General features: G+C 33.6%; 5 protein-coding genes across 5 annotated transcripts; 4 read left to right on the top strand and 1 right to left on the bottom strand.

The window, feature by feature from the left end:
* Window positions 1–4,095: 4,095 nt before the first annotated feature.
* On the bottom strand, window positions 4,096–4,616 carry LOC128195450 (type IV inositol polyphosphate 5-phosphatase 6-like). Its single transcript, XM_052873078.1, has 2 exons — window positions 4,534–4,616; window positions 4,096–4,349 (listed from the first exon to the last, which is right to left on the bottom strand). Exons 1-2 carry the CDS (start codon window positions 4,611–4,613, stop codon window positions 4,127–4,129), a joined length of 303 nt encoding a protein of 100 aa, XP_052729038.1. The 5' UTR covers window positions 4,614–4,616; the 3' UTR covers window positions 4,096–4,126.
* Window positions 4,617–15,352: 10,736 nt separating this feature from the next.
* LOC108345999 (protein NRT1/ PTR FAMILY 3.1-like) lies at window positions 15,353–19,619 on the top strand. The gene is made up of 4 exons (XM_052873077.1): window positions 15,353–15,800; window positions 17,207–17,424; window positions 17,924–18,483; window positions 18,571–19,619. Exons 1-4 carry the CDS (start codon window positions 15,707–15,709, stop codon window positions 19,511–19,513), a joined length of 1,815 nt encoding a protein of 604 aa, XP_052729037.1. The 5' UTR covers window positions 15,353–15,706; the 3' UTR covers window positions 19,514–19,619.
* Window positions 19,620–25,255: 5,636 nt separating this feature from the next.
* On the top strand, window positions 25,256–29,301 carry LOC128195346 (glutathione reductase, cytosolic-like). Its single transcript, XM_052872614.1, has 2 exons — window positions 25,256–26,103; window positions 28,948–29,301. The coding sequence occupies exons 1-2, from the start codon at window positions 25,417–25,419 to the stop codon at window positions 29,299–29,301; spliced, it is 1,041 nt and encodes a 346-aa protein (XP_052728574.1). The 5' UTR covers window positions 25,256–25,416.
* A 7,251-nt stretch (window positions 29,302–36,552) lies between these two features.
* Window positions 36,553–41,267, top strand: LOC128195345 (glutathione reductase, cytosolic-like). Its single transcript, XM_052872613.1, has 2 exons — window positions 36,553–37,402; window positions 41,193–41,267. The coding sequence occupies exons 1-2, from the start codon at window positions 36,716–36,718 to the stop codon at window positions 41,265–41,267; spliced, it is 762 nt and encodes a 253-aa protein (XP_052728573.1). The 5' UTR covers window positions 36,553–36,715.
* Window positions 41,268–42,417: 1,150 nt separating this feature from the next.
* On the top strand, window positions 42,418–56,892 carry LOC108345749 (ubiquitin carboxyl-terminal hydrolase 5). Its single transcript, XM_017584486.2, has 13 exons — window positions 42,418–42,791; window positions 44,091–44,342; window positions 44,545–44,689; window positions 44,816–44,875; window positions 44,980–45,075; window positions 45,182–45,583; window positions 48,722–48,862; window positions 48,936–49,106; window positions 52,668–52,928; window positions 53,024–53,169; window positions 53,590–54,165; window positions 56,137–56,410; window positions 56,531–56,892. The coding sequence occupies exons 1-13, from the start codon at window positions 42,655–42,657 to the stop codon at window positions 56,672–56,674; spliced, it is 2,805 nt and encodes a 934-aa protein (XP_017439975.1). The 5' UTR covers window positions 42,418–42,654; the 3' UTR covers window positions 56,675–56,892.
* Window positions 56,893–72,089: the final 15,197 nt, after the last annotated feature.

Here is a 72,089-nt window from a genome sequence, read left to right as displayed (position 1 = left end):
AAACATTCACATCAAGGCATACCGGTCCTAATCCCTTAGCAACTAGTTCTAAATTTATATATCAAAATGATAATCTCTTAGTCCATTTAACATACAATTTGCATTAAGTCTAATGCTAAAAATGACCAAGTTATTGAGTCTATCCCTAGATCCCAAATCACTTAGGTGCTCTATCTATGTTCATGTTCAAAATTAATTTTCGGTAATCAGAGACATTCAAATAACATTATATTTCCATACAATGATAGTAAATTCAAGAAAGAACATATGAACGAACAACGATATATTGAGCAGGAAAATTACATCATAGTAAGTTCATTACATCCAATTCCAACGAAAGAAAAACTACTCCTAGTCATCTAAACGTACACATTTGAAGCAATCCCTTGCAAAAATGGTGTCTTGATGTCTTGAAGTAGTCTCCGGAAGTTCCTGAGATGTTTTCGTTTCTTTCTTTTGTCCGGAACTTCTTTCAGAAGAAGGTTTCTGTCTTTCTGTCACGTCTTTTAAAGCCACTTAACTTCATTAATTTGCTCAGCGCACATGTACTGGTGCGCTATGCGAATTTTCTTAACTGTTGCACTTTAACTGATGTTATTCGCTCAGCACACAGGTACTGATGCGCTATGCGAATTTTCTTCTTCTGGCAGTGCGAATTTTGGCTTTCGCTTTGCGAAGATTGGTTGACAGAGTCTAAATAATACACCCTTTCCTGTACAATATTTTACATAACAATCTACTACCTATTACAACTTTTTAATGAGGAACAACATGAATAATTACAAGATTGAGCTCATTTATAAGTGTAAAAACAACTCTTTTTCACACTTATTATATATATATATATATATATGAACTATATATAATGTTAATTTTTGAGTATTGTTGACTGTATTAAGTATGTAAAGTCGTGAATGTTATTATATATGTTAGTGTAATGCATGAACATGAATTTGTGGCTATTCTGCATTGCTAAAGTTGGTTGCCTTGTATTATAGCCTTTTTGAATCTTAAGCTGGTGTAATATGTTGTTTTTATTTGGTTTAGAATTTTCTGGTGTAAAGTCAAAGAAGTCCTCTACTTCAGAGGACTCTAGCTTGCTTCCTTCAGATCTTCCTTCCTTTGTTCCTTCATTATAAGGAACTTTTTCTTCTAGAGTAGTGGTAACAAATTAAGTATGCTCTCAAGAGGTGTCCTGTTATGGCTATTGTTGTTGTTGTTGAGGTATTGGTGTTGGATTTGACTAAGGTTTGTTATGGTGATGTTAGTTGCTATGGTTGTGGTTGCTCTTCTACCACTATAACTACACTAGATTCCCCCATTTGAAAGGGTCTTTCTCCAGGCCAAGCCATTAGGTTGAGAACATGAAACTTTGAAAATCTCCTCAGTTATGACATATGTTATGTCCATCAAGTATCCTCTTTTGATGTAGTATATGAATTGGGCTTAAGCAATGGTGAAGCTAGGTACATGGGAGCTAGGGGTCACATTAGAAATCAGAAAGGTGACTCATATTTGTGATTGTTTTCATTCTTTCCCTTTGGAAGTCTTTGAGGTTGTGCAGACCTCCCTAGCTTAGTGTCACTCCTCTTATGAAATCCTTGAACAGTTCCCCTTCCTCATTGGATTTATTTCTAGTGAGCTACAAGAATCCTTGATATTTTTTGAATATGCATTTCTCAATTTTCTCCAACTGAAGTAAATCATCAATTGGACTTTTAAATTCATTCAGCACCTCATTACTCCCAATCAAAAAACTAAGTTAAATGAATCTGAACTTTTGGTTCAATGCTGCAGCATGTAAGAACTAATAAGATGCCTCATTTGAAAGGCTTAGACATCTCTTCCTGTCTGTGTAAGTAGTTTGATGTTTCAGCCATGCCAGAATTGGGTTAACATATTTCAGTTACCATTTAAGTATACCAAAACATAAAACTCTAGCTAGTGGCTTTGATTAAATGACACAACTTACATTGCCCCTCATAATGCACAATGCCCTTGTATTAAAATTTATCGTTAGTTTTTAAATATAGTGGCAAGACTGCAAAAAAAAATCTGGTGACACCTCTAAGAGTACAAGTACAGCTAACAATGGAAATTCAAAATCAAATGCAGACAGTTTAGATGCATTGAGAAAGGATCCTGAAGCTTTCAGGTCATTCCAGAACTTTATTCAAAACACAAATTTTGCCACGCTAGCTTCTTTGAATGTTGGACAATTCAAAGATGTGTCCCCAGATATGATCAAAACCACCTCTGATGTAAATAGTAAGATGTCACCTGATGAACTGCAAAAAATGCTTGACATGGCTTCTTCATTTGAAGAAGACAACCAATTTTTAAGAGGAGGTCCCCCTGATTCTTTTAACCCAAGATCAATGCCTCCCAATGTGACACCTGACATGTTTAAAGTAGCAAGTGATATGATAAGTAAAATGTACACAATTCCTTTTTTTGATGTTTTGCTCACTCAATTCTATGGAACTAGTAATTAAAAATTGATAAGAGTAAATGCATATTGTTGCAGTGACTGCAAAACCGTTTGTCCACTTGATTAGTATGCCAGAATCAATTGATGTTTGCTTCACAAGAAATGAAAAACTGAATCCAATCTCTTTCTTTCTTCTTAGTGAGATATGAAACGTACTATCCTCCTTTGACATCAAACAACTCCTACAATGAAACTCAGCATGTGTTTGATGAGAAAAAAATAATTTGACAGACCTAATCTTTAGGGACTTGAGCAACCCACATCTATTAGACCAATTTAGACTGCTTTACCTAATCTTATAGGTTAAACAAAAGACCTAGGAGTGACATCTTAACTTGAGCAAAATTTCACCACCTTTTCATTTCACCTTTACTCATCATCAACCTCAGTCTGCTCTGCACATCACCTTTCAATATTACTATTAACTCACATATTTAGAAATCTATAAGGAATCATCCACAACATATTTCATTTAGGGTGTTGCTTCCATTTTTGAGAATGATAATTAGATGTTTGTGATTTTATTCTGCTATGATATGTGTTTATTTTTTTGTTGAAATTTTATTTTGACTTTGATACAGGTGCTGAAGTGGTTGAGAAGTGTGGGGTACCTCATTAGGAAGGCTTAAAGTGTTGTACAGTGAAGCAAAAGATCTATCAGAAACTGAAGCAAGGTATGTTTACTCCTGAGTTTTCCCCTGTGTTGTTTTCTTTGTTCCTTGTGTGTATGGTGTGGTTGTCCTGTGTGTGGTCTGATTTCTTAGGACTCCAGTAAGATGTGTTCATTAATCTGTTCTTTTTACTGTTTATTGTGGGGTTTTCCCCCCTTAATAATTTGTGCTTTTATGTTTGTATGATCTTAATATGTTCAATGTTATGGTGATTGTCATTAGAGACCTTGAAAAGATAAAAAGTGAAAAAGAAAACACAACAAATTCCTATCTTTTTTTTTCTCCTCTTCTTTTGTTGTGTGATAGAGACATGTATGGCTATAAAAATAAAAGGGATGAGAAAAGTTAGTAATAGTTATTGCAATGATGATGACTTAGGATTCTATGAAAAGCTATTGTGCAAATCCAAATGGAATAATCACCTCCTGTAACCTAATTAATCTAAGGTCAAATAAATAGTAGGTTTAAATTTTTATGATTAAAAAAATATACTAAATTTTTAAAATACTGGATTTAGTAAAAGAATATTAATATATTTTAGTTTTAGGCTGTGAACATATTCTATTCATTTTGGCTCCCGAATTCATGAAACCAATTTGAATATCTAGTAAAGCAAGATACACTTAATGGTCAACATCGTTTTAGTATATTCTTTTAGACTGTATGTTTTCATTACACTAGCAGGATTCACTCTAGTATGTTCAACCCCATATAAATCATTTACAGCTTCAGAATCTAGTACTTTTTGTCTAGCCAACAAGAAAATTAAAAAAAACTTAGGGACCCCTTCGGCCAAAGGGGCAAGGTCAGGTTTGCTTAGGGCCCTGCACGTGTTTTTTAATTTTTTTTCTACTTGTAAGTGCATAAAAGATGAAAGAAAAAATAAATAAAAAACAAACCACTCAGGTGTAGATATTACTAGTGTACCTGAATGTGGAAGGACACGTCTCACATCCCAAATTCCTTAGAAAAAACTCAGTTCAGTATATCCACCGGAATATGGCAGAAGTTCCTCCACCTCAATTCTGGAACGAGAACAACTCATAGTTTTCTTCAATCTACGATGAGCTGACTCAACCTCAGCCCAAAATATGCCATAGACAGGTCTGTGATCTGAAAACTTTGATTCACCACGGACATACGATAACTGATGTAGACCTTCTCCATACCACAAAATACGGTCACACCTATAAAAGAAAAATATTTATATAAGCATAAGTAGCATAAGCTAAAAAAATACAATGTAAAATATGATTTGCTTCATAATTCATTTTTTCCTTTATATCATAAGCTTTGTTTCATATGAATGATACTATAAAGGATTCTTTCTTGTAAATTCCTATGATGTGGTGTGATAAATGATGATCTTACCAAGCAGGGGTTCTCCTTTTTTCTTTGGGGTGCATATCATCTCCAACATATCTATCTGAATTAGTTGAATACTTGTACATTTGAGGAAATTAGTTTAAGGTAGATTCAGATGTTAAAACGTTTTTAACTTCTACATGTGACTTTTACTGCATGACATCACTAAAATGATAGCATTCTTTTTTTCAAGAGTTGAAGTATTACTTGTACTTTTAATGTTTTTTCATTTCACAATTTAAGGGGGCTAAATTCCATTGGTTTGGAGAAGTTTCTTGCTTGTTAATATAATAAAAGAACTCCATCGGTACAGCTGTTGATTGGGTTATACATTTTAGTTTTAAATAAAAAAAAATCAGGGTGGGTTATCACTTCTATAAGTTTTGGCACATGTACCTGTTTGTATGCTGAACTGGAGAGTGATGCAAGCTGATTGAAATTGGAAGTAATTTAACATGCTATTATTTATACTAATTGTTGTTTTCTTTTGTAGTTGCACTTGGTACCTGCAATCCAGTATACAACAAGCTTACTTTGACAATCAACCAAAGCTCCTAGTAAGACCTTAACCAATAAATAATTGTACTTTTGGAAATGTATGGCTATGCAACTATATGTAACATATTATGAGGGTTATTTAGTTCTTTAAATGTGGATTTTTTGAATTAAAATTATTTAGCTAAACAATTAAACACATCAACCTCTATCTACCCTAATTTGTTTTTTCTTTAACTATGTTTGGTTGTAGTGAAAGGTTTAAATCAACGTTATAGGTTGGCCAATATCCTTATATATTCAAAGCTTAAAACAATGTTGTACATAGTGATTAATATAAAACAATAATATTGTACATAGTGATTTACATGTACAAAACAAGTAGTAAGATAGAGACATGTTCAAAAACATTGTAAGATAGAGAGTAGAGGACCTAAATTAATTTAGGTTATTCTTTAGGAAGCCATTTGATAGGTCACGTGTCATAATATAGAGACGTGTATTAAGCATTGGCTAATTTTTTTGTAATCGATTTATGTACAGAACATGGATCGTGCTCCACCAAATCGTGCATGGATGTACGATAGGTGTCATAGAGGAAGAGGTGCTTTGAAAGAGTCTTTTGTATTAGGTGTTGAAGAGTTTATTACTAAAGCTTGTGAACAAGAACGTTATCGCAGAGATGGGGGTCTTCGATGTCCATGTTTAAAGTGCGATTGTACAAAGATTCTGAAAGAAAGAGTTGTCAAGGTTCACCTCTACAAGGTGGGTTTCAAGCCTAATTATTTCATTTGGGAGGATCATGGGGAAAGAATGCCAGAAGATGATGTAGAGAATCATGAAAGTTGGATGGGTGTAGAGACGGAAGGTGGTTCAATTAACCAATTTATGACAATGGAAGACATGGTGCATGATGCTCTTAGGCAAAATGAGTCGTGCCAAGCAACTACTTCAGATAACATTGAAGAGGCTCCGAATGAAGATACACAAAGGTTTTATAATCTTTTGTTGGATGCAAACCAGCCGTTGTATGAAGGAGCATCAGACTCGAAATTATCAATGTGTGTCAAGCTATTAGCTTGCAAGTCAAATTGGAATATCCCTAACCAATGCTTAGATTTTATTGCAATAATGGTTATGGATGGAACACCCATCAAATCAGGTTTGCTTAAAACATACTACGATTACAATCGCAGAGGATTGATTGTTGCGTGGATGATTGCATGCTCTTCTATGATAATGAATATGGTAAGAATGATGGCGCGTTGCTTGAATGCAAATTTTGTGGAAAGCCAAGATATCAACCACGTAACACGGGAGCAACAATTAGAAAAGAAGTTCCTGTGAAATCAATGTTCTATTTGCCATTAATTCCTAGACTTCAAAGAATGTATGCCTCAACACAAACTGCAGGACATATGACATGGCACTATCAGAACAAGTCGACGAATGGTGTTTTGCGTCATCCATGTGATGGAGAGGCTTGGAAGCACTTTGATAGTGTATATCCTGACTTTGGTATCGAGCCACGCAATGTACGACTCGATTTATGCTCTTACGGTTTTAACCCATATGTACAAACATCAAATATACCATATTCATGTTGGCCAGTTATTGTCACCCCTTACAATCTTCCTCCAGAAATATGCGTGTCTAAACCTTACATGTTCTTGACATGTCTCATTCTTGGGCCATTCAATCCAAAGGTTGGCATAGATGTTTACTTAGAGCCCTTGATAGACGAATTGAAGAAGTTGTGGACGGGTGTGATAACATATGATATTTCAAGGAAACAAAACTTTATTTTGAGGGCCATGCTGATGTGGACAATTAATGATTTTCCTGCTTATCGTATGTTGTCCGGTTGGAGCACTCATGGTAAACTGGCATGTCCACATTGCATGGAGCATACAAAGGCTTTTAGATTATATCATGGAGCAAAAAATTTGTGGTTTGATTCCCATCGGAGGTTTTTACGGAATGACCATGCCTTTAGGAGGAATAGGAATGCTTTCAAGAAGGGGGAAGTGGAGATGGATGATGCACCACCATATCTGATGGGAGCAGAAGTTTGGAATAGAATCAATGGTTATCCTAAAATAACTAAAAATGGTGCACAAAGAATTGATGGATACAGTGAGTGGCATAATTGGACGAAAAGAAGCATCTTTTGGGATCTGCCCTATTGGAAGGATAATTTGTTAAGGCATAATCTTGATTTCATGCACATTGAAAAAAATTTCTTTGACAACATCTTCAACATTGTGATGAATGTTGCGGGGAAGACAAAAGACAATGAAAAGGCACGAATGGATATAGCTTTGTACTGTAGACGAAAAGATTTGAAGCTAAAAAGTCATAGCAATGGAAACATGTACAAGCCAAAAGAAAATTATACACTTTCATCAGATCAAACAAAACAAGTCTGTCATTGGGTAAAAGATCTTAGGATGCCTGACAAATATTCTTCTAACTTGTCAAGGTGTGTTGATGTGAATAAGGGAAAACTCATTGGGATGAAAAGTCATGACTGTCATGTGTTTATGGAATGCTTACTTCCTATAGCGTTTAGTTCTTTACCGGCTCATGTTCTCAATCTCATTACAGAGATAAGTCATTTCTTCAGAGATTTGTGTTCTACAACATTGAACGAGGATGACCTAGTGAAGATGGAAGAAAAGATTCCAATCATTTTGTGCAAGATGAAGAGAATATTTCCTCCCTCATTCTTTGATTCTATGAAACATCTCCCTATCCATCTTCCATATGAGGCAAGACTTGGTGGACCAGTCCACTATAGGTGGATGTACCCATTTGAAAGGTGACAATATGACATCTTATTGTTCAATTTACTTGGCATAATTCAAAAATCCTAACATGTCACTTTCGTAATTGTAGGTTCATGGGATATGCTAAACGTTCGGTTAAGAATAAAGTTAGGGTTGAAGGATCTATTTGCGCATCATATTTGCACAGAGAGACAATTTATTTTTGTTCCCACTATTTCAAAAACTTCATGTTAACACCACAAAAGCAGTAGAAATGAAGTAGACACTGAAACAGAAAACCTTACGACAACATTATCAGTGTTTGACCAACCTGGTCGTCATTCTGGGAGGGAATCAACTCATTGGTTAAGTGATGAAGAATTGAGATCAACTCATGTTCATGTTTTGATCAATTGCAATGAATTTCAACCTTACCTTGAGTAAGCCTCCTAAATCAATTATATTTCCCAAATATTTCTTACTGATATATTTAATTGTCTTTGATCCAATCTCGTCATATATGTCGACGACTCATTCTTACATAGCTATCAACTATCTGAGTCAAACAGTTCGACAAACATACATGCTAATTTCCCTTTGTGGTTCAGGCAAAAAGTACGACTTCCAATCATTCTTACTCATTCATTTATTCCTTAATTATTTAATGATTACATTATTGAATAGTTTCATATCCTTTCTAAATCATAGGTTCATGACGAGCCTTTAAGTGTGAGGAACCAACATCTTAGAGATTTATCACTTGCTTCTTTAAGGTGTGTAAAGGAATGGCACACCTTCTTTGCTAATGGATACAAATTTCATACCCATGCATGGAGCCAGGGCAAGAGGACAATAAATAGTGGGGTTCATGTTAAAGGGCTAACAGAAGGAGGTCAAGATGATTTCTATGGTGTCATTAAACACATCTATGAGTTGGAATACAATTCAACAACCACTGAAAAGAAAATTGTATTATTTTATTACGATTGGTTTGATCCATCGAGAGTAGGTACAAGGGTGGATTCAAAGTATGGCATTGTGGATATTCGAATGGATAAAAGATATGTGTTGTTTGATTCTTTTATAATTGCACATAATGTACAACAAGTTTATTATGTACCATATCCTACATCACGCACGGACAAAAGAGGTTGGTGTGTTGCGATAAAGACGAAGCCTAGAGGACGCATTGATTCTAATGATGTAGAAACCGATGTGCCATACCAAGTGGAGGAAATGTCACATGTTAATGACGTTATTGAAGTTGAAGAAGTTGTCCGATTACAAGATGTAGAAGCTGGTCTTGAACAAGTGGACCCCAACAATATTTCATCATTTCAAGGGCAAATGGATTAAGATACAATTGAATCAGAAGAATACAATGAAGAGGGAGAAGATGAAGATGACAATGAAGATGAATTTCAAAGTTCGAGCACTGAATAGAGTTAGGACGTGTTCTATTCATTTATTTTTGCTTCATTTATAATGTTGTCCAGTTTAGAAATGTAGGATTCCAAAGTAGGATTCAATTGTATTTGCTTGAAGTTCATTATGACCAAATATTTTTGTGAATCCCATCGATTATTTTCACTCTTGTTCCCCAATCCATTTGCTATTGTTATATGATTACACGTACATTTCCCTCTCATACTTTTAGTGTAAATATTTTCCCTCACTTCAATTATAACTCAAACTTTGATAATGTCCTTTTGGAGATGAATCCGATACTACTTCCCCGAAAAACCAATCCTAATGCATGTGTGTCATTTTGTGCAGTATACATCACTGATTTTAATTGCAGACACATAGGTTCCTTAAATAAACATTCTTTCCTTCTATCCTGCCATAGAAAGAAAGGTGTGTGGTTATTTGCTGAATTTGTGAGTCACTAGGAGTTCTAATGCCACTCCTGTAGAGCTCCTCTAAGATCATGAGTTGTTCTGTGGTAGGGCTCCATCTTGAAGAACCTGTTGGAGACATCTTTTTTTTCTCTCTTTAATGAGTTTCTTGAGACAGGAGAGGGATGTATAAATAGAGGGATAGAGAGAAAGATACAGTACAGAGGAGAGAAAGAGACAAAAAGGAAATATTTATGACGAACAAGAACTGAAGATCAATGTTTACACTGCTGCATGTTGAAGAACGTGAGATCTTAGATTGAACTGAAGATCCTTAACAAATATATGAGATTACAAGAGTAAATGATGTAAGTGTTTGATAGTGTTTGACAACTGTTGTTAACCTTAGAAAGTAGCTTTGGACCCATTGGCCCCACGCTCAACGCCACCCTCTTTCCCCCTAATGTGAATCCATTACAAAAACAAAATTTGGCCCATGGACCGTAGTGTACTTGTCTTCTTTTTTCTTTGCCAACTTTGTATTTCCATTGGTGGCCAAGTCTATCTAAATTAAATTATTATACCATCATCATGCACATCTATGTTCGTTTCACAACACAACCAAACCTCATACACCACTGCCAACGGCCTATAATTCTCCACGTGTCAACCACCCACCTTCACCTTAACCCTTAAGCACTTCTCTCTCTTTCCCATTCTATAATAGTAGCAACTTCGAACAAAGAAAACTCAGCTCATAGGTTATTACCAAAGATTGCATTCAATTTTGTAGGATTGCCTCGTCTACAACTACCCCCACAAACAGTAATCAAACCCTTCAACACACACAACCTTCAAGTAATTTTTAATAACATCATAAATACCCATTAGATATAGACATCTCATAAAAGACATGCTCACTTCTTCTTATCACCTTCATAGGCCTTTCTTCAATCCAGTAAACACAACTTCCTTATACCTCCATCTTGAACTTATTTTTTTGTGATTTTTGGGGACCATCTCACATTCCATCATCCCTGGGATACAATTATTATATTCTTTGTGATCTTGCTTAAAGTAAATATATGGGTACCAGTTGCTGTTAAGTTTCCTCTCTGATTCCAGTAGCAGCAGATGCACAATTCCCTCATTTTGGCTGTATCATCACCACTAATCAATTTAGAGTGAAACTTTTGTACTTTGTCTTCAATTTACACTTATTTATATGTCTTCAAGTTAGTCTTAACACATCAAATTTCCATAGCATTATTATGGGTGTGTCTTACAATTTCTTTTTTGATTTGTTAGACAAAGAAGAGTTTTGTCTAAGTAGACACTTGATTTTATTTTTTAAAGTTCTGCAACCTAACATATCAATACAGTGAATTACACAAAAGTTGATTGAATCCTGTTTTCTGGCATGTAATTTATATTATTACCATTGCAACATATTTTCTCTTGTTGATTGAATCATGTTTACACTCTTAATTCCATGATTGCACCTTCAGGAATATGTCATCAGGTGGTTCTGGCCCTCCTCTTCCACCTTCAGGAAAATCTGATAAGGGGAAGGGGAAGAAATCTTATGTAATCAAGTTGATTACGCGTTTCAATAATGAAATTGGTTCAAGCAGTCAACCAACTACCCCTACCTCTACCTCTATTGGTACATCTGTTCCATCTCCATTACAAGTTCCCGGCTTCAATCCCACTCCACATACATCTACACCTACCTCTCTTCCATCTCCATTACAAGGGCCTGTCTTGACACCCACTCCATACCAAGTGCCTACTAATCAAATGGCATCACTCTCTCCCAATGTTGGTTCTAACCTATCAACTCCCACAAATATTGCACCATCACCTGGTACAGTGGATGCAGATCCACATTCCAGTTCACCCAATAATGACGAGGAAGAATGTTTCAACACTTTTATTATTATTCAAACCTATTCTTTTTAATATAACAGAGAAAGGTTTCATGGAAGCGTGAAGATAAGGAAAAGGTCAAAAAAAAATTTCACACCAAGGCATCTCATAGGCTCTCAAAGATGTAGAAAAAATGTAGAACTCTAGGAAAAAAACTTCATTGGCTGGGGGAGGATACTTGGAATGGTCTTCTGGAAAAGTGGAACATGCCACTTTATAGACAAAAGTGTGAAAGAGCTAAGAAGAATCGAACATTTGAAAAGGGTGGTTGTTTGCACATTGGAGGATCTATTAGCGTGCATGAGCATGCTATTCGTTTGGTATGTAACTTGTACATTTTATTTCTTAAATTTGTAATCATAAATTTTACAAATGTTTATTAACAACTCATTTTGTTTGCAGTCACAAGAGCTTGGTCGGTCTATGCATGTTGATGAGATATTTCAGCAAATACATATTCGTCAATCAATAGGGGAATTTATGGACGAAAGGTCTAGGCGGACCCATGTAAGTTTCTACTAACTCTATCACATTGTACATTCTTGGTTTTTAAACCTTAGGTTTACTTATTATATTTATTCATTTAACAGGAACAGTTTCAAGCAAAATTTGTAGAAATAAGATCTGAGACTGCATCTGTTGGTGCCTCAGCATGTAGTCCTCTAGACCCTGCGGAGGAGGAAAGATTGAGAAAGCAATGTTGGTTAGAGGCTATTGGTGGAAAATACAAGGGACGTGTATACGACATTGGAAATGTCAGTTCCCAAGATGATTGTGTCGATAGTTACATCCAACAGACACAGACATCTTCTTCTACTCAGCAACAAAATTCAGAAGAAGTTGTTAACCTTAAATCGCAGTTACAACAATATGGTCAGCAGCTTGAAAAGTTTCAATGCTTTATTGGCGTCCTCCTGCCATTCCTTCCGCCTTTAGCAGCCACAGATGCACAAGACTTTTTAAACTTCCAAAATTCTGAAGTTCAAAATCAAGCACCTAATGATGTCCAACCAGAAGAGCAACCTCCAGAACAGCAACCTCCACAACAACAACCTCCAGAACAGCAACCTTCTGAACAGCAACCTCCACAACAACAACCTCAAGAACAACAATCACCAGACCACCAACCATAAGATGAAAATAATTATATGCACTATTAGGCATTTTATACAACTAATTTCCATTTTATTTAGAACCAGAACTTATGAACTTACCTAATGTTTAATCTTGGAATATTTTGATGTAAACAATATTTATGTATTCTTGTACAATGTTTCCTTTGTGGATTTATATGTCAATGTGCAATGTATAATGTTCAGGTTTGCTTATATGAATTTTGAATGTTCAGTTATAATGTCCAGGTCTGTTTGTATGAAATGAATTGGGCATGTTCAGGGTATTGTAAACGACTTTTTCAGCTTTTCTAAAACAATTATATACGGATATATTCGTATGTAAATTATATCAGGATTTATCCGTATATAAGTTATATACGGATATGTCCGTATATAGGTTATATACGGATTTATCCATATATAAGTTATATACGGACATATCCATATATAACTTATATACGGATAAATCCGTATATAACTTATATACGGATAAATCCGTATATAATAATAGCTACGATAGAATTATATACGGATTTTTGCCCGTATATAATCTGTATATAATTAAGTTTTATATATGGATTTTTGGCTTTATATACGGATTTTAGTTGTATGTAACTTGTGTCTAATAGGATGTTATAATAATCAAAACCAAGTTGAATCAATCAACAGGAAACATTTGGAAATTGGTCGAGAGTTGTCATGTTGAAATTATAATATACTCAATATTATGTTGACTTGGTTAATGGATTTAAAGTTAACGTTGAGTGATGAATGCATATTTATCTCTTCATTTAGCCTTTAATATTGGATTTTTAATTGATTTATGTACTTTAAAAAAAATTTAATTAAGATTTGTTATAATTGGGTTTATTAAGCGTGAGATATAAAAACATGATAAAAATAGCTTTTTAGATGCATAAATGTTTTTCGGATATTTTAAGATGTGATAGTGCACATACAGCTAAGTTGAGCTTATGAAAGTGTGACAATAAATTGGTCAAAGTTTCATGAAACCTTAAAAATAAATTCAAGGATAACAAATAATCAAAATCATAAAAAGTTAAGCTAAGAATTGCATGAAAAAGTGAAGAAATTTGACTAAGCCAAAGGAACGTACAGCAAAAATTGGATCTTGCGATTTTCTATATTTTTGCACAAAAAGGGCTTGATAATTGATAAATGTTTATGATAAAAGATAGTTTGTGGCAAATATATCTTTATATATTTTAATTTATATTTTTAAATAATTACCTTATTTAACTATATGAGTAAATATCAAAAGATAATATTTGACAAATATTTTTTAATTTAACAAATATCTTCTCCAATATTTTTAGATCTCCATAAGAATCAAATATATCTTGAAGATATTAAATTATTTAGAAAATAATGGGAGGATATTACATTATCATAAAAAAATATTACAACAACAGAAAAACTCAAAACAGAATTCAATCTAATTTCTATTTAAAGAGGCTTAGAGAAACACATTAAGGGAACTTAGGAACCCTTTGGAGGGCCTAATTTCGTTCTATTTCTTCTCTCATGTTCTCTACCCTTTATTCTTCTATTTTTTTATGTTATTTTCGAATTTCATGGAGTGTAGCATCTGGAGTTAATTTTGTTGTAATTTCTTAAATGAATTTTAAGATTTCTTAAATGGATTATGAGGTTAGATGGATAAATTTAGTTATTCTTTTGATTATTGTTGTTGATTGAATGAGTTTTTTCAATAATTAAAAATTGTACTATTAAAGATAAAAACTTTAACAAAAATTAATTGAAAATATACTTTAATTAATTATTACTTAAGATGTAAAAAATATAAAAGAATAGATATAGTTAGAGATAATAATATTTAATTGACAAAGTATTTTAATTAAATTTATTACATTAATCCAAAAAGTTGTTCCTTTTTAAAGAAGAAGGTAAGTTATTGATTAAGTAATTGTTAACTTTTGAGATAACAAATTTATCAAGCAGTATTTAAAGAGTTAATAAGAAATTTTATTAGCTTGATATAATAATTTTTTAAAATAATAACTTAAAAATATCAAAATATCCTTATATTAAAATGAAATATAACTAAGTATTAAGAAATGTTTAAAGATCTGCTTTTGATTAAATAATTTGTTCAGTTACAAACTGAGTATTCCATTACAAAATAAAAGTTGATTATTTATATTTACCTATGTCCATAATTTTGTAAGATAATTTGAAGAAAAATAATTTAAGAAAACATAAATTGAGTTAAAATAAATTTTAAGTTAAAATGAAAAAATTATAAAATATTAATAAATGAAAAAATATATATTTTAAAACATAAAATTAAATTACATTTATTCTCAAATATCAAAGTCCTAATTAATTAATTTTACTGTATTTATTATTTTAAAAAAATTTATTTCAATTATTTATTCTATTGCAATGAAAAAGACAAACATCGATAAAACATTACGATCAGTCATATCTTTTTTTTAACATAATACATATTAAAAATATAATAAAATATTTACTACACATAAATGTATAAACTCTGATCACGTATAAATTTATATGCAAATCTTTCAAGCCCCTAGAAGGTTCTTTTGTTTCTGCTTTTTACATTTTACTTTTTCATTTCCGGTATTTTCTTTGGTGTTTTATAGCTGCCATCCCAGGTTTCCAGTTCTCGAAGCAAACTATGTGCTGGACTTTAGTATCAGAAAATTACATCTGAGCAACAAGCACCACTTGAAAATCGGTCAGAAACATTTTCTCCAATAATAGATTACCCGTGGTGAGAGAATATCACATACTTTTGGTGTATCCAAATATATCATCAACCCAAACATTTTGGTAAAGTAGTTTTAGGATAAAATACAGAGAAAAGAGGGAGCATTGGTGTAGTTTATGTTTATACGACCCCACAAGAGTGAAGTTATCATATTGCACAAATCTATATATATATAGAGAGAGAGAGAAGAGAAGACAAGAGCCACATAACTAGGTACACTGCAATACAGTGTCACTAGCTGGAGTTAGTAGAAGAAAAATGGAGATAGAGAAGAGGGCGAAGAGCAGTGAGGAAATGGGTGGTCAGAAACAACACCGACGAGGAGGCATCAGAACGTTACCTTTCATCCTTGGTCAGTCATTCTTCTTTCTCTCTTCCTCTTTCTCATTCATTTCTTTTCTGTCTTTTTCTTAGCTTTCAGTTCAATCCTTCAGGAATTTTTTCAAACTCATTAATCAGAAAATATTTTTATGTTTTTACAAAATAAAAAAAGAGAGTTTCGTGGGTTTTTTTTTTTCATTATCATTATTTTCTTGATATAATAATTCTTACCACTAGTTCAGTTTAAAACGTAGGAGAATTTCTTTTAAAATAATTTAATTTTTTTTTCACACCGTTTAAATTCTAATTTCGTTTTTTTTAACTAGAGTGTGTCGAGGATTGGTAACTTACTTTTATAATAACGTATAAAAAAAAGAGAAAAATTAGTTTTCACTTAATTAATCAGATAAAGATGGTTTTTTCTTTCAAATGCTCAAGAACTTTTACTGAACACACAAAACTAAACAGTTTTCACGTGCAAATTATTAAAAACTCATTTTCTTAATCTTCCGTTAGAATATCTGGAGTAGTGGTTCTTATAAATAGCATACTGAAATTCTTATTTCATTCTAAATGTGATTAGCTATATTATATTATATTTAAGTAATTTATACTAAACATTTACATGTTTTGTTTTAATATATTGTTATAAATACTTACATTTTTATAATTTTTTATAAATATTTCCATATATTTTTCTAATAAACACAGTTTTTTGGTAAAAATAATGTTATTAAAATTTTAAAAACTTTTGTAATCACTTAAATTACATTCTTTTCTCGAAAACATCTTACATAATTAATCCATATGTATTCACTCGAGGGAAGTTTTATAAAAAATATTTAATGTTATAAAAATGAACAGGCCACATCTTTCAAAAACTTGTTACAAGAACTGTCAAAAGTTGTATCATGAAAGATTTAACCACAAAGAGTTTTATCTACGAAAGAAAAAAAAATAAAGATTTTAAGAATATTAGTGAAGGAGTTGTTTTCTTTATGAAGTTAATTTGTCTATTAATTTAGAAAAGAAATTATTTTCAATGACTTATGCAATTAGAAATTTTGTAAATTATTTCAAAAGATGAGACAAAAAAAAAGTATAAAAAATAGTTTTTAAACTAAAAACGACATGAAAAATATATTGACATAGTAAACACGTGAACTGAACGAGTAAGTTTTCATCTTTCTTTAGCATTTGAAGCATCTTTCTTTTTTAACTTTCATGAAGAGACTTGTTAAATAAATAGCAAAGTTTGAACTAATAAACAAAAAATTTACCTTTTATTTTTGGTAAAGGTAGGCTTATTAGATACCTATTGAAGATATCCATCCACAAATGAGTGGCTCAGAGAATATCATACTTTGAAGTAGCTAACAAATATTTGAAGTTGAAAATCCAAATATTCTTAACACAAATTTGATACAAATGATGCAGCAAATGAAGTGTGTGACAGATTTGCAAGTGCTGGTTTTCATGGTAACCTGATAAGTTACTTGACCCAAGAGCTGAACATGCCATTGGTGGCTGCCTCAAACACTTTGACAAACTTTGGTGGAACATCTAGCTTCACCCCTCTCATTGGAGCTATTATAGCAGATTCCTTTGCTGGACGCTTTTGGACCATTACTGTTGCTTCTCTCATTTATGAACTGGTTTCTTACCCTTTCCTTTCCACTATAATCTAATCAACTCTCATTTCTTTAATGTACTCTTCGACTTTTAAAAACGGATAGATTTAATCTTTTTAATTTAGTTGTTTTCATGTGTCTTATAACATTTTAGACTAATATATATCATCACACATATTCTAACTTAAAATGTCAGAATAAAACGTTGTCTTCTAATACATAAAAAATTAAAACCATTAAATTCAAAAGATTATATTTATTTATCTTTTAAGTTTTAGAATAAAAATATATCAAAATATCAGACACAAAAGTACACACATCCAAGTCTAGTAAGAAAAATTTATGAATCAAACCGTTATCTCATCTTTTCTTAGATTTTCAAACACTAAAACTTGAAAGTCACTACATTTGAGTTAGATGGTTTCAAATTCAAATTCAAACAAGTGATTTCAATTATTAGCATCTTCCATTTGAGTACACCCTACTACCAAATGGTTTTTGTGAACTATTGTTCTTGGTACAGGGATTGATTAGCATCACTGTATCAGCTATACTGCCACATTTTCGACCTCCACCTTGTCCTACACAAGTGAACTGCCAAGAAGCCACATCCTCTCAACTATGGATACTCTACATCTCTCTCCTCCTCACATCTGTTGGATCGGGTGGCATCAGACCTTGTGTTGTTCCCTTTTCAGCTGACCAGTTTGACATGACCAAAAGTGGTGTGGCATCAAGGAAATGGAACCTTTTCAACTGGTACTTTTTCAGCATGGGATTTGCTTCTCTAAGTGCTTTGACAATTGTGGTTTACATTCAAGACAACATGGGATGGGGTTGGGGCCTTGGAATTCCAACCATTGCTATGTTGATATCCATCGTTGCCTTTGTGTTGGGTTCACCACTCTATAAGACTGTCAAACCAGAAGGAAGCCCTTTGGTTCGTTTAGCCCAAGTGATCGCAGCAGCTGCAAAGAAAAGGAACGAGACATTACCAGAAGATCCCAAGCTTTTGTACCACAATTGGGAACTTGATGCTCCCATTTCTCTGGAAGGCATGCTCCTACACTCTGATCAATATAAGTAAGTTAGATACTTCCCATTCTTTATTCAAACCAAATACTTAAAACATGAATCATGGTGTGGTGTTGGCTATTCTTGGATATGCAGATGGTTGGACAAGGCTGCAATTGTTACAGAGGAAGAGGCCAGAGATTCATTTGCAACACCAGACTTATGGAAGTTAGCCACTGTCCATAGAGTTGAGGAGCTAAAATCTATCATCAGAATGCTTCCAATATGGGCATCTGGAATTTTGCTGATAACTTCTTCATCACATCTTCACAGCTTTGTAATCCAACAAGCTCGTACAATGGACCGCCACCTCTCTCCCTCATTCCAAATTTCACCAGCCAGTATGTCCATTTTCAGTGTGCTGACCATGATGTCAGGAGTTGTTTTATACGAACGTGTTTTTGTTCCCTTTGCCCGAAGGTTCACAGGGAATCCTTCTGGAATCACTAGCCTACAAAGAATGGGAATAGGCTTCGTGATTAACATCATAGCCACTGTGGTTGCTGCTCTGATTGAAATGAAAAGGAAATCAGTTGCTGCGAAATTCCACCTATTGGATGATCCAAAAGCCATTATTCCTATAAGTGTGTTCTGGTTGGTACCGCAGTATTTTCTGCATGGGGTGGCTGAAATTTTCATGTCTGTGGGGCATTTGGAATTTCTCTTTGAGCAGTCACCTGAAAGCATGCGCAGCAGTGCTACAGCTCTGTACTGCATAACCACAGCCATTGGGAACTACTTAGGCACATTACTGGTGTCATTGGTGCATAAGTATACTGGCAATGAGAGGAACTGGCTTCCGGATAGGAACCTCAACAGGGGTGGATTGGACTACTACTACTTTCTTGTTAGTGTCATTCAAGTTGTAAATCTTGTTTACTATTTGATATGTGCTAGGTTTTACACTTACAAACCAGTGGAAGAAACTAGAGAAAGGAACAAGGAAGAAGATTTGGAACAAGCCAATGAACATGTTTCATCTAACAATTTAAAAGACGGTGGGAACGAAGAGAAGAGAGGAGTTACGAAAGATGAATGAATTCATGGGCTTGTTGACATATGTAATTGTAGACTGCAACATGTCTTATGTTCTGTGTTTAGTTCAACTTCTATAACCACCTAACTAAGCCGCTGTTTTCTTCAAATATTTAAAAACGTCAACAAAATCTGGTCTTACAATCTATGTGAAATGATGAGTCACCAAGGAAAACAACCTCTTCAAACTAAGGCTTTTACTTCCTCCACCTCTATAATTACTAAATGCACCAACGTAAATTTTAAAATAACCTTTCTACCCTTCATGCTTTATTTCAATGTTGATTTTTGGATGATCTGTTTCGAAATTTTCTTAAACCACGTTAAATATGTTTTTAATTTTTTAATTTTAAATAAAAGTTAAAATTAGTCTTTTTTAATTTTATAAATGTGTTGACCAAATTTTATTAAATTTAATTGATACTTTAAATGTATTTCATAGTAGCATTTAAGTTATTTATATTGTTTGACACATTTTTTTTTAATTTTAGTTGAGAAACACATTTAAAACTTTAAATAAACCTCACAAAATTTGATTAAAAAGACTAAATTCATGCCGTTATAAAGATGAGGGACTAAATTAGTCAAATATTTTAAAATTAGACTAATTTTAATTTTCATTCAAAATTAACAAGAATATATTTAACTCTTTTAAAATTAGATTTTCAGAACATGCTTCCTGGAATAAATTTCCTGAATATATGAGATGTTATTTATAATTTCGAAATAACTTTTCAAGAATATATAAGATGCTTTTCAGAATAGGATTTTTAAAACAAAGTTTTTCAAACATATCTGATTCTTTTCCGAATGAGATTTCCAGGACAAGTCACGTGGTGCAGAGAGGAAGTGTATTTTAGTTTTTTGTTGTTAGCATATAGGGGTGCAAGTAATATCGGGGAGGTGCAGGAAGCAAAAGTATGAACCTAATTTACGAAGGTCTCACTGTTAGAAAAACACATTTTTCCTTGGAGATTTATTTTGAATTTTTTCTCTCTCTAGGAAATACTTATAATTTTTTCTATGAATAATAATTTGCAAGAATTTATCGCCAATATTTTTAACAAAAAATGTACCAAATTCTTGACAATTTTATTACACCTCTAACTTATTATTTATTTATTTCATTAGAGCTGCAGATTAATTAAAGCAAGAAAAATTGCAGGTTTTTAAAAAAGAATTTGCCAATTTTTGTTCAAAGTTAAAATCCAAGGCCCTGGTTGAATATTGGATGGCCACTGATGCAACCAATTTGCTTAGCTATGAAGTATCATTGTTAGTTGAGATTGAGTGAGAAGCTTTCTTGCTATAAATTTAAAATAACTTTTATGTTCATTGTTTGAGTGTTGTATGTAACTCAAAAGGAGAATAAAAACCATGTTCAAAGAGTATTGAACTAACATTCATCAATTAAGTGAAAATGGGTACTTAAGCAATCTTTTTCAGTCATAAGTTGTTCTCCTTAACTTACTCGTTTGTTTTGGTTTTCAAGTGATGTTTTCCTCTCTTTTTTTCTTTCTAACTTTTCTCCAAAATATAATATCAACTGTATTAATTTATTAATTTATGATTTAATTTTTAGGGAGAATTCTTTTTATTTGAATGCATTTAAGTATCAATCTTGACATTCATTTTTACTTAAATTTCCCATATGGCTATAACTAAGTTACCCTTAGGAAGTTTCCATTTATCAAAACCAAAGTGATTGTCATAATTATTATCATCAAGCAAATACTCAAAGATTATATTAAAGTGAACATTTGGAGCATGTTTGACTCCTCTAAGTAATAATTGCACTTTCATTTTAGTTTGCAATAAACCATCTCCAATATCAACAATCTTTGACACACCATCATTATCCATCTTCTACACTGTAAAATCACCTAAAGTGTAAGATGTGAAGAACTCCTTTCTTAGTATAATGTGTAGTGTAACACTACTATCAACAATCCACATGCTTTCATCAAATATAAGACTAATAGACTCATCATAATCACGAAGAAGAGCAAGATCATCATTTGTAGTAGTAGTAGTAGTAGTAACTAGTCTCAAGAGACTCGTATGACACTTTACAATCTATAATTATCTAACTAATTTAGACTAAAGAATAATTTCATTTAATGTGAATTTAATGCAATGAAAATAAACATAATGCATAAGTGATAGATTGAACTTCTTGGGGTTAAAACACTTGAAAATTAAATGATTAAAGATGATATGGAATGAAGATGTTGGAGAATGATTTTACCTACTACACTCTCATGCAAATGCACATTACTACTTCTTCATTTAATTACTCATGTCAACCTACTACGTTACTCAAACTCAATCCCTTGGTAGAGAGAGCCTAGATTCACTCATTAAATTTCAATCCCTTGGTAACCTAACAAGTTCATCTGCATTAAGACTAGAGGTTTAAGACAACTAAAGGTCAAAGCTCTATCCCTAGACACAATTTCCTTTAAGTGTTTATTCCAGTTCAAGGTTCACACAATACTTCCCAATATCAAGCAAACCTAAGAATCATGTTATGGTTGATCAAGTCACAACAAGCTTTAAGAGAAGGAAATAAACACTCACAATAAATGAAAGAAGCTTATATTCATTAAACACAAGTGCATTTACAAGAAAGTTTCGTAGTTACATCATTTCCCAACAAAATGAACTTAGCTCTCCATAGTCATGGAGAGCTTGAGCTTACAATGGAAGAAAATGGAAGAGATGAAGACCCAAGGAGGAAGAATGGAGAGTTCCCACTGCTCAAAACCAACTCCCAGAGGTCCAAAATTATGTTTTAGAGCTTTAGTCGCCAAGAAGATGGCACCCTCGTTGCATGGAATCCTTAAATAGGTCTAGGGTACCATGTCAGCAAAAGTCGTGCCCAACCCCCCTCTTTTGTAGCACCCAGGCGCGAGGGTTGCATAAGAGTTGCGTGAAGAATGGCGATCAGCCCCCCTTCTAGGGCGTCCTGGCGTGAAAATTGCAGTGAAATGCGAATTGAATGGGGCTCAACCCCCCTCCTGAGGCACCCTAGCGCGAGAAATCTTCCATGATCCTTCAAAACACTTGCTTTTTGCAGCTTTTCCTAGGCTCCCACTCTTGGTAGTTTAGATGCTCTTCCAAAGCATATAAATTGCCTACAAAACTTGAGGAATTAGTGATGAAAACTCTTATGTATAACCTAAGCTAAACTTATTCACAAAGTTAGATAAAAGAGATGATTAAGCATGTTTCAAGCTTCAAGAGAGTTGATTTGGTAAGAAAATTACACCACAGATAATGGTAAGAATTACCGTTATCAACTATCAAAGTAGGATTATCACCTCTAAAACAAAGCCTTATATCACTAGAGTCACAAAGATACTTCAAAACCATTTCACACCATTCCAATGCTCTTTACTTAGATTTGACATAAATCGATTGACTGTACATGTACAATATCTGGTCTTGTACATACCATTGCATACATCAAATTTTCCATTATAGATGCATAAGGAACTCTACTCATTTGTCTTCTTAACTTCATTTGAAGGACTTTATTTAACATTTAGTTTAAAATGAGTAGTAAGATGAGTGCTCACAACTTCTCGATGAAGTAATCCTATGACAATCAAATCTTGTTTTCTCTTTTGTCATTGAGATACTTATGCCAAGAACTTTTTTAAAGCTCTCAGGTCTTTCATGGAAAAAAAACTTGCCAAATTCTCTTCTTTAACCTCTCAATTCTAGAAATATTTTTTCCAACAAAAAGTATGTCATCAACATTTAAAAACATGATAATAAAGTCATCATTAAATAACTTTCTAACAAAGACACAATCATCAAAAGTAGTCATTTTGTAATCTTGATCACACATAAATGACTTAGACTTCTTATATCATTATCTTAGAGCCACAAGCATCAAAATGCACCAATTCAAGGAACTCTGACTTTACTAGAGGGGGATGCTTCTTAAAGGATACTTTGGTTTGTTTACAAGCCATGCAATGAGAATATTTGTCCAACTTTGCACCCTTCAATCCCCAAAGCACATCCATTTTTGCTAAGCAATTAAGTCCATTTTCACTTATATGACCAAGTCTTTGGTGCCACAAAAATGTCTCCATGTAGTACATTAACAATATCTTTAGCAACCAAAGCTTTATTCCAATATAATTTAGATTTTTTTCTCCCATATGGCCATAACTAAGTTACCCTCAACGAGCTTCCATTTACCAAAAGCAAAGTGATTGTAATAATTATTATCATCTAACTCAAATATCATATTAAAGTGAACATCTGGAGCATGTTTGACTCCTCTAAGTAAATTGCACTTTCATTTTAGTTTGCAAGAAACCATCACCAACACCAACAATCTTTGATACACCATCATTATCCATCTTCAACACTGTAAAATCACCTAAAGTGTAAGATGTGAAGAACTCCTTCCTTAGTGTAATGTGTAGTGTAACACCACTATCAACAATCCACATGCTCTCGTCAAATATAAGACTAATAGACTCATAATCACGAAGAAGAGCAAGGTCACCATTTGTAGTAGTAGTAGTAGTAGTAACACAATTGTCAACACCCAATTTCGTCCGGATGACTAAATAATATAGGTTTTTCTTTTTTTTATTTTTATTGCATCTTATTTTATTTTATGTTTTTTATGAATTTTATTATTTTATTTTGTTTTTTGTATTTCATTTGATTTTTCATATAAGTATTTTAAAAAAGAAAGCAAAAAGAAAAAAAAGGAAAAAAGGAAAAAATGGTTACTCCCTCACACTCACGGACATCATCCACAAGCACGCGGAAGCAGCCCAGAAGCCTTGAATTGGAGGTCCAGCAGGTTTGAAAATGAAAAGTGGGCTGTTCCACGTGAGTTCCAGCAGCTTTGAAGAGGCTTCACGTCTAGCAAAAGCAGCAACAGCAACGGAGTCCAGCAGCTGGTCCAGTAGAGAATAAAGGAAGCAGCTCATCCATTCTTCGTCCAGTTGCTTAAGGAGCTCACGGACAGCAGCTTCAGCACGCCCATCACGGCCCACACTTGGATGCACGGTCCAGCAAGCACACGGACAGCAGATCCAGTAACAACACGCTTCCAGCAGCTTGGGAGGACAGCAGCAAACGCATCACGGGTCCAGCATCCCATACTGGTGGCATCCAGTAATTGGTAGCTTCAGCACGGCCCAACAAAAGCAGTCCAGCTGATGCCACGTCCAGGAGCAATTGGACACACTGGCAGCAGGAATTGGGCTGGACGTGTAAAGAGAGCTGAAACGTTGAGCTGGAGGGGTGAAGACGGGATTCACTTGTCTTTATGGAAAAAAGGAAGCAGTAGCACAAGGGGGGGTCTCCTTCACGTCCAGCTTGGGAGGTGTCACGACCCAGCACAGCAGCAATCCAGCAATTAGCAGCACACGGGCCAGCAAGCTTGGAGATGGGGCTGGACACGTTGGCAGCAGAGGGGCACAAAAGCAAGTCCTGGAATTGGCAATAAGGAGGGTTACGTTCAGCCGCAACCTAGAGAGAGGGGACCACCCAAGGGGACACCTTCATCACCCATCCCTAGAACCAGGAGGTTTTTAGAGTGATGTAAGGTAGAGAAAGAAAAAAAGGAAGAACGGAGAGGGAGATATGGAAGGCTACGGTTGAAGAGAGAATGCCCATTTGATTTTGGCTGGAAGCAGCAGCAGCATGTGGAAATGGAAGTAGGTCCTGGACTTTGGAAGGAGAGACGTGGAGGATGACCCTGCCGACACCTGCAAACACATTTTTTTCTTTGTTTCTCCTTAGTATATATATATATACATACATATATATACTCTCTGCATAATCTTGTTCTGATTGGTTTCTTCATTAACAAACCTAGTTACTCTCCTATTGCAACGACGCAGATTTAGTTCAACTTTTTCGATAGCGATGGCCAGGAAGATGCTTATCGACGGTGAGGCTGAATCGGTTCCAGGTGTAGAACAAGGGACGCATTTTGACTTTGACTTGTTTATTATTGGGACTGGAAGTGGTGGCGTTCGTGCTGCTAGATTTTTATCGAATTACGGAGCTAAGGTGGGGATTTGTGAGCTTCCGTTTAATGCCATTAGCTCAGAAACAATTGGAGGAGTTGGTGGAACGTGCGTTATTCGTGGTTGTGTTCCCAAAAAGATTTTGGTCTATGGAGCATCTTTTGGAGGTGAACTCGAGGATGCCAGGAATTATGGGTGGGAATTGAGTGAGAAAGTTGACTTCAATTGGAAGAAGCTCTTGCAAAAGAAGACAGATGAAATAAACAGATTAAATGGAATTTACAAGAGGTTGTTATCCAATGCGGGGGTTAAATTATTTGAAGGCGAGGCAAAGATAGTTGGTCCAAATGAGGTTGAGGTGACACAATTGGATGGCACAAAACTGTCCTATTCTGCTAAGCACATATTGATTGCAACTGGTAGCAAGGCTCAACGTCCAAATATTCCAGGACAGAGAGACGAGAGAGAAAGGCAGTGGCGCTGCGGTTGGAAACGGTTCCGGTGGCGTTTGGGGTTGCCGCCGACGCCAAGACTGGAAGAGGTGGTGGCGCGATGGTCGATTTCGATGGAGGCGGCGGCGCATGTGCGTTGGAGGACGAGGCACGTCCCTCCTTTGGCTGGCTCGTTTGGGAGAGAGACTTTAGGTCTTAGGATTTCTGATGTGGGAACGAAAAGAGGCTTTGGGCCAGACAAGCAAATACCCAATGGCACCCCCAAATTTCGTCCTTACACCCAAATACAAAGTTGGAGAAAAGGGTTTTGGTCCAAATTAAAGAGCCTCAATTTCACTCCACACCTCTGGTTTTTATTTCTGTACCCCTATTCATGTTGGGCTTTTCTCTTGCTTTATTTTTATGCTTTTGTTTTCTTTTTATTAGTTAGTTTTTTTATTGCATGTAACCCCTTTATGATAGTCCACACGCTTTTGTTTTATTTATATCGGTTAGACTTGTTTGTTTCATTCTCCATAAAAATCAAATAAAAATATTTTGAAAAGGTTTTAAGCACACGTGCGACCGCTCGCGTAGGCCTTGTGCTAAAAAACCTTTTTCCTTTTCTCTTACAAAAGTTAAAAATCAAATAAAAATATTTTGAAAAGGTTTTAAGCACACGTGCGACCGCTCGCGTATGCCTTGTGCTAAAAAACCTTTTCCTTTTCTTTTACAAAAGTTAAAAATCAAATAAAAATATTTTGAAAAGGTTTTAAGCACACGTGCGACCGCTCGCGTAGGCCTTGTGCTAAAAAACCTTTTCCTTTTCTTTTACAAAAGTTAAAAATCAAATAAAAATATTTTGAAAAGGTTTTAAGCACACGTGCGACCGCTCGCGTAGGCCTTGTGCTAAAAAACCTTTTCCTTTTCTTTTACAAAAGTTAAAAATCAAATAAAAATATTTTGAAAAGGTTTTAAGCACACGTGCGACCGCTCGCGTAGGCCTTGTGCTAAAAAACCTTTTCCTTTTCTCTTACAAAAGTTAAAAATCAAATAAAAATATTTTGAAAAGGTTTTAAGCACACGTGCGACCGCTCGCGTAGGCCTTGTGCTAAAAAACCTTTTCCTTTTCTTTTACAAAAGTTAAAAATCAAATAAAAATATTTTGAAAAGGTTTTAAGCACACGTGCGACCGCTCGCGTAGGCCTTGTGCTAAAAAACCTTTTCCTTTTCTTTTACAAAAGTTAAAAATCAAATAAAAATATTTTGAAAAGGTTTTAAGCACACGTGCGACCGCTCGCGTAGGCCTTGTGCTAAAAAACCTTTTCCTTTTCTTTTACAAAAGTTAAAAATCAAATAAAATTATTTGAAAAGGTTTAAGCACACGTGCGACCGCTCGCGTAGGCCTTGTGCTAGAAAACCTTTTCCTTCTTTATTAAAAATACTAAAATATTCCCAGCTACAAGTAATCTTTCAGCTAGAACTACGTTACCCTTGATTCTTCACCAAAAATGGAGATACGTAGGAGCAAGGCCAGTCCTTGTCAGGTTCATTTCCCAAAAATACAAAATCATTTCCAAACAAATTTCTCAAACAGTTTCAGAAAGAACTACGTAACCCTGATTTCTCATTTTGAATGAGAATACGTAGGAGCAAGGTCAATCCTTGTCGGGCCCAAAAAACTAAAAAATATATTTTGTTTATTTAGAATTTTATTTTAGGGACTAGTTAAACATTTTGAAAACCACATCATATTCGTGCATTTAGTTAAAGGTATTGCCTTCGGGCAGGCGTTGTAGGGTGCTAATACCTTCCCTACACGTAACCGACTCCCGAACCCAAAATCTGGTTTTCGTGGACCGTGTCTTATTATTTTATGGTTTTTCCGTAGTTTTCCAGAATAAACTATGGTGGCGACTCCAAATCTCTTTTCCAAACCCGTTTCTTTTTTGGATCGTCGTCCCGTCGCGATTCCGGTTGCGACAGATGGCGACTCCACTGGGGAATTTTTTTTAGAGAGTCAAGCCATTTAACTATATGTGCGAATTCAATGTGGTTTTTCTTTATGTTTTTCTTCCCTTTTTCTTTATCTATCTTTGATATTTGAATAATCGCATGTGAGTAAATAACTGTTGAATATTGAACCCTAGGGAAGACAATATGTTCATATATGCCTGGGAATTTTTTCTGGTTGTTTTGCAGGTGAGGGTTTGGATGTGCATGATGTTCTCCCTTCACACACACACTTTCGGCATATCATGAGTGGGGCCCTATACCCGGGTCTGAGCGTAACTTAGAATTAGAGGAGTTGTGTAGCGGTGTCACTCTGGGATGTACTTCCTGTTTGGCTATCGTGAGAACTCCAGCTAGAGTCTGTTCTCTTCATATGTGTTTCCACACCTAGTTGATTACTCGACTGTTGTGGAGATACTATAAAGGGGGCCATAGCTCTAGTGGCCGTTGATCTTTAGGTTCAGGTAACCATCCTTGTGAGATTCCATATACTTAACCTTAGATCTTAAGTGTTCAACCTTCATTAGGGCACAAAGGGAGATGTGTGCAGTCTTATAACCCTCATTTTTGCTTAATAAAATCAAGCACCTTGTACATATCTTTATACCTTTTTTATACACCTTTTTCTTTTATTTCTTTCTTTTTCTCATGCATTTTTATGGTCTTGTCATTGGTTCTAGTCAGAAAATTATAAATTTGTGATTGAGTCCTTAAGGTAAAGATGGAAATTAACATGGATTTTGAGTCGAGGGGTATTCGAGTTCATACATTCTGATGAAAAGACACACATCAAGCAAAGGAAGATAATATTGGTGGCTCGAGGAATCTGGTGAGGAAAAGATAACCTTGAAAGATGCATTCAAGAATGGGTATAAGAATTTGTTGAGCTTGTCAGAGGGAAAGAATTTGGACAAATCGTAGATACACCTGCTGAGGGCAAAACTCTATGCAACTACCTTGGGTAGTTTACCCTTGTCTTGTAGCTAATCAAACTAATGAAAGTGCACCTTGTGAAGTTGGAAAGTGAATTCATACTTAAGGGTAAAGTGAACGACTTTCCTCAAGGATACCTAGAGTGGTACTTGCATCGTTTGGATGAGGAGGAAAAATGGGAAACAATTACGAATGTATTGACTTTTATCCTCTATGATGTCATGCTCTTCCCTAATATCAGGGATTTTGTTGACTGTGCTGCTATGAACGTTTTCGTGGGATACAAAGTTCGCTCTGAGAATTCAACCACCGTTGTCCTAGCTGAAGTTTGTGGGACCCTTAGGCAGTGTTATGAGCTAAAGGGTAGGAAGATGTTGTTTTCCTTACCTGTGGTGCATGCATGATTCATCTCTCGCATGAGTGAGGGAGCCTTGAAGTTCATATGTCCGTTGGGTGAGCTACTGCAATGTAAGCCGAAGATGAAAAGGGCAAATGAATGAGCGCAACTCTGTGTAGGTTCAAAAGTGGAAAATTTAAATGGCATGTTTTCTTAGCAACAAAGATCGTGTATCATACACCATTGCGAGAGTTATCCTGATGTCCCCCTCATGGGTATCCGATGGTGTATTAATTACAATCCTATGTGTCAGCACAAAAACAATTATGGGTATCCTGTGAGAGGATCACCAACGCCTGCATCTCTTGCCACATGGCAGATCTTAAGAGGAAGGAACCTTTGCTGAATTGCTTCATCAAGTTAGGAACGCATGGGGCAATGTTTTTCGCTTCGAAGAAAGGCCCCAAGATCATGGAGTTTTGATGAAAGGTTCCCTTAGCCAATGGATCACAGAGAGGGTTAAGACAGTCAAGTTGTCATTCAATGTAATTTCTCCAGACCCGAATCGAGAAGAGCAATTTCACACTACAAAGCAACGTGTGAAAGCAGCAGTGGGAAAACTGAATAAGGAATGTTGACATCGAGCTAAAAAGGAGACATAAAGAATTGATAATTCAAATGAAGAGGCATATTGTTGAGCAAGGACAAGTTACAAAGAATTGGAAGAGAAGTCTCTCACAGCTAGATTCCCTTGCCAATGAAGCCATTGAAAATGTCCCTAAGTTCTTAGCTGATGCTGAGTCTGTAATGTCAATCATCAACCCGCCTAAGGGGATTGAAACATTCCTCAATTGCTGCAAGAAACTGATAAGAGAAATGAAGAATGTGATGGCTAAAGCCTGAGGTGGTTGACCAAGACTTCCTGTGTCTCACGTTTTGGGAACTTCTGAATGATGAACCGCCTTATGGACTCCGTTTCGTGTTAATTTCCAAATTATACCAAGGCAAAATTTTCACAGCTTTATAATTTCTGACTAGAGTATTTGAACTACATTGTCTCTTCTTTTTTCTTTTCATTTTCATTTTCTTAATTTGTTTCATCTATAAATAAAAAATATAACTAAACATCCAAGATACCCTAAAGGACTTGAACCAGTTAATAAATCTTGGAGAACCAAGGAGAAATTCAAGATGGGATGAAAGTCGATATCCAACAACTGAAGGGATAAATGAGCCAAATCCTAGAGGCTCTGAATGCCTTACAAAGCCCTGGAGATTCGTGTGCACCACGACTACAATACAGAGTCCGAGAGGCCTAAATTTTCTCCTCATATGGTCTTCCCCTACATTACACTTCACCCTTGGGGGTGGAATTGAGGCATGTTCACACTCAAAAGGCAGAAAATAACACAGTTCAAGGAAGAAACAAGCTTAGGGCAACCATTTTCATGGTCCCTGCAAAAATGATTCAGCCCAATGTAGTGAGCAAGAGAATGACAAAGCAACCCGAGTTGAAATCTTCTCCTCATGTCGTTACGCCAATGGATGTTGAGGTTGACAAATGTAAATTGGAAATGCTGGAAAAGGGCAAGAGTCATAGAAGTTGGATGAAGCCTTAACTTTGAAAATGTTGCAGGGCTATACTTAGTCTCAGAGGTGGTGATACCTCCCAAAGTTTAAATTACCTGGAGGGATCACTTGTCTTTAGAGCCATCTCATGATGTATGGAAAAAATTGTTCACGCATGTGAAGTTGCTAATTCATTTCTTCTAAGGTAGATTGGCTGGCATGACACCAAACTGGGGCACTCACCTTGAACAGTCGTGCATCCGGTCTTGGGAGGATTTGGTGGATGCTTTCTTGAGGCAGTACAAATATATCAGGGATGGGGCACTTGATTGATTACAACTGCAGACCTTAATGAAGGAGTCTAAATTGTTCAAAGAATATGCCAAAGGTGGAAAGAGACTGTTGCTCAAATGAAGTTTCATCAGAGTGACAAGGAAATGGATCCCATATTCCTCAATACTTTGAAATCACCCTTCTGTGAGACCGTGGTGAGCAGTGTTTCCATAAGCTTTACAAACTTGGTGATAATCAAATAAAGAATTAAAATTTGTGTGAAGACTGAAGAGATCGCTCATGGTCCTACCATGGCAGTAAATGTGAACAAGTCTGGTCTAAGCCTGGGATAAGGAGAGAAGAAAGAGCTCAATCACATCCCACCGCTCAAATACCGTTGGCCTACCCTTTGAAACCGTTTTGAGGAAGATTGGAGACTAGACCCAAACTCAACTTCCTACCAAGCTGTCAGGTAGAAAAAAATGTTTGATCAAGAGAAAAGGCCTATGAGTTTCACTCCTATCCATATGACTTATGCAACATTTCTTCCATGTCTTTTGCATAAAAAGGCGTGGCCTCTACTTGTTACATGAAGCCTGTAAAGCCTCATTTCCGCAAGACTCGTGATGCATCATACACAAAAGGTGATTATCATGAATGGGTTATTGGTCATTCCACCAAAAGTGCTGGGGGTTCAAGTGCAAAGGCAAACTTTGATTCATTCAAGATGATTAAAGTATGAAGAAAGTCAACTAGACACTAAGGCAAGGCTTGTGAATGCCTCTACAAATGCCATGAAGAAATGAAGTGGGCTTTAAGACCACATAAGAAAGCATAAGTCATTGTACAAGTAAATTTGATGTTGTGAAGTGTCTTGCTACCAGGGAAGTATGCTCATTGATATCGCACTGTCATCCATGACTTGCAGTGCAAACATTCACTACAGGGTTTCTCCAAGTAGTGCTGGAAATCGAGTCTTGAAAGGGTATTACGGAAAAAAAAAAAGGAAAACAAAATTGAAAAAAACAAAAAAATGAAGGAAATCTTGAGTCACTTGTCTTTGTTGTGAATCGTCAAACTCTTGTTTTTCGAAAATATAAAAAAAAAAGGAAAAATGATGAATAATCAAAAAGAAAATTGGGATGTCAAGTTTTTCTGAGGTCAAATGTTTAAAAATAACAATTTGATGTTTCCTTTCGAGATGTTTGTGCACGTGTTGCTTGAAAGCCTTCACCCTTCACTTTCTCTAAAATAAAGGATTTTCCCCAACAAACACTGTCACTGCCCTCAATAACAAAAACCTTTACACTGGGGCAGATTGGCCTGGCCAAAATTTTCCTCGCTTGCGCTAGTTGGGTGATCCCGGAATCCATTGAGACAAACAGAAGAACTTTCAAAAAGAGAATAAGCCCACTAGATTGAAAACCCGAAAGGGCAGTCTAGAAAGGAAAAGAAAAAAAAAAGAATTCATGTTGAGGTCATCTAGTCGTAGAATTAATCTTTTGAAAATAAAGCAATCAGAATTTGAAATGATGTGTGGCCATTTTTTTTCTTTACCAAAAAAACAAAATATATCCATTGTCACCCCGTTTTGAGCCAAAAATAAATCCTTTTTCAAAATTATTCCCAAGCAAGGGTTGTCATCAGTATGAGTCAACTTAGGAAGCAGTTGAAGAGCACTCAATGATCAAACGGAGGAATCCTTCAAAAGGGTAACCAAAAACAAAACAAAAAAGAACAAAAAATCACAAAGTGATGATGAAAAAATAAAAAATGGAGTTCAAGAAAAACAAAGTGCTCAAAAGGTCAAATAGTTGATACAATGATAGATGACAACCCTTGTTTCAAAAAATGTATCTGATAAGCATTCATTTGGGCCTTTAACCCTTTCTTTCAATACCTTCTAGCCCTAGCCACATTACAAGCCTAACAAAGTCCACACAGATTAAATAATGTTTGCTCAAATTTTCATAAAGCTTAATTTTGCGATAAGACGAAATGACTTGCAATGTGTCCAAAAAATAAAATAAAATAAAAAGAACAAAAAATTTGAAAATGAAAAAAAAAAGAGAGAAAAAAGTAATGTCTCAGGAAGAGGGGATCTCTTTGCCAATGAGGCAAAAACATGCAAAAGAAAATCGGACCAATTGGGGTCATCCTTTTAACCGATCCTTTTCATGCCCACTACCTCTTCCAACCCTAGGCAAAAAAAAAAAAAAACTGGGGCAGCTTTGTAGATCTCATCACGCATCTTCGCCCTGAAATTTATCAACCCATAATTTCAAGACTGGGGCAGCTTTGCGAATCTCACTTGAATTTTTCACCCGAATTTTTCCCAAGCACCAAACTGGGGCAACTTTCGGGATATCCCGTTTCACTTTGACATTCACATATCACATCTTCGGCAAGGAGTGTATGAGGAATGATGTGCCCACGTGGTTGTCCTAGTCTTCTCCAAACCATCCTAAACATCTATCATTTTTCTCACTTGCTAGTGAATTCAAGCATGCGTGCATTGATGTCACGAAAGAAAAGTCAAAATGTAATTATCTTAAACTTTAGACCTCGAGATGTATGACATTCCTCTTTTTCACAAAATATTGAAAATAAGAATAAGTATGATGATTGCAAGAAAGATGACTGACTCAAGCAGAAGAAAAATAAGCGAAACACAAAACAAGGCAATTTTTTTCCATATGTGTGCATTCATCCATCAAAAAAAAAAAACCAAAAAAAAAAACATTTCACAAAATTACAAATTTCAAGAATTTCCAAATCCAAAAGCCCAATTTCCATATTGGCCCCCAAAGCCTAGTTTCACCTGGCTCACAAAGCCTAGTTCCCATACTGGCCCATAAGCCCAGTTTCGCCTGGCACCCTAAACTCAAGTTTTTTCTTTTTGTAACGGCCCTCTGCGTGGCAATGGTCGGTTTTAAATTTTTGTTCTGTGAGTTTGGCCCTCTGCGAGGCAATGGCCAAATCCAGGTTTTAGTTTTCTGTTATCGGCCCTCTGCATGGCAATGGTCGGTTTTAAATTTCTGTTCTGTGAGTTTGGCCCTCTGCGAGGCAATGGTCAAATCCAGGTTTTAGTTTTCTGTTATCGGCCCTCTGCATGGCAATGGTCGGATTTAAATTTCTGTTCTGTGAGTTTGGCCCTCTGCGAGGCAATGGTCAAATCCAGGTTTTAGTTTTCTGTTATCGGCCCTCTGCATGGCAATGGTCGATTTTAAATTTTTGTTCTGTGAGTTTGGCCCTCTGCGAGGCAATGGTCAAATCCAGGTTTTAGTTTTCTGTTATCGGCCCTCTGCATGGCAATGATCGATTTTAAATTTTTGTTCTGTGAGTTTGGCCCTCTGCGAGGCAATGGTCAAATCCAGGTTTTAGTTTTCTGTTATCGGCCCTCTGCGTGGCAATGGTCGATTTTAAATTTTTGTTCTGTGAGTTTGGCCCTCTGCGAGGCAATGGTCAAATCCAGGTTTTAGTTTTCTGTTATCGGCCCTCTGCATGGCAATGGTCGGTTTTTAAATTTCTGTTCTGTGAGTTTGGCCCTCTGCGAGGCAATGGTCAAATCCAGGTTTTAGTTTTCTGTTATCGGCCCTCTGCGTGGCAATGGTCGATTTTAAATTTTTGTTCTGTGAGTTTGGCCCTCTGCGAGGCAATGGTCAAATCCAGGTTTTAATTTTCTGTTATCAACCCTCTGCATGGCAATGGTCAGATTTAAATTTTTGTTCTGTGAGTTTGGCCCTCTGCGACGCAATGGTCAAATCCAGGTTTTAATTTTCTGTTATCGACCCTCTGCATGGCAATGGTCGGATTTAAATTTCTGTTCTGTGAGTTTGGCCCTCTGCGAGGCAATGGTCAAATCCAGGTTTTAGTTTTCTGTTATCGACCCTCTGCATGGCAATGGTCGGATTTAAATTTCTGTTCTGTGAGTTTGGCCCTCTGCGAGGCAATGGTCAAATCCAGGTTTTAGTTTTCTGTTATCGGCCCTCTGCATGGCAATGGTCGGATTTAAATTTATGTTCTGTGAGTTTCGCCCTCTGCGAGGCAATGGTCAAATCCAGGTTTTCGTTTCGTGTTGTTGGCCCTCTGCTACGCAATGGTCGATTTCTTTTGTTGCAATCTCATCTTTTTCATGAACTTGGTTATCATATATATTTGAATTAGTTTTTATTTTTCCTCTCTCTTTTGAAATCCAGACGAAATTAGTGTTTCTTTCTTTACTTAGCCTTTACTCAGATAATACGAAAATATCAAATTTTCATATTATCTAATAAAATCTAAGTAAAGAGGGGCAACTGTCAACACCCAATTTCGTCCGGATGACTAAATAATATAGGTTTTTCTTTTTTTTATTTTTATTGCATCTTATTTTATTTTATGTTTTTTATGAATTTTATTATTTTATTTTGTTTTTTGTATTTCATTTGATTTTTCATATAAGTATTTTAAAAAAGAAAGCAAAAAGAAAAAAAAGGAAAAAATGGTTACTCCCTCACACTCACGGACATCATCCAACAGCACGCGGAAGCAGCCCAGAAGCCTTGAATTGGAGGTCCAGCAGGTTTGAAAATGAAAAGTGGGCTGTTCCACGTGAGTTCCAGCAGCTTTGAAGAGGCTTCACGTCTAGCAAAAGCAGCAACAACAACGGAGTCCAGCAGCTGGTCCAGTAGAGAATAAAGGAAGCAGCTCATCCATTCTTCGTCCAGTTGCTTAAGGAGCTCACGGACAGCAGCTTCAGCACGCCCATCACGGCTCACACTTGGATGCACGGTCCAGCAAGCACACGGACAGCAGATCCAGTAACAACACGCTTCCAGCAGCTTGGGAGGACAGCAGCAAACGCATCACGGGTCCAGCATCCCATACTGGTGGCATCCAGTAATTGGTAGCTTCAGCACGGCCCAACAAAAGCAGTCCAGCTGATGCCACGTCCAGGAGCAATTGGACACACTGGCAGCAGGAATTGGGCTGGACGTGTAAAGAGAGCTGAAACGTTGAGCTGGAGGGGTGAAGACGGGATTCACTTGTCTTTATGGAAAAAAGGAAGCAGTAGCACAAGGGGGGGTCTCCTTCACGTCCAGCTTGGGAGGTGTCACGACCCAGCACAGCAGCAATCCAGCAATTGGCAGCACACGGGCCAGCAAGCTTGGAGATGGGGCTGGACACGTTGGCAGCAGAGGGGCACAAAAGCAAGTCCTGGAATTGGAAATAAGGAGGGTTACGTTCAGCCGCAACCTAGAGAGAGGGGACCACCCAAGGGGACACCTTCATCACCCATCCCTAGAACCAGGAGGTTTTTAGAGTGATGTAAGGTAGAGAAAGAAAAAAAGGAAGAACGGAGAGGGAGATATGGAAGGCTACGGTTGAAGAGAGAATGCCCATTTGATTTTGGCTGGAAGCAGCAGCAGCATGTGGAAATGGAAGTAGGTCCTGGACTTTGGAAGGAGAGACGTGGAGGATGACCCTGCCGACACCTGCAAACACATTTTTTTCTTTGTTTCTCCTTAGTATATATATATATATACATACATATATATACTCTCTGCATAATCTTGTTCTGATTGGTTTCTTCATTAACAAACCTAGTTACTCTCCTATTGCAACGACGCAGATTTAGTTCAACTTTTTCGATAGCGATGGCCAGGAAGATGCTTATCGACGGTGAGGCTGAATCGGTTCCAGGTGTAGAACAAGGGACGCATTTTGACTTTGACTTGTTTATTATTGGGACTGGAAGTGGTGGCGTTCGTGCTGCTAGATTTTTATCGAATTACGGAGCTAAGGTGGGGATTTGTGAGCTTCCGTTTAATGCCATTAGCTCAGAAACAATTGGAGGAGTTGGTGGAACGTGCGTTATTCGTGGTTGTGTTCCCAAAAAGATTTTGGTCTATGGAGCATCTTTTGGAGGTGAACTCGAGGATGCCAGGAATTATGGGTGGGAATTGAGTGAGAAAGTTGACTTCAATTGGAAGAAGCTCTTGCAAAAGAAGACAGATGAAATAAACAGATTAAATGGAATTTACAAGAGGTTGTTATCCAATGCGGGGGTTAAATTATTTGAAGGCGAGGCAAAGATAGTTGGTCTAAATGAGGTTGAGGTGACACAATTGGATGGCACAAAACTGTCCTATTCTGCTAAGCACATATTGATTGCAACTGGTAGCAAGGCTCAACGTCCAAATATTCCAGGACAGAGAGACGAGAGAGAAAGGCAGTGGCGCTGCGGTTGGAAACGGTTCCGGTGGCGTTTGGGGTTGCCGCCGACGCCAAGACTGGAAGAGGTGGTGGCGCGGTGGTCGATTTCGATGGAGGCGGCGACGCATGTGCGTTGGAGGACGAGGCACGTCCCTCCTTTGGCTGGCTCGTTTGGGAGAGAGACTTTAGGTCTTAGGATTTCTGATGTGGGAACGAAAAGAGGCTTTGGGCCAGACAAGCAAATACCCAATGGCACCCCCAAATTTCGTCCTTACACCCAAATACAAAGTTGGAGAAAAGGGTTTTGGTCCAAATTAAAGAGCCTCAATTTCACTCCACACCTCTGGTTTTTATTTCTGTACCCCTATTCATGTTGGGCTTTTCTCTTGCTTTATTTTTATGCTTTTGTTTTCTTTTTATTAGTTAGTTTTTTTATTGCATGTAACCCCTTTATGATAGTCCACACGCTTTTGTTTTATTTATATCGGTTAGACTTGTTTGTTTCATTCTCCATAAAAATCAAATAAAAATATTTTGAAAAGGTTTTAAGCACACGTGCGACCGCTCGCGTAGGCCTTGTGCTAAAAAACCTTTTCCTTTTCTCTTACAAAAGTTAAAAATCAAATAAAAATATTTTGAAAAGGTTTTAAGCACACGTGCGACCGCTCGCGTATGCCTTGTGCTAAAAAACCTTTTCCTTTTCTTTTACAAAAGTTAAAAATCAAATAAAAATATTTTGAAAAGGTTTTAAGCACACGTGCGACCGCTCGCGTAGGCCTTGTGCTAAAAAAACTTTTCCTTTTCTTTTACAAAAGTTAAAAATCAAATAAAAATATTTTGAAAAGGTTTTAAGCACACGTGCGACCGCTCGCGTAGGCCTTGTGCTAAAAAACCTTTTCCTTTTCTTTTACAAAAGTTAAAAATCAAATAAAAATATTTTGAAAAGGTTTTAAGCACACGTGCGACCGCTCGCGTAGGCCTTGTGCTAAAAAACCTTTTCCTTTTCTCTTACAAAAGTTAAAAATCAAATAAAAATATTTTGAAAAGGTTTTAAGCACACGTGCGACCGCTCGCGTAGGCCTTGTGCTAAAAAACCTTTTCCTTTTCTTTTACAAAAGTTAAAAATCAAATAAAAATATTTTGAAAAGGTTTTAAGCACACGTGCGACCGCTCGCGTAGGCCTTGTGCTAAAAAACCTTTTCCTTTTCTTTTACAAAAGTTAAAAATCAAATAAAAATATTTTGAAAAGGTTTTAAGCACACGTGCGACCGCTCGCGTAGGCCTTGTGCTAAAAAACTTTTTCCTTTTCTTTTACAAAAGTTAAAAATCAAATAAAATTATTTGAAAAGGTTTAAGCACACGTGCGACCGCTCGCGTAGGCCTTGTGCTAGAAAACCTTTTCCTTCTTTATTAAAAATACTAAAATATTCCCAGCTACAAGTAATCTTTCAGCTAGAACTACGTTACCCTTGATTCTTCACCAAAAATGGAGATACGTAGGAGCAAGGCCAGTCCTTGTCAGGTTCATTTCCCAAAAATACAAAATCATTTCCAAACAAATTTCTCAAACAGTTTCAGAAAGAACTACGTAACCCTGATTTCTCATTTTGAATGAGAATACGTAGGAGCAAGGTCAATCCTTGTCGGGCCCAAAAAACTAAAAAATATATTTTGTTTATTTAGAATTTTATTTTAGGGACTAGTTAAACATTTTGAAAACCACATCATATTCGTGCATTTAGTTAAAGGTATTGCCTTCGGGCAGGCGTTGTAGGGTGCTAATACCTTCCCTACACGTAACCGACTCCCGAACCCAAAATCTGGTTTTCGTGGACCGTGTCTTATTATTTTATGGTTTTTCCGTAGTTTTCCAGAATAAACTATGGTGGCGACTCCAAATCTCTTTTCCAAACCCGTTTCTTTTTTGGATCGTCGTCCCGTCGCGATTCCGGTTGCGACAACAATTATCATGATCATTCTTTTTTTGCTTGCCTTTTTTTGTCTTTATTCTCATTTTTCCTCTTAAAACAATATTTTGTAATGTTCCCAATTTTATTACAACAATGACACTCCATATTCTTGTATCTTGACTCGGACTTGCTCGTGCTCTTCTCTTTACTACCCTTTGGTTCCTTTTTCTAACTTTTCCCTCTATCTTTTGCGATAAACACCTCATACTAAGATAAAGAATTGTGTGTCTTCCTTCTTATCTTTTTATTAAAAGCATCGCTCTTTGCCATCTGGAAAGAGACAATGTCATTAGGGATCAAGTTTGTAATTGAAACCTAATATATCTTTGAAGATTCTAGTAAATATTTAATAGCCATAATCCCAAAAAAGTCATCATCAAAATTAATAACCATTATTGATATCTAAGATTCCTTAGAACTCATTTAAATGATCTTAAATAGAAGAACATTCCTTATACCTCAAATTCATTAAGGTATTTAACAAATATAATTTATTAATGTTTGACTTAAAAGGTTAAAAGACTCAATTTTATCCCACAAAGTTCTAGCATGTGTTTCATTATTAAAAGAAATAGAGACAAAGAGAAGAGAAAAATAGGCAATGATGAGAAAAGGAATTCACTGTTCTATATTTCCTTTTGTAAAAGGTAATATATATATACATAAAAGATGACCTAACAAAATAAGGGAAAAACAAATTGTCCTATATATAATACTATTTTATGGTATAGCTAATCATGGTATATTCTTCTGTTGGGCCAAATTGGGTCTTGCTTCTATTAAATTTCAATTTGATTATAAATATTGTCTTCTATGTATTGCCTAATAAAACCACACACATTTTGATGTTCAAAGTCTCATTCTTCATCAAACATAGACTCTAACTTTTGTGTCATAAAGATAAAAAAAGTGCAATTTCTTCACAAATAATAAGCCTTTTATCCTGCCGTTCCACATATTATAATTTGTACATTTTAAAGCAATTATCTTGATATTTATCTTCATCATTGAAACAAGTAAATATAGCCCTAAAACAAAGAGTTTTAATGCTACACTAATAAGGGAAATAGAACAAAACAACCAAAAATACCAAAGTATGCACCGGAAATAATTCCCTCAAACTTGCAAGAGAGTCAAATCAAAAGTATAAACAATGCATATAATTAGTTAATACATTAAAGCAATAATGCTCTCAAATATGAAGGACAAAAAATGAAAGACTTAAAATAAAGCAATAGTGTGAGATTGATTTCTTTAACCATAGACCTCCAATTGAGGATCTCAACGATAAAAATGAAGAATCATATGTTGCGAATCTTCTATCAAAGTTTCAGCTCGATCTAACAGTGAATAAAGCAGAATCATACTTTTACTAAGATGTTTCAGTGAATATGCTAACACATTTTCTCGCTTTTTTCTCTCTTTCATTGACTATGAAAATAACACTCTCTCTTGAACTAAAAGACTCCTCTCTACTTAGTTTAAACTCTAAGACAAAATAGACTTGACTAAGTTAGATTTTTTAGACATAACAAGTGATAAATATAAAATGACTTTGAAGGATTTATGATTAAACATTGAAGAAATGTCTTTTAAAATAATAAATGTTAGAAGATAGTTTTTGTTTTGTCATTACAGTAAAAAGGAACATGTATAACATACTTTCAAATATGACATCTTTACTTGAAATACTTAATCATGAAGATTTTTGGAAGATTTCAACTATGATAACTAACTCATAACATGCTCCAATGTAAAGTAAAAATTAATGTCAACGTTAAGAGAATAAAATAAAATATGAAATTGAAAACAATATGTACAATAACTTAACTTCCCTTTCATCTATACATACATGATTCGTTTCAGAACTTTAAAATAGAATTACAGTATTTCCTAAAGGGAGTCTTCGTTTGCGAATATTCATTGTGGATGCTTCTCAATGGTGAAGGGTGATATCAATGAAACTAGTGGCAAAAACCAAACCAAAGAAGTTTTTCTAGATAGTGGAAATGAAGCTTCTTAGCGACAATAGGGTTTATCAGCGAATGAAATCTAGGACAAAAATGGAGGCCCAAAATGCAGGGCTTAGTGAAGGCTCTTATGAAGAAAGGTAAATGTAACAATGGAGGTTATGCAAAATAGAATGGATATGAAAATCAGAGAGGCGTGAGAATGGTGAAGAGAAGACGAAGGCACGAGAGAAGATGATAAGTTATGAAAATGAAAGGAAAGAAGGTACAAGCACATTAAAAGGTACACTACATTCGTTCTATTGAACAACTAATGTAGTATTATGTTTTTCTATTAAAAATAACATATTAATATGTTTTTTATTTTTATTTTATTTTTAGGGGATATTACATCAATTAGATCTAACCATCGATGTAATATGGTTTCTAGTATTTATAACACCGTCACTGTGCATTTTTATTACATTGTTTCTTCAAGAATCGATTAATATTTTTATATTGACAAACAAACTTATATTCTTAAATTTTACATTTCTTTAGGTAAAAAATAAGATGTTACAATATACTTTTTAAAAATTAACTTAATTAAAATTAATATGTAAATAATAAAATAAAAATATATGAAATCAAATTTTGAAAATAATTCACTAATTAAGAATTCTTTCACTAATAACTTTATTTTAATTACTTGAATTTAAAAAAAAATCATTAATAATTATTAAAGATATAAGATGTTTCTGAGTTGGACACAATGATACCCATACACATTTAATTAAGAAATGAATAATTAAATACCCATTACCTATATATATTAATTAAAGATCTCCGTTACAAATTTTATCTGCAATATTTCAATACAAAGTTTGTGTTCATTTCTATTACATATTATCTTCTTTAACAATAATCATATCATATAATATAAAATTATAAGCAAATATATATATATATATATATATATATATATATATATATATATATTTATCGAACCTTAAAAAACCATAAAACCTACATAAAAAACTTATATTGCTTTTTCATCGTAAAATATTCTTAAATCTGTTTTTGTTATTTTTACTTTAACCTCATCCATAATTTAACAAAGACTTTTGATAATTCTAAAAAAATTAATTAAAAATGATTATATCGATTAATTGTATTCACATTTTGAACATGGAAGTGTATAGAGAAAGAGATATTGAGAATAAAAAGTGTGGGATTGTGTAACCTAAGTAAAATCTCCAGTTTGAAGGGAAACAAACTTGCGATTGTGTAAAACTTCATAGGACCAGGGGGTGCCCGCCACGGCTAACCGGAGTCAGACGCGAATATAAGCGAGAGACCCGCCGTTGTTTGTCGTTGTTGTCGTTTTCCTCTGAAACTGGCTTGTCTAAGGCAAGAGAAAGAGAAGAGAAAGAGGAAATTGGGTTGAGTTGAGAGAAGAAGATGATGGAGGTCTCGGTGGGTGGCAGCAGTGTCTCTGAGCTGAGTCCGGACGAGGAGCGGATCATGATCAAAGACATTGCTCTTGCTGCCCAGGCTAACAGCAAAGAAGGAGACACCTTCTTCTTAATCACTCAGAGGTTCTTCCTTCTTCTTTCCCTCACTTTTGCAACTGGCTACCCTAAATCACACCCAAAGTTCACACCTTTTCTGTTTTTTCTTAAATTATGCCAATGTTTCCTTCTCTTGGCAAAATGGAGTACCCCGAATTTTCTAGATCTTCCTCTTTCTTTGCCCTCGATTTTCTGACCTGATTTCACTCTATATAGTCATTGGAGTGGAATTTTTTGGGAGTTTCGGGATGGATTTTAAGTGAATATTGCAATAATCTTATACTGGTTTAATCTATTGAACAATGAAGATGATTCCTTGATTATAACTACCCGTAACCCTCAACACCCCTGTCCAATAAGAGGGGGGGGGGGGGGGGGGGGGGGGGGGGGGGGGGGGAGAGTAATTTTACTGTGATAGTTGTTGTAACCATTCTCTAACAAAGATAATACTCTGACTGGGTTCTGTTAAATTATTTTTGTAAGAAAGTTGCATTTTGAATAATGGGAAAATGATAATACTCTGACTAGGTTGTATGAACCCATTTTCCATGACAATTTGATATCCGATAAGTATGTACTGTAAATCAATTTGCTTGGGGCAGGGTTATTGAGCTGCTTCAATTTTAACCTTATGAACTTAGGAGGTATTGGGTCAAGCAGTTGTTTGCTGCTGATTGTGCAACGAAGACTTATTCGAATCCCTTGGTTGCATTTTTGCTTGGACTTGCATTTTATCGTTGTAATGTAAACTTCAAGGACTAGGCTTTTATTCAGTTCAGTAAGTTGTTAAACCTGAGGCGGGGGTGTTCTGTTGTTTGTGTGTATGAGTATGGCATATTACAGAAATGATAAATATTGCACCCCTCTGCAAAATATAGGTGTTACACTTAGTGCCTATACTCCAAACAATAAGAAACTGCTTCACTATATGAACTTCTCATACCAATGTTTCCCTAGGACGGGAAACAGTTTACTCCTAAGGAAAGGAGCTACTTGGCTATTTAAAAGCAATTAAAGTTGAGCTGCTGTTCCAATGTTGATTTGCACGTAACAAACATCTCAGGACAAAAAACTGTGCGTGAAAAGAAAATAAATTTTAGTACCTTTCTTCTTGACTGTTGGTGGAAACCCACAGAGACTGTTTCCTTTTTTTTTTTTTCTTTCTTTTAATTAGTGACAATAACCTTGAAGCGGAAATGCTTTGTAGTTTGTCCTTTAATATTCATTTGTGGCTATAGACGGACTGGCTTAGTTTGAATGAATACCTCCACATTTATTTAATTATACAGAATTAGAAGGAAGTTGTTTCTGATAGTTTTTATGCAGATGGTGGCAATATTGGATTGAATATGTGAACCAAGACCAGTCAAACACTTCATATGATGGATCTTCCTTATCTGAACATGATCTAGCCAACTCAAGTGCTTTAAAGAGGCCAGCTGGTATTGATAATTCTGATTTGATTGATGATACTGTGTCAGAAGACTCTGGTATGGGTATTGAGATTCATGATACTCTTCTAGAAGGCCGTGACTATGTATTACTTCCCCAAGAAGTATGGGATCAATTATTTAGATGGTGAGATTGTCTACTTGTCACATAGGTCATATGTGGTTCTTCAAAAATGTGATAAGCGCCATACTGTATTTATGATTCTCTTTTTGAATTTCTTGATTTTCATGGTTTTTGAAGAATCTATAAATTGACACAAACTCAAAGATGACTAATCCCTTAACTGTGCTTTATGAGGTGCCTGAAAATTTCCCCCCTTCTTGACTAGGTATGGTGGTGGACCTACATTGGCAAGGAAAGTTATCAGTTCAGGTTTTTCCCAGACAGAATTGGCAGTAGAGGTGTATCCTTTGCGGCTTCAATTGCTTATGTTGCCAAAAAATGACCGTTTTGCTATAAGAATAAGCAAGAAGGTATGATGTGATAAAATATTAGTCATGATATTTGATAAATATATCTTTAGCATCCTTGTCATTCCTTTGCTAGTAAAATTCAGGTTGCATGCTATATCTGCCTTAGAGTTGAGATATTTTGAGCAGGAAACCATTGGACAGCTTCACAGAAAAGCTTGTGAAATATTTGATCTTCCGCCAGACCAAGTAAAGACTTCATCTTTCCTTCTTGATATTCTAATTTTTTTGAAAGCTTCTCTTTTTTTCTTTTATATTTAGCAAGTAGTGAGAAATAGCTACCTCTACTTTAGGTGTGTATATGGGATTACTATTCCCGTCGGAAGCATGCTTTGATGAATGACATGGACAAAACTCTCGATGATGCTAATTTACAAATGGACCAAGATGTAAGTCTTCACTAAGTTTTATATTGGAGTCTTCCTCTTGTTCATGCTTATACACTTCAATTTATCACTCCTGTTTTTCTTTTGACTATTGAAAACATTCATGCAGATTCTTGTTGAGGTCATCAACAATTCAAACAACACAAGTTTTGCTCAAGAAAACGGTTCTGCATTGAGGGAGGCAAACTTTGCTCTTGTGGAACCTCCAAAGTCGAGCTTATCAATTGCCGGTGGCTTATCTGCTAGCAAAGGTGCATCTAGAGGCTACAATGCAGACCTTTCTTCATCTCTAAACATAAATTCTCCACTCAGAGACATCGAAAACCCTTATGGAACCAGTGGTGTCACCACAAGAGGTTCATTTGGTGGTCTAACCGGGTTGCTGAATCTTGGCAATACCTGTTACATGAATAGTGCAATACAATGCCTTGTTCATACACCAGAATTTGCTAGATACTTCAGGGAAGACTATCATCGAGAGATAAATTGGCAAAATCCATTGGGCATGGTTGTAAGTATCATCTAAAAAGCTGTAAGCATGAACTTGTTTCCTCTTATTTATGTACTTTTATTAGGGATACTCTAAGAACAAGGATTTGGTTTAGAGGTAAAAGGTTATTTACAGAATTTGTTATGTGTGTGTATATATATGTATATGTGTGTGTGCTTGTTTTGATACACCCATAAGTCCTACATTGCTTAAGAGTTGAGGTCAAAAGCAACTTATGTACACCTTGCTCCCTTAACAGACTCTAGGTTGGAACGTTGATAGTGATTGTGGGCAACAAAATAGAGGGTTGAAGGCTACTCTTGTTCTTAAACCACCATTGGTGGCTTGTTTTGATACCCATAAATCTCACATTGTTTAAGAGTCTAGATCAATTGTAACTCATATACACTTTCCTCACAAAGGAGATTTTTAAGGGACAAATTGTGATGGAGGCATTAAACTCCAAAGCGAATAATACTTCAAATGTAGTGATTGACTCGGTTGAATATAGTTAAAGACTATATATGAGATTAATGTCTTTTGGGTTGAATATACAAATGACCCGTAGGTCCCAAGATTGGAACCTGACTTTGATACTATGTTGAATATAGTGAAAAATTATGTATGAAATTAATCTCCCGAGGGTACTCTATTTATAATAGAAGAAATATGAACTAAGCTCAAAATATGAATAAGGAATAATAACAAACTAACTAAAGATAAAAGATAAAGATAAGATAAAGATAATATATCTAACAGATTCTAGTGATGCTATGTCTGTAGACTTGAGGTCAGAACCATATATATGTATATATATGGGAAAGGTTCCTTAATTGAAGCCTCAATAGGGATGTCATCAGTCACCCTCAATATGGATGTTGTTGGCTTGGCCCAGGTTAGGGCATCATCAACTCAACAATTTTTTTTCAAAATGATGTTGATGAGGGTTTCTTTCAAGATAAAGTCAATTGTGGTTAATTTTTGGTCAACATCGTCTAGGTTATCTTTCAAGCCAAAGTCAATTGTTATTTTTCTAATGACGACTGAGGAAGCTTTTGACCCATGTTAGTGAGGGAATTTTTCAGTAGACATTATTCAAAAATTTGACCACAAAATAAACTTGATCAATGATGTTAAAAAAAATAACCTGGTCTCGTATGTCATCCAAAATAATTGTGGTTGATTTCAATAATTAATAACCTTGACCAAAGAAAAACTTTAGTTCAAAATTTTTCAAGAAGCTCTGCCAAAAATAAACCTAGACCAAATCGATTGATAGATATTGCCAATTGTTATTTATGAATTATTAAATATTGTTTAATGTTAAAATAATTTTTTGTATTTGGTCGTAATTGAAATAATCTATATAAACAATAAAATTAAAGTTCAATAAATTTGAATTGCTCTTTCTATACAAAACATTTAAAAATGAAACAATTTGAATTGGAATTTTATTTTAATTTCCTTGGAATAGTGAAATTCCCTATTTCAATACATTGTAAGGGTTAGGTAGAGAGAATTTATGTCATATTTGGAGAGCATTGCTCTACGAATATAAGGGCCCCCTAGTAATATTTTTAATCTTTTTCTATCAATAATATAGTCTTGATTTCTCTTGAGCTTGGGTTTTATCTATTGAGCTCTTGACCACTTGGTCTTCAGAGGTCTGATAGGAAATTTCTCACAGTAAATTCTGTAGGTTAGATATATTATAGTATTATTCTGTATATGGGCTTGGGTCCATCCCTATTTAATGCTTTGTGTGACATGTTATGTTCCTTAGCTGTGCATATACGCACTAGAGGATTCTATCACATGATATGTACCATTTCTCTATACAAAAAATTTCTCCCAACCCTCAATTATTTGCATCGGCTCATGTATAAGATACTAGTAATCAGCTTTCTCTCTCATGTAACTAACTCTCCACCATTCCACTACTTGGCAGAGTGTGGAGAGATGCCATACCTAAACCTTAGTTTTAGAGTTGAAGGCAAATTTTATAATTAATATGGCTTAAGTGCACTTTTTAATCCTTTCAGTCGGTTTCAACTTGAATACCGTCCTCTTCCTATTTGTTCAAATTGAATTCTAGAGGGAAGAATGTATTCCCTCGGCCCCTAAAACTAGGAGGTCCATTAATGCATATATGCCTAGTCTAAGTCTTAACCTTGGGGAAAGAGTGTTCCTTTTTAAATATCTTATTTCTGTTGTTTAACTGACAAAGAAATGCCTTTTTTATTCCATTCTGTTTTTTGTTGAGCCTATTATTTTTGGTTATATTTCATGTTATTTTGAAATCATGGTTATCAAACTCTCGAATTAACTCGTAAAGTCGTACGAGTTTACGTTCCCAGACATGGCTTCCGAGTTAACTCGGAAGTAAACTCGTTTTCTGCGTAAACTCGGTAGAATCGACTGTGAAATTGGTAGGATAGTGTAGAATCGCGAGTTTGGAGCGATTCTGCGAGCTTGAAAGTTATATATTTAATGAAATGCATCAAAATTAACGACAATAATCTAAGTATTTATGTTTTACAATATTTATTTTTATGAACAATATAACTATAAATTTTATTTATGTAAAGTTATATAATTTTGTAAACTTATTTGAATAAGATATTATTTATATAATTTTTTTTCATTTGAAGTAAACTCTTACGAGTCGACTCTCACGAGTTTACGTAAACTCTTGAATTTGATAACCTTGTTTGAAATGAAGCATATTTGACTCGTAGTCTATGGTAACGTATATGAAAATAATGGTCTCCATTGATACCATTTGGAATATGTGACAAGACACCTATTTGACTAGTATAAGGGAAAATAAAATGCTTTTTTTATTCTATTGTTCTGTTATTCATTGAGGCTAGTATTTTGGGTTGTATTTCATGTTATTTTGAAATGAAGAATATTTGACTTGATGTCTACGGTAACATATATGAAAAGAATGGTCTTTGTTGATACCATTTGGAAGAGAGTTATTATCTTGGGTTGTCTTCATATTCATTGAATGCCTACATTTGGATTGAACATTTTGTGCATGACTGGGCCATCCTTCAATGACTTGGTTTGTTTAGGAAATGATTGTTTACCTTATGATAACTGATGTGTTATAATTATGAAGTATTGTTCTAAATGAAAGTTTTCACTTTGTAGGGTGAACTAGCCCTAGCATTTGGTGAGTTGCTTCGAAAGCTATGGGCACCTGGACGAACCCCAATTGCTCCTCGGCCCTTTAAAACAAAGCTTGTTCGCTTTGCTCCTCAGTTCAGTGGGCACAATCAACATGATTCTCAGGTTTGCTCGATAACTGAAATTTTGCAATCCAATTTCTATGTAGTCTGTGGTAATATTTATTATTTTTTTTCAGGAGCTTTTGGCATTTCTTCTTGATGGTCTTCATGAAGACTTGAATCGAGTAAAACACAAACCATATATAAAGTCTCGAGATGCTGATGGCAGACCTGATGAAGAAGTGGCTGATGAATATTGGGCAAATCATATTTCTCGTAATGATTCCATAATTGTTGATGTATGCCAGGTAACTCAAACGAGTAATTAGTAAATTTTTTTACCGTGTCACTGTTAATGGCTTAGTATCAGCATGTCAGAAACAGCTTTAACTTGCATGGTTAACTGGAAATGCTGCATTGAATGCCATATAATAAATATTACTATAAATTCAGTCTGTCTAAGTATGATTTTTAACTGAAATTTTTGGTTTCTTTGTCATCACGACAATTCAACATGCGTGTGTGCCTGCACATGCAAATAGTATTACTATCTCCATGTTGCTAAATTAGATTTTCATTCAATTGGTAAATATCTTGTATCCTGAGACTGATTGTTGGCTGCTTGAATATTTGCTTACAGCTAATCTGAATCCTGCATATGAATCTTCTCCTGCCACTCAATCATATATCATCCCTTTTTGTAGCTGTATCTTTGTTACTTCTAGATATAATTTAAGGTCTCATTCTATCCATTCAGATAATCTTTCTTAGCATTCTGAAAATTTGATGTAGGTGTTGACACATCAACATCTTAGAAACTTTTCACGATTCTGTCATCTAGCCTTTTAAATTAAATACAATCATACCCTAACAAACTCAATGATGTAGGTGTCGACATATCGACATATTTTTGTGGATTTGAGAAAGGTTCACCTTGCCTTGTCATTCATATTTTATTTGGATCTGTAGGGCTATCAACCGGTTGACATTCAGTCATGCTTGTTTCGTCCAAAATATCTAAGACATTTCTCTGTGAGATAACAATGCCTTCCTATGATTGAGCTTTCTTAATACAAAAAATGTACTTTAAGTTGCACAGTTCTTTGGTCTTCTAAAAGTGAGTGAACAAATGCTTTTTTAGGGAAATTTTAAGGACACCATTTCTAGTAATAACTATGCTGTTCACATACGCAGTTTGGTAAACACTTCCCAGGAGAAATTTGACAAAAGAGAACCGAATGATTTGCTTTACTTTGTTTCAACCCAAAGTCTTTTACAAAGTGACTAAATTTTCCAAACCAATCTCTTAGAAATTATTTTAATCCATACGAAAGATCGACACAATTTATGTACTAAGCCACACTTCTCTTCAGCAACACAATTTATTCCTTGTAAATCACTACTATAATTTTTCATGAAAAAAGACATTTTAAATATCTAATTAATGGAGATGCTAGTGGCAAATGGCAACCATAGCAAGGAAAGGGCAGACATTTGTTATGTTGGGTGAAAATATATTACAATAATCTAGATCACATATTTGAGTGTAGCTTTAAAGCAATCATCTTCATCATTAGGCCCAACTTTAAAGGTTCAGGCCCATCAATATCCAATTGTCATTAAAAATAACAAAGTACATCTTGAATAATCATTAATAAAAGTTACAAAAATATTGAAATCCTAAATTTGACTGGTCTCCAAATGTCAGAGTGAATTAAGGTAAAAGAAGATAAAACACATTGTGAGATACTTCTAAGGAAAGAACTACGACTGAGTTCAAAATTGACACAACTCACAAGACAAACTTGACAACTTATACAAACTTGAAACAAGTTGTCGCCACTTGGCAAGGTTAGGATGACCAAGTTGAGCATGAATTATAGGGAGAATCCATCACCAAACCAACATGTGCAAATATTTGTAGATGATAAAAATCATGAGACTAACATTTGATGCCAATCATCCATCCTAAACTTCGGTTTTGTACACGAACAAAATCTTTGGTAAATGCTATAATACAATCAAGGCAATGGCTGAGATGACTAAGGCCTAATAAGTTAAATGGAGAGTTAGACATAAAGAACATTATCAATATGTAGAAAAGGAAGAAGATGAATAGTTCTAACACCATGTGAGGTGGTTGTAGAGCCATTGGCCTTGGTAACATAAGGTAAATAACCGAAAGTAGACAAAGAAAAGAAAAAAAAGATTTATTACTAATAATGTGTTCGGTGGCTCTTGAGTCTAAATCCCATGGGCCAAGAGAATTGGAGTGAGTGAGGTTAGCAAAAGACGTACTTGTGTGTGCAATAGAAGGTAGTGGAACTAGAGTTCTAAGAGTCCTTATACCATTTAGGAAGTTCGTTGAAGATAATAGGCTGTCCTGAATTATCAAATAAAGTGAGACCCTAATCAAATGGTTGCAATGGAGTAGCTTGGGAAACCACGACATATCAAAGAGGATGACCATGAAAGGCATAACACATGTCAATTTTGTGACCTAGCCTATGACAATGTTCATACTTGTGATGACCTTTGCTTGGCTTGCAAGGGCCACTGTGATCATCACACTGAGATACCAAAGCAGAAGAGTCATTAGAAGTTATTTAAATGGTTGACTTACTCGGCAAACGTAGTAGTATGGAACAAGCGGAAGTAAAGGTAGACACAACTAGGGACCCCAAAATTTAATCACGGACATGTGAATAATCAACAAGAAGCTCATGTCTGTCAAGCCAACAACATGAATAACTTTGATCATTGCTCTAGTTCTTGAGATGGTGGAGGCAGGAGATAATACCTTATTAAAGTCATGGTACCCAATATTTAGTCATTGTACCATCAAGACGTTTGCGAGCAACAACATTTAGGATATCGACGAACACCATAAAGACATTGAGTATTATGGGTGTATAACAGTTTGGTCTCTTCCCAAACTTTTGAATATGTGTCATAAGCACGAAACACCATAAAGTAGTGGTGGTCATTGTTGAAGGGTGGGCCAGATCTGCCAGCACGCACGGCAGTGGCAAAAGTTAAGGAGGCATGTGGAGGCGCATTGGAGTTCTAATCGTGGCATGGTGGTTGCCAGACCAAATGACAGTGGCAGTACGGTGAAAAGTACTGTGTTGGCAGTATGATGACAGGACAAAACAAAGGTTGAGGCAGAAGCTGGGAGGTGGCGGCTGGAGCTAACATAAGAGTAAAGCTGGAAATTAAAAGGAACAATTTCTGCGAAAAAATTTAGCATCAATGGAAAGACTGTTCACTAGGGAGGTAAAGAGTAAACCTAGGGTTAGATACCATGTTAAAATAAAAGAGAAGGAGACATAGGCTGAACCCTTAATTTGTATTGAGCACATAGGGTTATGTATGTATAAATAAAAAAATACAAAGAGATGGACTTAAGTCCGTTACATCTAACAACTTGTTTGAAATGATCAAAATGAATTTAGGAGGCATGGGGTTGTGGTGAATGTGTTGGGCATAAAAATAATGGTTTGGGCGACAAAAACAAGATACGAATAAAGGTTTACAGGATTATCATGACAATGATAATTATTCTTCTTTTGAGCATTTTGAACTTCACGAAAAGGGCTAGCTCATCTAGAGGGAGGGGTAATTATATGATAAGAGACAACATGGTGTTTTCTACTAGTGTAAATTATACTCTACATATCTGATTTATATAAATTATACTCTTGTAGGCATCAATTTTCAATGTTGCTAATTTTGGTCCATAATATCAACTTTGCTTTCCTGATTCATCCATTAATAATTGTTTATGCATGATATACATTTACATTTTATATGTGTCCTGCTCAAGTTCACTAACTTGGATATGTTTCTGATAATTCTTCATTTCACAGGGACAATACAAGTCAACTTTGGTTTGTCCAATTTGCAATAAAGTGTCTGTCACATTTGATCCTTTTATGTACCTTTCCCTGCCACTCCAATCCTCCACTGCCAGTAGAACCATGACAGTGACAGTCTTTGCTTGTGATGGGGCTGCCCTTCCATCTCCTTGTACAGTAACTGTCCCTAAGCAGGGACGAATCAAGGATCTCATCCAGGCACTTAGTAATGCCTGCTCATTGAAGCACAACGAGAGGCTATTGCTTGTGGAGGTACGCACCATCTAGAATATAACTTAAATGTATTTGTTGGAATTATTGCATATATTTTATTTTAATTGAGTGTGATATTGATGTGCTATTAACAGGTACGAAACCATTTGATCCATAGATATTTGGAAGATCCTGTTCATTTGTCTACTATTAAAGATGATGAGCGTCTTGCTGCTTACAAGATTCCAAAGACAGACAAGAACACAAAGTATCTCCAGTTGATACATCGCCGAAGAGAGCAGTATGTGATTTCTAAATTTACTTGATATGCTTACAATTGTATTTGCCAAAGAAGAGAGCAGTATGTGATTTCTAAATTTACATGATATGCTTACAGTTATATTTGCCAAAGAATTGAATTTGCTTTGTCATATTAGTACCTTTAATGATGCTTGCTTTTGTCTCCATGTGACTTGTCTTTTACTAGTTTTAGGATTTGGGAAAACAGTGTCATGTTTAATAACCACAATAAGGTATTTTGACTATTACATAGTGCTGATTCGATCCGATCTTGTCTATTTGGTGTAGATCCATTAATATTTAACTAGCAGTCGCGTGGCCATGATATCATGTCATATGGGCCTTAAAAAACCAAATTTAGCATAATTTTGTATGTTGTTTGTTACTCTGCTTTCTGATATATTGTTTGTAATTTTCTTAGGAGCAGTGACTCACATGTCATATCTGGATGGAAACCGTATGGAACACCTATTGTTTCATTGATTTCATGTGATGATACAGTCACAAGAGGTGATATACAAGTAATGGTTAATCGTATTCTTTCCCCTCTGCTAAGGAGAGGTGGTAATGTAGAACAAGCTACTAATTCTGAAGTGAGCATCCCAAAAACAGAACCTGATGAATGCAGTAATACTCATGATGCTGCATGTGCTGGCAACGTGGTGTCAAACTCATTAAATAAGGATTTTACCAATTCAAAGGCACCATCAATGCCAACACTACCTCTTCTCTTGGTTGGTGATAACAATGCATGCATTGATCTTTCAATGGGCGAGGAGAAGGTGGTTAAACTGCCTCAATCATCTCCAAAAGTTTTAGTGTATATTGATTGGTCTCAGAAGCTTCTGGAGAAGTATGATACTCATCCAATTGAGAGTTTGCCTGAAGTTTTAAAATATGGGCCTGTAACCAAGAAAGCTCGTACTGAACCTCTCTCCTTGTACACCTGCTTGGAAGCTTTTCTGCGGGAAGAACCTCTGGTGCCTGAAGATATGTGGTTAGTTTATCACGCAGCTCATTTTGTTCTTCATATCTTTCTTAATCTTATTTAACAAGCATTGAATTGGAATGTGCATTAATAGTTGTGTGCTAGATCTGTAAATAACCCGTTTTAATTACATATTTCCTAAAAAGTTGACTACTTTGCACAACAAAAGCTGTTGGAGATCTCACATGGACTATAGATATGACTAAATTATAATATATAAATGATTTCAAAGCTCACTTTACAAGCTAATTTAATAAAGTTGAGTTATACTTAAAATTCATTTTCTAAAATGATATTAGAGCTTATCAAAGTCTATTCTAGTAAGTTTTGTTAGGCCTTGTGTCATCCACTATCAGGTCTTCTCTATTATTTGAGACGTTCAATCCTTGGCCCGAGTGAGTGTAGTCGATGTGATCAAATTATAGGGTCATGATATTTTAACAACTTTTTGACAATAGATGATGTGTCACTATTTTATTGGTCCGTATATTTGAAACGGACCAATCACAAGCTACCACATAGGTTGTTGTTAAAAAATTGTCAAAAAAAGTTGTTAAAGAGACATTTTCCCAAATTAAAATATATAAATGGTATGCTGGTTTTGTGAGATTGTGTTACAGTTATAATCCACTTTAGAAACAATTGGATTTGACCACTAACGTGCTTCTTAGTTTGAAGGGTTATTTGTATTGTATTAAGAGTAAATGTAAGTATTGATCAACAACATTGACTTTTCTAGCATGAGGTGCACTATCCTTTATTTGGTCACCCGGTGGAGCAGTTAATGTAGATTATCTTAGAGGAATTCTCATCTAGGTGTTTTCCATAACTTGTGTGGGTTATCTTCTAATATTTTCAAGTTATTATAGCTTAGATCTGAAATTGTGTTAAATTTATTCTGGAATTGGATTTTGAACTACATTAAGTGTTTTAAATACAATATTGTTCAAAAGGAATTTTCTGCATTCTGATTTATTGATTGTCTGATTTCTTTTATGCTTTCTTAATATACACTTGTTAAGACATAAGTGTGCATGGCAAACATCACACCAAGTGTTGTGTTAATTACCGACCAATTACTACTATAACTATAACTACAACTTTATGCAAGAATAAATTTGAAATTGAAAATTCTAAACAAATGACAAAGCAATTCAAAAGTAAATGCCAAGACATAACCATCCCTAGTTTTGAGGGGGAAATCAATGAGATGAAATAAAGATCACCATGTGAGTTGATCTTCTCTTAGGTCTTCTCTAAGCCTTAAATCTGTAAAATTTAATAGCAAAACAGCCCATAATTTTGCTTAAAAATGCTTATTAAAATAACTCAACCTCCCAGGAATTTTGAAAGACAGTTAACTAGAAAAAAGGAAACATGAATCAAACATTTAAGTATGCTCAAAACCTTTGTCCATATCTGTGAAACACAAGGACTTAAGAAACACATCTATGGATGAGAAACCAGACCCAAACTATGGGTTATCAAAGCTCTGCTTCTCTTTATCATTTTTTTTGCAGTACATTTCTTTTGAAAACATTTTTGCTTAGCGAGCTCCTCCTTAATATGAGCTATAACTCGGCCTTTATAATCTGGCTCTCTTTTTGACCGAAAAAAATACTACTAAAGAAAATCTGCGAGAAACTCTAATCATGAAATCATTGGAACACCCAATTAGGAAACTGTTTTTAGCTGTACGGTGCAGTCTTTATTTGTATTCTTAGTGTTATTTCACTCAAGCTATGTCTTCATGGTAATTTCAACCTTATAATAAAGGAATTTTCATACTAGTCTCTTTGTATTTGAATCGTTCACATGGTTTACGTGCTTGATCTTGTATTGCAACAAAAATCTGATTCGAAGCAAAAGTTTGTTACTACTGCAGAAATAGTTCTTGCATAAAACATTTCTCTATTTACATATATAAATTCATACTTTAATGGCAGTGGCTAATGTTAAATTTATCTAAATCTGATATAGGTACTGTCCCAAATGCAAAGAGAGACGACAAGCTAGCAAGAAGCTTGATTTGTGGAGGCTCCCAGAGGTTTTGGTCATTCATTTGAAGAGGTTTTCATACAGCAGGTCAATGAAGCATAAACTGGAGACTTTTGTCAACTTTCCCATTCATGATTTTGATTTAACTAATTACATAGCCAACAAAAACAACTCTCGCCGGCAACTGTACGAACTGTATGCCCTCACAAATCATTATGGTAGCATGGGTAGCGGGCATTACACTGCACATATCAAGGTATACTCTGAAATTTCAATCCATTGAAGTTGTTTTGATTTCTAGTCTATGGTTCAGCACCTAGAATGCTCTTTCCTTTCAGCAATGTTGCAGCCTGATTCATATTTTTGTAATGTGCAGCTTTTAGATGAGAACAGGTGGTACAATTTTGATGACAGCCACATAACACTGATAAGTGAAGATGAGGTTAACACTGCTGCTGCCTATGTTCTATTTTACCGGAGGGTGAAGACTGAGGAAGCAGCCATTAGCAATGGAGCCTAGTCTTTCATGAAGTTTAATGTATAATATGAAGTAGATCTCATGCTTTACTATTTCAGAAAAATTCCGGTAAAAGGTAGGTGAACAATTTCAAATGTATGGCTTAAATTAGGGATTTTGATTTACTGTATGAAAGGCATCAACCTGTTGATACAAGAGTGTATGTAATCAATAATTTCTATTTTATAACACATTATAAGAGAAAAATGGTCTTAACAAAATTGAATATTTGTATTTGTAAAGAAAAAGTCAGGGTGAAAGATTCTGAAGGATAATATTAAATGAGTGTCAAAAGTATCATTGTATTTTTGTGTTTCTTTTGGGGAGGGGAAGTGGAAGTTGAATTTTGGACAACCTTTGGTTCGAGGAAAAGTGTTTTGTTCACTTGTTCAAAGTATTTGTACTGTTATTAGGCATTTCCGTAGCTGAATATAATTAGTGACACCATAAATATAAAGATGGAGTGATTGATTGTGGCATTGAAAGCAAGTTTTCTCCATTTCAATGCAAAAGCATAAAGAGAAGGTGTTGGATTTACGCAATAGTCTTTCTTTTCACACATACAGATCTTGTCCTTAAAACTTGTAATTATTTACTTCAGACTTACGTACACGGCTGTTTCGCCCTGCAACTTTAAACTGCACTTCTAATTTTCAAAAATAATTTTAGGATTATATTTTTCTTCATGAAGAATTTTTTGTTTATCGAATTTAAAATTTGATAAAATATTTTTCAAAAACTTTATTGGATTTTAAAATTCTATGAAGAAAACAAAAAAAAATTCATCAAATTTTAGAATTTTCTTTTATCGAATTTTGAAATTGGATAAAAAAAAATTCTTTATTAGATTTTGAAATTTTGATAAAAAAAATTTATTAAAATTTTAAATTTGATGAGAAAAATCTTTCACTAAATTTTGAGATTCGATAAAACATAAAAAGTGAATGAAAGATTTTTTGAATTATAAAAAATAGTTTTGAATTTTTAAAATTTTTTAAAGGTAAAGAATGAAATAATTGAAAATATAGGATGAAACAGCCTACATACACTAAGTAAAATTAAACATGTTGTGGTATATAAGTTGTACGTTTAGATGAGTTTCTTCTAAACAACTTTTAAAAAAGAAAAGAATAAAATTGTCTTATTTTCATGCACAATAAAATAAACTTAAATAAATTATATAAGAAAAGTTTAAATAATTAACTTATGTATGAATTAATTTTAGTTTATGAAAAACATAAAATTAGTATTTTCCCTTTTTTTAGTAAGTGGTGATGGAGAAATTCTTGAAACAGTGAGGTATAAATTTCGCAGCAGTCCAAAGTTGATTTTTATTTATTAAAAGTTTTGATTTATTTTATTTTTGTTCATTAAACATGCCAAACACTTTAATTACTTTGAAAGCTAGAAATTAGTTACAGATTTATCATTTGGTCCCTCACTGAGAAAAACTGCCACAAAAATCTTTATTATTATTATTTATAAAGATAATATAATTAATCCAAACCAAACCAAAATCACAATTTCAAAATATTCTTTTTTTTTTCATTTCTTTTGTTGTCATTAGCATCATCTTTCTCTATCATAATCTGTTCCACTGTCATGCACGCACATCGAGCTCTTATCTTGTCTGTCTCAATTCTCAATCATGAAACTTGTTCAATATCAAAAGCAAGATATGCATTTGATTTAACAAATACAAATAACTTGTTTGGAACATATTTTTATGCTTGAAAAATATTCCAAACTTTTTTGGATGAACTTGCTACTTAAAATAAAAAAATTAGCTTTGGCAAGTCAAATACAATAAAATTAGGTAAACCATGTGTTAATGCTATATTACAGTTCAACCCGTGAAAAAAAAATGAAGAAACAAATTTTTACTTGAAAACAAATAATATATTAGTCTTACAAAAACCTTTTTAAGAATTTAGTCTATTGTTTTACACCAATTCTAAACCTTAACGCTATCAAAATTTTATTATCACTTCAACGCCTTCTGAATAATTTTAATATGTACTTTATATAATAATTTTTTGGTTTAATAGGTTCGGAGGTCCTTATATTTGTGGGTTCGTTTCAATTGGGTCCTCTAATTTTGAAAGTAATCAATTTGGTCTCTAATTTAACAAAATTGAGTCAATAATACCCTTTCCGTTAAATATAATGGACGGCGTTAACTTTTTAAACATGTGGCATGTTGAGGCATCCTTTTATTTGCAGGTGGCACAGTTTTATTTGAAGGATGCTTCAACATACTACATGTTTAAAAAGTTAATGACGTCCATTGCATTTAACGGAAAGGGTATTATTGACTCAATTTTGTTAAATTAGGGAACCAAATTGATCACTTTCAAAATTGGAGGACCCAATTGAAACGAACCCATAAATATAGGGACCTCCGAACCTATTAAACCTTATTTTTTTTCCAAGAAAGAGTGCCCAGGTTTTCGTTTGAATTTAATCATGTAGTTATTCGTTCAGATATTTTTATTGTTGTAATTAATAAAACGTTTATTGATTTGGGAGAGAAACTACTAATAAGTTGTTATAAACTAAACTATGTAGAGCTGCCAAACAAACTGATATAACTCAATTGACTTTACCTGTATTTAACTTTCTTCTTAGAGTTGTGATCTTTCAGTTTGATTCGATTTATATCTGGTCAATGCATCATATTGTTTTAAAAAATAAAATATAAAATAAAATCAATTAAAAAATAGAAGTAGAATATATATATATATATATATATATATATATATATATATATATATATATATATATATATATATATATATATATATATATATCTTTATATTAAATTGTTATAATTAAATTTTATTTTCGTATATAAGTTCAAATGTTCAAATTTTAGTAATTTTAAATGAATTATTTCAATTAAGAAATTATTAAAGTGAATTTCTTTTTTGTAATTCATATGAAATTTTAAATATTTGTATTTTTTATATTCATGCAATTATGGATATGCTCATATAAAGATTAATATGTTGTTGAATTACATACACATCTTTTATGGTAAATGTATAATAATTGTAAGATTTTACTTGTTAATGATAAATCTTAGATTTAATAGTCTATTTTGTCTTCACTTTTGTTGAATAATGTCAATTCAGTATCTCGTTTTAAAAGTGTGTAAAATTGATCCTCACTTAGTAAATTTTGCGTCAACGTCGTCCCTTCCATTAAATAGCACAAACAGCGTTAGCTTTTTCTTTCTCTATATGCTCCTCTGAATACAACCGCTTTTTCTATTTGTTAAACACATTTTAAATTTAAAATTCAAATTTTATTGTTTCAAAAAATTTCATTTCTTTCTTAAAATTTAAGAATTAAAAATATGTTTAACTTTAAAAATAACAAAATAAAAGAAACAAATGACAGTCAAATAATTAAAATATGTTTTGCTTTCTTCTAGACGATATTTACATAAATGGGTTATTTCAATTTGATGAGGGAATAAACTTTCCTCCCCTTTTACCTTGTCTGAATATACATCGGTTTAGAAACCGCTACCAAATATAAAAAATAATCGTTGTCGTAACCTTTCGTTACACTAGTGATGATATCCTATAAGTATGTATTTTTTTTTCCTATTTCTATATTTGTCCTGTTAAAAGAGAAAATCATGATATAACCTAAAGTATTTAACAATCAAAAGATTATATACTATTTTTTTTATTTACAATATTCCCAATTACTAACATCTAAGTTGCTAATTTAATTGTAAATTTTAGTTATTTATTTATTATTGATTTTTTTAGTGTATATTCAAACATCTAAGTCTAAAGGGAAGGTTGGCTTGACTAATATTTGAAAAGAAAACTCTATTTACATTATTAGGTTTGCTTGAGATTTTATATGTGGTTTAATGAATTGGTCACATATTATGAGAGCTCAATTTCTTAATACGAGTTTTCAAAACTTACTATACACAAATCTTTTCTGAATTATTCAAATTCCTTCTAGTTCATCTTATTTCAAAGTCCAAAGTTATTAATGATGGTTGGAATGATATTAGTTGGTTTATTCCTCTTCTTTATTTCATATTACAACTTTTCAACATATTCACAATATGGTTACTTTTCAACATATTCACAATATGGTTATTTTTTATTGAAGACCGTGTTGTTTAGACTATGAATGATTAAAGTACTCTTAATATGAAGAACTGAGACTTTATAAGCTAAAGAGAAATATTATAAAATATTTAAACATTTATCACTTAAGTTAACTTCAAAAGTTTGTCATATTTGGAGTCGAATATGAGCTATACATTGATTGTCAATCATGTGATGATACATATGAGTATCCATAATTTTTTGAAATAAAATTGAACAAAAAATAGTTTTTATAAATATAAATGAAACTTGAAACACATTTTAAATTAAAAAAAAATACAATTCCATTATAAAATCTGAATAAATCTAAAAATACTATTTCTAAAAAGAAGTTACTGGACAAAGTATCTATAAATAAATTTAGATTTAATAATTTTTTTAATGGTTAAATTATTCAATGCAATTTCATACCTTTCGTTTTTTTCTAAACTATATCAACGCCAATTTAATAAAACACATAATATTAATTCCTTTTAAAAGAAAATAACAACTACACTGAAAAGAAAAGAAAAGAATTCGAGGAACATAACTTCAACAAAATTTGAAAAAAAAGAAAGACTATTAAACCTTAAATTTATGTTTATCAAGTTGATATAATTACATTACTTTAAATATAAACCTTAAATTTATGTTTAGCAAGTTCATATAATTACATTACTTTAAATAATAAAGTAATTAAATTCATATAAAACTGACAGTGAACATAAAAATATTACACATAAAAGGAAAACAATTGATACATATTATAAATCATAACAATATTGAAAATATGAGCAAGAATTGTAATTATGTCTAAACAAGAAATATATTAAAGTCATCCAAGAAAAATAAAGGAAGGAATAATGTGTAAATGTAAATTAAATTAAAAAAAATTAATCTTATTACAAGAATAGAATGAGTTTATTTTGAGTTTCTAGCATCATTTAGTGATTTCTTTTTTGGGTTAAATATGTTTTTCGTCCCTTAAGTATCACTAATTTTGGTTTTAGTCCCTACTCAAAATTTTGATGGCTTTTAGTCCTCATAGTATTGAAACATGTAATATTAGTCCTTAAAAATGAACGGCGTCAACTTTTTATTGATCTGGCAAACGACAAGGCCACGTCTTATGCCAGCTTGCCTCTTCACTCTCTGCCACGTTGCTTGTGCTTGAACTTCGTTCATCTTCTCCGACAGAGCAATCACGGTTTCGCTTCTCGTGCACCATCACCCCAATCGCGCAATAGCCCAAGCCGCAGATCAAGCAAGCATCTCCATTCTTCACCTGCAAAGAATCAAACAGCCGAGCCCATTTTTCTTCCTCGCGAGTCATCCATGGCATTCCCAGAATCACCTGAAACTCAGACAAATCCAGAAAACGCGAGCAACCCCAATCCCAAATCGCACCGTGCCGGAACACTGAGTTCGCTCCGACCAATTGAGAACCACGACCAAGCAAAATCCCAAATTGCGAGTGTTGCGATGAACCCTAAATCCCCTAAGCCTCTCCGCCACGCCTTCATCTCGCAAGCTCCCTTGCACCGACACAACTACTTGTAGAAGTTGTCTTTCATGCTAGTGTACTGTTGTTTACTTGTGGAAGAATGTCTCTCTGTGCTTTTTATTTTTTGGGATACAGTTGTATGTGCATTTTTCTGCAACTTTCGTTACTTTCATGATTAATTGGCTCCTTATCCTTTATTCTCTAACCTGCAAGTAGTAATTAATTACCCCGTGTTTTAGGGGCCGACTTAAATCACCATGGTCACAAAGGAGAAGAAAACACGCTCTGTCATCTCATCAATGGAAATCCTAGTTTATAGAAGATGGTAAATTCTGTGATGATGGAAATAAGTTCCTTGATTATACTTTTTCATCATGTATATATTTGAAATTTATTCAGATAAAATTTATACAACTATTAATTATACTTTAAACATGCAGGTATGACTTAGGCAGCACCAAGGGTGAAAGAGATGTTATAAGAACTCAAAATAGGTGGGAATGCAAGTTCTATCTCCAAATGTTTGATTCATTTTATTGCTTGTGCTCAATCCATCATGTACTGTTAGACTTAAAATGTATATTGTTTGAATTTTTTCCTTCTTGGGAGGGGTGTTAACATCATTTTAATTTTATTCCATATCTTTATACATAGAAAGCAATATGAGAAACTCCGCAGACAATGTCGGAGACTCATCAAGCAAAGTAATGTCGAGGTTCGTTCATGGACAAGTCGAGGTTTGTGAGCTTTGTCAAGTTTCCTAGAGAAGGAGGAATGGGGCCTACAAGGTTGCACCCTGCTAGCCAGAAGAAGAACCCAGCTTTGCCCCAACTGAGATGATGAAGAAGCAACGTGGCAGATACTTAAGAAGAAGACGTGGTCTCGCCGTTTGCCAGATCAATAAAAAGTTGACGCCGTCCATTTTTAAGGATTAATATTACATGTTTCAATACTATGAGGACTAAAAGTCATCAAAGTTTTGAATAAGGACTAAAACCAAAAATCAGTGATACTTAAGGGATGAAAAACATATTTAACCCTTTCTTTTTTTATTTTTGTAAAAACTATATTACCTTCATTATTAGTTCTTAATTCATGTTTGAATTTTAATTTAGTTAGTATTTGTTAATACTATCGCTAACTTTATGAGTATTTCATTGCTAATCTATTTTGTATTTTGTTTTTCATAAAATATTGGTGATTTTATTTTTTATTTTTTTATACTATGTACATATCTAATAATTGTTTAGGTTTTACGGTTCATTGATTGCAATCTGTCTTTAGAATGGCTTAACCTTTTTTTAGTAAGTCATATGTTCATATTATTTTTTATTTTGGGTTTCATTTCTCGTCTATTTGTTGCAGAAAAGAAAATAACATTTATAATAATTTTTTATTTAATGTGTAAGTTTGATATTATTTAAAGTTTGAATTGATTAATTGACTTTAAATATAGGATCAAATGTTCAACTCTTAGTTACACTATACCATAGTATTGTGTGTAAGTTTAAAACTCTAAAAATACATTCACAAAATAATCAAAAGTATAAATGCCATAAGCGAAGATTTTAAAAAAGGAAAAAAAAAAGAATTATAAGAGAATAAAAAAGTGCTCGTATAATTTTTTCTATACGTGGGTATATAATACTTGTTCTTTTTACTCATTTTGAATGGATAAATCGATTCTAGCATTGTATTGTCTTCATATTCTTACTTTAAAGTAACATTTAATTTGGATATTAATTAGTGTGTTTAAATAAATAATAATAATATCCTCATTTCCCTTATCAAAGGAGTCACAAGATCAATTTCTTATTTATGATTAATTGTTTTGTTAAAACAAACATGTAATAACATATTGAAAGATGTTATTATAATTATATTGAATGATTTTGAAAGATATGAAAAATACTTCAGCACTCTCATGTATGATAATTATTTATTTTTCTTCTTCATTAAAATCCCTTATTCGTCTTTGTTTTATATATTTTATGTTTATTTTATGAAAAAAATTAGATTTAAATGTTTCATTTTGGATATAGAAGTGATTAGTTTTTTTTTTCGTTAAATTTTGGTAAGATTTAAAAGTTTGAGAAAGATTGGATTATAAGACTTTCTTGTTAGCAAAATGATGAAGATGAAGTTTTGATGATATCTAAATCAAGTCAAGAACAATCAAGACTCATGAAGAATGATTTTTGAAGACTTGTAACTTTTGTAATAACTGTATGAACATAGGAAATTAGTGGTTTTATGTATGCATTCAAAAGTGATGTAAAAATAAATCAAGAACAAAAACTGTGCAGTGCTAATCGATTAACCAGGGTGTTTAATCGATTAGCGTTAATCGATTAGCAGGGGTGAATAATCGATTATTCCAGAGAGCAATGGAAAAGCACATCAACGCATGCTAATCGATTAACAAGGGCTGTTAATCGATTAGCGCTAATCGATTAGCATAGGCTGATAATCGATTAGCAAAGTGACCGTTTGAAAAACTAGCCGTTTTTAGAGCCGTTGGACTATCCGTTGGAGCGTTAATCGATTAACCACTTAAGATAATCGATTAACACAGTGAGAAAGGCTGAAAACGAAAAATGGAAGAGCCTTTGGATGAGTCTATAAATAGACTCTCATTTCCTCTCAAGATCAACTAGAGAAACTCTTCCCTTGTGCTCAAATACTCAGAAACTCTTGAGAATTGTGTGCTCTTGCTCAGCTAAGGAAACTCTGTCTGTAGAGTTGGTGAAATACTACTACGGTGATAGAGGAATAGCTGGTTCATCCTTGGTGTGTCTAAGGAAGTGTTCGGAAGAGGAAGTCATCCTTCGCGAAGTATTCGGAGGAAGTGTTTCATCCTTTGTGAAGATTCAAAGGAGGTGTTGTCTCATCTCTTGTGGCATTAAGAGAGGTGTTTTCTAAACTTTTACAAATTGTATCTTTGTGATTGTAGTTTGTAATTGTTTTGTGATTAGTGAATTGTTTATCTTGTTTTGAGATAAGCGACTGGACGTAGGATTGGTAAGATCCGAACCAGGATAAAATCATCTGTGCAAATTTCTCTCAACCTTACTCTATTTAATTGTTATCATTAACTGCTAAGTAATTTTAATTGAGTAGAAATTTTTAAGGCACACGTTTTTAGTAAGAACCAATTCACCCCCCCTCTTGGTTTGTTATTCCACGCTAACCATTCCGCTGCAGCCGCTCTGACATTTCTCACCCACCTGGAATGTCTCTCCGCCAATGAGAATCACTCTAACTCATTCAACAAGCTTCCCTTTCACCTAACGAGTAATAATTTATTCACCTAGTGAAAATACAATTCACTCAACAAGTAGAGGAAGTTTTTATGATACGAAAAACAATCTCTTCCAACAAGAAAGTGTTTTTTATAAGTTATTTAAATGATTAATTGATCTTTTAGTCCTTATATTCGTGATTCAATTAGGTCCCTTCACTAGTACAGTCAAGGAAAACGACAGCGGTTATTTTCGCTCATAGACAGCGGTTCTGGAACTGAAACATATACAGGCGAGACAAAAAGTCTATCATTTTTACCTCGGTTGTGAATCGAGGCAAAAGAGATAGGATTTTGCCTCGGTTCAAAAGTAATCGAGACAATAGGATTTTGCCTTTTTTTTTAAATGACTTTTCGCCTCGGTTCTCTTTTGAACCGAGGCAGTATGTTGGAAAATTCAACAAAAAAAAAATCTAGTCAATTTCTTAACATTATTTACAGCAAAATTATTAAAAGTGAATTTATTTTGTGATTGATAATTAATGATTATAGTTATAATCATGAGTATATGTCAGACATAATAAATTATAGTAATTAATTCATTTGACAGCTAAATGAATTAAACAAATTATACGTAGTATATGTAGATAACAACAACTTCAGTAGTTTACCATCTCTTTAATATAACTATTGATTCATTTAATTACATAATAAATGTGTAATGATTCAAGTAGTTAAATTTCTTTTACATTTTCAACATTCATGCGGAATGAGACACACCTACATATTGACATATTATTGAGGAAAGACATAGTTTATACAAGGCAGTGAATCAAGCAGTGAATCCCTGTCGTGAGATATAAAATGATTCATGAAGTGTAATGTGACATTTGGTATTTGTTCTTTTCATAAAATGATTCAATTTTATTATTTTCACTAAATTAGTATTAACATTTGGTATGTAATGTGACATCTCAATCCATAATATTTTTAATTTTTATTTATTTATTTTTTGTTTTTTTTTTATATTTTTCACGTTAGGTCATTATCATACCATGTGACAATGGTAACAATGGTAGTGTCACCTAATAATGTTGATGTCATATATAGTGTCACATGTCAGTGTTAGTATCACATGATAATGTATTTAATTTAGTCTCTGTATTTGAAATTTTAATTCAATTGAATCTTAATTATTTTTTTAAAACAGAACAATATTGTCAGTGTTTTTAATTTTTAATTTTTCATGTTAGGTCATTGTCATACCATGTGACAATGGTAACAATGGTAGTGACACATAATAATGTTGATGTCATATATAGTGTCACATGTCAGTGTTAGTATCACATGACAATGTATTTAATTTAGTCTCTGTATTTGAAATTTTAATTTAATTGAGTCTTAATTAATTTTTTAAAACAGAACAATATTGTTAGTGTTTTTAATTTTTAATTTTTCACGTTAGGTCATTGTCATACCATGTGACAATGGTAACAATGGTAACAATGGTAGTGTCACATAATAATGTTGATGTCATATATAGTGTCACATGTCACTGTTAGTATCATATGACAATGCATTTAATTTAGTCTTTGTATTTGAAATTTTAATTCAATTGAGTCTTAATTATTTTTTTAAAACAAAACAATATTGTCAGTGTTTTTAATTTTTAATTTTTCACGTTAGGTTATTGTCATACCATGTGACAATAGTAACAATGGTAGTGTCACGTAATAATGTTGATGTCATATATAATGTCACATTTCAGTGTTAGTATTGTTAGCAAAATGATGAAGATGAAGTTTTGATGATGTCCAAATCAAGTCAAGATATATCAAGATTCATGAAGATCCTTTGAAAACTTGTTTTTGTTATAAAAAGCTTTTGTAATAATTATAGTTTAAGGTTTAGAACTTAGATTTGTAGTAGGTTTTGATTCTTGTACTTTCATACTTTGTATTTGCTGTTTAGAATCAAAAACACACGGTTTTAATCGATTAAATCAAGTATTAATCGATTAAAACGTTGTAGGTGCTGAAAACTCAACTAGCATGGAAATAATCGATTAATACCTATTTTAATCGATTAGTTAATCGATTAATCCTTAAAATAATCGATTAAAGATGACCGTTGGAGTTTTCTGACTTTTGAAAACTAGCCGTTGTACTCATTTTAATCGATTAACACATGTATTAATCGATTAAAAGCGTTAAATGACTAGAAATGAAGAATGGAAGAGTATTTACGTGAGTCTATAAATAGGCTCTCATTTTCCATCAACAGCAACTCTTCCCTTGTGCTCTAGTACTCAGAAATCATTGAGACTTGTGTGTTCTTGTTTGGCTTGTGACAGATTAAAAAAATTTACTTCCAAATTCACTCTCACTTACCTCTAAATCTACTCAAATAAACAACAACAAAAATTATCTTCAAATCCCCTCAATCACTCTCTCCCAAATTCATTCAAGTGAACAAAGCCTTAATTTGATGTAAGATCAAATTAGAAATATTGAAAATTACGAATGTAATTGTAGAAGTTACTTAAAAGAGTTATGGTTCTCATTTGTAGAAAAAAAATATATTCTTATTCTTTTCTTTTTATCCAAACTAAGAAGAAATTTAAGATGTTCTACATTTTGAAAAGATCACATGCCTATGGCTCATCTCACCACCTTGATTATTTTTAATGAAAAATCCAAATACGTTTTTATATTCTATTTTCATAATTGGAGGATGGTTCATAAAAATTAATATTTGATTGTGCTATAATTTTGGTTTTGTATAGAAAACATATTCTAACATTATAAGCCACACCAAATAGTCTAAATAACAAGCGACACTTCATAATAATGTTTTTTAGGGCACCTTTTAGTCACAACTAAATGGATCTTTGTTTAAAAGGCTATATAGACAAGATACTTCTTCAATTTCTATCTTAAATGAGTTAAACAACCTTTCTTTGTTTGTATTTCGATTTTTTTTTTAAAAGGATAGAGATACCAAGTACTCCTTTTATTCAATAATTCTTTATTGTTGATAAAAAAAACCTTTACGAGAATCGAAAAAGATAAAATATTAAATTTTATAAACATTTTCAAAAGGTTTACAATTTTATTATTTTTTATTGCCTAAAAATAAAAAAACTTAAAATACTCATAAAAAGAAATAAAAAAACTATGACTCCAATAAACATGATATATATATATATATATATATATATATATATATATATATATATATATATATATATATATATATATATATATATATATATATATATATATATATATATATATATATATATTAATTTAGAGTGGAAGTATTAATTTCATGTGAAGTCAATGCCCTCAAATTGAGAAACTGGTAACTAACGTGTGGTGATCAAGTGTTAGTTACATGAATAGAGAAATTTAGAAATTTAAGACTTTCGGTGTTATTTTATTTATGACGTGTTTAAATGCTTTGAGTTATTGACTACAAAGTAATTTATATTATTCAATTTCTCTAAATACCTAATAACCCACATTCATTGAATTCTTCACTACAAAGTAATTATATATATATATATATATATATATATATATATATATATATATATATATATATATATGAGTTTCCTAACGCGCGCGTACGCCTGTTTTTCAGTTGGTACATTTTAGCAATGTGTATCGGATTTTAGTAGACAAAAATACCCTTATATATATGGATTCTAAGTTTTAAGGTTAAGGGTATTTTAATAATTTTCATTCTCAAAAAAAAAAAGAAACCCCCCAAACCCTTACTCACCTCTCTCATTCCTGTCAATCCTTTCTCTTTCATCTCTCTCACTCCAACCTTTTCTCTGTCATCCCTACTGTAGCCCCAATTGAAAAAATCAGAAACACTTGCCTTTAAACAATCTGCCTTTGTAAAGAGTTGAGTCAAATTTCACCATCTTCACTAACCTCTCTAATTTCATCATCTGCATATGTTGAATCATCATCTCTAAAAAAAACCCAGGCCAATTACCAATTCTTTCGGATGTCATTATGCTTGTGAAAATTAGATAAAATTATATACGATAAAAATTATAAAATGAAAACTCATTATAAAGTCATTTTTTGTAAGAAATTGTTTAACAACGAGTGTTTCTGATTTTTTTCCAGGCCAATTACCAATTCCTTTGATGTCATTATGCTTGTGAAAATTAGATAAGACAAAAATTATAAAATAAAAACTCATTATAAAATCATTATTTGTAAGAAATTGTTTAACAACGAGTATTTCTGATTTTTTCCAAGTCAATTACCAATTCCTTTATGTTTGTGAAAATTGGATAAAATTATATAAGACAAAAATTATAAGATGAAAACTCATTATAAAATCATTTTTTTGTAAGATTGTTTAACGACAAGTGTTTTTTATTTTTTCAATGCTACACTAGGGATGACAGAAAAAAGATTGGAGTGAGAAAGATGAAAGAGAAAGGGTTGAGAGGAATGAGAGAGGTGAGTAAGGGTTTGGGGGGTTTCTTTTTTTTTTTTTAGTTTTGAGAATTAAAATTATTAAAATACCCTTAACCTTAAAACTTAGAATCCCTGATATTTTTTTCTATTAAAACCCGGTACACATTGCTAAAATGTACCAACTGAAAAACAGGCGTACGCGCGTTAGCAAACCCCATATATATATATATATATATATATATATATATATATATATATATATATATATATTCATATATATGTATGTATTATTTACATTAATATTTTTCCTATTTATTTTCTTTATTATGCGTAACAACGTTGATTTGAACCCGTGGTGAGCCGAGTTGGTTGACCAACCTACTTAATTTAATTTAATTATTTATTATTTTGTGTTTCAATATTATTAGTTAGCATTTTTTTATTATATTGTAGATGAGGATAAAAAGAAAAGATATTTCAAGAGAGAGAAATATTATAGATTTATGTATTCAAGATTCTAATATTATAAAAGGATAACTGATACAAAAATTATCAATATTAAAAACTTATTTATTCGTCTTTTATGCTTGTTTTTAGATTACGCTTAGATGGTATGATTTTTTTATATTTTGAATTGTCTCTGGAGTTTAATAACATTTTATAGTAAAATTTATTTAGATTTGAATTAAAAAAATTATAATTTTTTTATTTTTAAAAAAATCTATAATTAAGTAAGCTAGTGAACCAACCTGTTTAACCCACCAACTAGGTCGGTCCGGGTTCGAATTTTTTCAACTCGCTAATAAGTGAACCAGGTTGGGTTGACTCACTAAGTGACCAACTTGTGGTGGGCCGAGTCGGGTCGAGCCGGATTATCCGTTTTCACAAAAAATCCAGAAAGATGAAACTCCACGTTGATTTATTATTGGATTGTTTAAGTAATTTTGCTGTGTTAGATATGCAAAACTTTTAAGATGAAACGCTAAACAATCATCAACCCACTAATCTCATTTCTAAAATCAGTTAAACATAGATGTTGGAGTAGCTCATTTACCATACCACCGATGTGTGCTTTATCTAATTATTAATTTCCAAAAATAGTTGATTAACATTAACATAAATGATAATTTTATAAATATATATCAAACAATAACAGCAAGTTAAAAATTACAAGTTTACAAAATAACTAAAACCTCTAAAATTTACAGAATGACGATAGATTTCTCTCACTTTGACTTTTTATTTATTAATGCTAAAGACATTTATAGTTTTCCTCCTTCCATCTATTATCACCTTCATGTAGCTTTCACAATTACTGACCATATTTTTAACAAAATTACAAATTCATTGATATGGATAAATGTTCAAAAAATTTATAAAAATAAATAAATTATGTTTAAAAGAAATGACTTCTTAATTTTGAAGTCATATTTTTCAAACACGATTATAGACTAATAAAATTGAAATCATACTTTAAAATCAAGGTTTCTAATAACTTTTATTTTTATAGAAATCGTATATGTTACTAACAATTTCTTCTCCCCATTTTATGTTTTATTTTATTTTTATTTTATAAATCGTGTTGCTAATACACGATTTTTTTCCTAAAAACCGCATTTATTTTCTTTTTAACTTTTTACTTTTTTATACTAACATTATTTATTTTGAATTGCTTTTAATATTTTAGTTAATGGAATTTTAAATTTTTTTATGTTTGTTTAAATTTTATATAATCATATTTATTTTTAATTTTGAGATATTTGCTTTAATAATTTAAAACCTTTAGTAATTTTTATATTTTAAATTATTTTTTGAGTAATTTGATTGGTAAAATTTTTAAATATTGTAAATTTTTATGTAACCATTTTTTACTTTGTAATATTTTTTTAATAATTTGATTGGTAAATTAAAATTAAAAATTTCTAACTTTTTCATTTTTTAATTTTTTTTTGCCTTTTAAAATTTTTCTATTAGTATTTTTTTATTTTCTTAAATAATTTGATTATTAAGTTTTATGTGTGATTCTTATTTATCATATATATATATATATCTATATATATATCTATATATATATATATATATATATATATATATATATATATTGAAATTG

This window comes from Vigna angularis, chromosome 2 (genome assembly GCF_016808095.1).
Source record: "Vigna angularis cultivar LongXiaoDou No.4 chromosome 2, ASM1680809v1, whole genome shotgun sequence".
Classification (NCBI taxonomy): Eukaryota; Viridiplantae; Streptophyta; class Magnoliopsida; order Fabales; family Fabaceae; genus Vigna; species Vigna angularis.
The sequence above is the reverse complement of the archived record's forward strand: the minus strand, read 5'-3'. Positions and strand labels throughout refer to the sequence as shown.

Bases quoted from the DNA above. Each gene is read 5' to 3' on its own strand.
- LOC128195450 (XM_052873078.1), bottom strand. From the start codon at position 4,613: ATGTACAAGTATTCAACTAATTCAGATAGATATGTTGGAGATGATATG. The intron at 4,350-4,533 runs GTAAGATCATCA...TTTCTTTTATAG, and splicing joins AAAAGGAGAACCCCTGCTTG to GTGTGACCGTATTTTGTGGT.
- LOC108345999 (XM_052873077.1), top strand. From the start codon at position 15,707: ATGGAGATAGAGAAGAGGGCGAAGAGCAGTGAGGAAATGGGTGGTCAG. The intron at 15,801-17,206 runs GTCAGTCATTCT...CAAATGATGCAG, and splicing joins AACGTTACCTTTCATCCTTG to CAAATGAAGTGTGTGACAGA. The intron at 17,425-17,923 runs GTTTCTTACCCT...TTCTTGGTACAG, and splicing joins CTTCTCTCATTTATGAACTG to GGATTGATTAGCATCACTGT.
- LOC128195346 (XM_052872614.1), top strand. From the start codon at position 25,417: ATGGCCAGGAAGATGCTTATCGACGGTGAGGCTGAATCGGTTCCAGGT. The intron at 26,104-28,947 runs GTGCGTTGGAGG...CTTGTCTTGTAG, and splicing joins CGATGGAGGCGGCGGCGCAT to CTAATCAAACTAATGAAAGT.
- LOC128195345 (XM_052872613.1), top strand. From the start codon at position 36,716: ATGGCCAGGAAGATGCTTATCGACGGTGAGGCTGAATCGGTTCCAGGT. The intron at 37,403-41,192 runs GTGCGTTGGAGG...TCAATGGTGAAG, and splicing joins CGATGGAGGCGGCGACGCAT to GGTGATATCAATGAAACTAG.
- LOC108345749 (XM_017584486.2), top strand. From the start codon at position 42,655: ATGATGGAGGTCTCGGTGGGTGGCAGCAGTGTCTCTGAGCTGAGTCCG. The intron at 44,876-44,979 runs GTAAAGACTTCA...CCTCTACTTTAG, and splicing joins TTGATCTTCCGCCAGACCAA to GTGTGTATATGGGATTACTA. The intron at 56,411-56,530 runs GTATACTCTGAA...TGTAATGTGCAG, and splicing joins ATTACACTGCACATATCAAG to CTTTTAGATGAGAACAGGTG.